We start from the raw sequence: 72,089 nt of genomic DNA, 5'->3' as shown, positions 1-72,089 counted from the left end.
AGCTAAGTGTTGGGGACTTAGCTTAAGTTTTGGCCTCTTCACTTTGACAATTTTTAAAGTGACCTCCCTGACCCTGAGATTTAATTTTTTGCGTTGATTCATGTTCAGGGGTGTAAGTATCATGTCTCGAGTAAGTTTTGAATTTTTTAGATGAGGTTTGGACCATGTTTGGATTTCCAAAATAGTAGCTCACCGAGATTGTGGCACTTTGCGGGGGCTATAGTGGTGTTATGATTGGCGCATCACGGTGAAGTTGTATTTATCATGTTCTTGATTCATTATTAGAATGCATGTGTCATGATCCTTATCCTAGTGTGTGAGGTGCATATTATGTGAAGAATGATCATAGAAATCACTTGGAGCCAAGTTGAGCTAAGATCATTTGATTCGTCCAATGTTTGAAAGTCGATTCTACAAGGTTTAACTTTGAAAGTGTATAACTTTTGATTTATGTATAATTTTTTAGGTCAATACCAACCAAATTGTAGATAATTGAATTATCTTTCCAACGATACCAATTTTGCCTTAATCTGATACCCGAGTGAAAAGTTATGGCATTTTTCGTGATAGGCAATAAGCCACCGCGATTGCACTGTTTCGCGGTGAATCTTCAAATCGCAATCCGGGATATGGATTTTTGGTTTAAATTATGGAGGGGAAATAGGGTATTTTCTCACCTCAACCCAGGTTGTAAAAACATGATTTTAAGCATCCATTAGGGCATTATTTTTCCTCATTATCCTATTTTACTCTCAAGAACAAACCCTAAACAACCCCCTTCAAGATCATCCATTCCATCACCTCCCCTTTAAGAAAAATCAAGATTTCAAGTTTCTCAATTCAAGAAAGCTTTCAAGATTTTGTGTCTTCTTCAAGAAGTAAAGTTTTAAGGTATGTGGGAGTTCATCCATGGGTCCCTTTTCACCCATGGATCCCAAAACCTTTTTATTTTAATTAAAGAATGAACTTTTTATTATTGTGATATTTAGTATGTTCAAGAAGATTGAATTTCATATTTTCATGGAGATTTAAATTAAATTCAGCCCATGTATGATCCCATACAAGATTTGATTTCCTCATGTTATGGATTTTGTTTCCCATGTCATACTCAAGTAAATTTCATGTTGTTGAATTGAATGCTCATGTTTAGAATATTTCCATGTACAAGTCCATGCTTTCTACATATTTGATGAATTGCCCATGTCTTGGGTTAAATCATGATTCCTTTAGAAATTTGACTAAATTCATGTCCAAGGATGTTTTCATGAAAAGTTAGGTTATCTCATGCTTTATTTTTCGATTTCAATGATGTATCTAATTGAATTTCATGTTATAAAATCGAATTATAAACTTTTCCATGTCTACAACCATTTTCAAGTGAATCAATCTATTCATGCTTTGAGTTGCAAGTTTCCATGTCCCATCTCATTGATGTCATGTTAAACCCCCAACTTATTAATTTAGTCATGCACTCATGTTGTTTACATATGTATACCATATTCCCATGTGCAAGTTCATGACTACCATGTGTTTGGTGAAATGTCTAAATGTTGGATTTTGAATAATGATTCCCTATCATGGATTTTAAAGTTTTCATGTGTTGCTATTGTTATTTCATTGAATCTTGGAGGGTTATGAACACCCATTACTTAGCTTTTCACATATTTTTTAGTATCTTCAGAATGGTTTTAAATAATCCATGGGCCTTGTCTTTCAGTTAGTACCATGTTCAGTTAAACTCAGTCCAGTTTCAGTTCCAGTATCACTTTATATGTTAATAATTATCCCAGAATTTGTATGCACTATTATTTTCAGAATACCATGACTTGAGCTTATCAGTTATTAGTTATTAGGACATGCACCAGTTAATATTTCAGTGTCTTTTAGTTGGGAGTAGGATTTAGCCATGAGCGAACCCTGGGATGGGGGCTCACCTTCTAGTTGAGGGTATGAATCTTAGTAGCAGTCCCTGCATTCCAGAACTACATAGCTAGTTTAGGTTGGGGATGTTAACTTTTCAGTTGAGGGTTGACACATATCTCACCAGAGCACCTACCAGTAAAGGATGACTCTTTACTCCTTTGGGACTTCACTTTAGTGGATCCACACAGCCAGTGTTAGTACCCATGGCACGGTACTGACACCTCTCCAACTGGGGTTATAGGTTGGACCCTGATTAGCTTAGATTAGGGCATGTCAGTTAGATGATACCTCCCACAATCTCAGTATAGTATTCAGTGTAGTTTTAGTTTAGGTTTGTTTGATTAAAGCATACAGATTTTCAGTTATTCAGTTATTAGATTTCAGTCTTTTAGTTTACAGATTATTTCAGAAATATGCTTACGCTTGGTCTTGTATTCTAGATTTTACAGTTTTCATACATTTGTGCTCAACTATCTCATGTTGTTCAGTAGTCCGTATTCATACATTTTCTACTCAGTTTGTATATGGTAGTTATCCCTTTTTCTTAGATTTCACTTATTCAGTCACCCAGACTTCAATTAATCAGATCAATTCAGTATATATATATGTTTGGTTTTGAATGTTCACGTATTCATGTATTATCGTATCCTAGCTTTAGTTCTACTTATTCTAAAAAATCAAGGTTTTAAGAAACTAAGTGTAGCAACTTCATCTTTCAATTTATTTTAGTCTCTTGGTAAGTCTACTTATATCTAGTCATGCATGTTTTAAGATTATGTATGAAAACAGTTTTACTTATTGCATTCACCCCTACTTACTCAGTACATTCCAGAAGTACTCATCCACATATATGTCTATGTGCTACATTATCTCATAATGTAGGTACCAGTTATAGCCTATGCATCATAATCAGATAGTTACAACTTTCAGCCAACAGGTGATGAGTTCTCCTATTTTGGAACTTCCAGTCAAATTTAATTCATGTATTGTGCTGTGTTTCAATTTTCAATGTGTATTGATTAATATTAGTTGGAGGTATTTTCCCAGCCACCTAAAGTCAGTATAATAGAGGCTTCATAGATGTTAGTTATAGTTAGTCATGTAACTTGAGTTCTTTCTCATTTTCATCATATTATAAAATTTATTAGAATTGTATTTATCCAGATTATAGAATGATTATGTTTCCTCATAGTAAACTCAACTATTTTATACATGAGTATGCAATAGTGTATGCAAGAATTTAAGTTTATTGAGTCAGAAGTTTATGTTGTTGATGTTGGGTATGTTGGTGTAATCGTAATTCTCATGGTTTAGATGTGATGTTAGTAGGCTATGAAGAAGTTAGTAGGGTTAATTATAGATTTGGGGATATCCATGTTCAGTTTTAGAATCTAAGTTTCAATCTTTAAAGATTGAGCTAATAGAAAGAGGAGTTGAAGCTCTAGATGGTGTGAACTCAGAGTAAAGTGATTTTAGTATACTTTAGAGATTTTAAAGGGGTCCACATACTTAGAATGATGGCTTAAATCTAAGGGGGATATGATAGAACAAGTAACCAAGCCAGGCTCTTAGATCCTAGTAGTGATGCAGTATATGTAGAAAAGCAGTAAGGGAAGATGATGCCCAACCCATTCTTATCTCAGTGCAAAGTTTTTTACTTTAGTCATCACGATACTACACATGCTTTACAAGTTATTTCCATGAACATAACTCATATTCACGCACATTCCATAAAATCATGTACGCTTTTAGTTTCTAATATGAGGAGTTATAGATCACTCAACAGTGCAAAACATGTTCTATGAATCATGAACTTCAAACTCAGGTCATGCGACTCATGACTCATATACTCATACTTTACAGTATATTCGGTTGCAGTACTCATGTTACATTCCTAATGATCAGTGAAATTCAGTTAATGTCATGTATGCCCTCAGTTTAGACCTCTTTGATGAATCCATTATATTGATACTCTATTCCCCAGGCCTCAGTTAAGTGTCACGTTATGCATAATATTCTTTCATGTTTTAGGTCCTCATGTTCTAACTTTCGGTGACCTCTCCTTATGTAATGATTAGTTAAACTTCTATATATGTTTTTTTAGGATAGGATAGAGGTTTAGATAATATGAGAAAGATGCTCTTGTGGTTATTTGCCTACAAATTCATGTATGGTTATGAAGATACTGTTGAATTTCATGTTGGTGTACAAGTGGGATGTATAGCTAAGTATAAGCTTTCAGTATGATTTAATCTATATAGCAAGTAATTCAGATTAGCAGTCAGATAGACAAGTTCCTATTGTTTTCCATCTTTCTATCTAGTCTTACTATCCGAAGTTTTATGAATATGGCCATTCTGTGAGGTAAACTATTCTTATCTATGTAAATTATGAATTTAGCTCAGTTCATGCATCAATTTTAGATTCCAGATATTTAGTCATGATTTAGTATGTAAGTTCCCCATGTATCATCTCAGTCTTTCTTTAGTATTCCAACTAAGTTAGTATCATTCGGGGGACGAATGATCCCAAGGGGGAGATAATATTATCCCTTGAGTTTTCATGTCCTAAACCTCTCATCTTTTCTTCAAAAAATCAGATCCAACCTAGAGTAATGGCTAATCATAAGTTAACTCTCTCGTTTCTATCTCAGCCTTATAACCATTCTTAAAGCATTACATGTATTCAAGGAATTAGTTTAGTTTATGATATTCAGTTTATGTATCATGTTTCAGATTCAGTCATGCAATCATGTTTCCAAGTCATGCATGTTTAGTTTATGACCTCTGTTACCTTAGTACAGTACTCTCAGTCTAACTAGTCTCATTTGAGGACGAATGTTCCTAAGAGGGAGATATTGCAACATCCCATACTTTTCTTAGTTTAGATCAGCTTTTAGTGCTTGTATAAGAGGATAAAAGCCTAAAAATTTAGCTAAGTGTTGGGGACTTAGCATAAGTTTTGGCCTCTTAACTTTGATGATTTTTAAAGTGACCTTCCCGACCCCAAGACATAAGTTTTTTTGAGTTGATTCATTTTTCGGGGGTGTAAGTAGCATGTCTCGGGTAAGTTTTGGATTTTTCAGATGAGGTTTAGACCATGTTGGGATTTTCAAAATAGTAGCTCACCATGATTATGGCACTTCGTAGGGGTATAGCGGTGTCACAATTGGCGCATCATGGTAAAGGTGTAGTTATCATATTCTTGATTCATAATTTGAATACATGTGAAATAATCTTTATCCTAGTGTGTGAAGTGCATATTATGTGAAGAATGATCATAAAAATCACTTGGAGCGAAGTTGAGCTAAGATCCTTTGATTCGTCCAAAGTTTGGAATTCAATTCTATAAGGGTCAATTTTGAAAATGTATAACTTTTGATTTATATATAATTTTTCAGCTCAAGACCCACCAAATTATAGATAATTGAATTAAGTTTCCAACAATACCAATTTTGCCTTAATCCGATACTCGAGTGAAAAGGTTGGACATTTTTCGTGTGAGGCAGTAAGCCACCGTGATTACACCGCGTCGCACTGAGCCTTCAAATTGCAATTCGGGTTATGAATTTTTGGTTTAAATGATGGAGAGGCAATGGGGTCTTTTCCCACCTCAATCCAAGTCGTAAAAACACAATTTTAAGCATCTATTAAGGCATTATTTACCCTCATTATCTTATTTTACTCTCAAGAACAAACCCTAAATAACCCCCTTCAAGATCATCCATTCCATCACTTCTTCTTTAAGAAAAATCAAGATTTCAAGTTTCCCAATTCAGGAAAGCTTTCAAGATTTTGTTTCTTCTTTAAGATTTAAAATTTTAAGGTATGTGAGAGTTTATCCATGAGTCCCTTTTCACCTATGGAGCCCAAAACCTTTTTATTTCAATTAAAAATGAACTTTTTATCATTGTGATATTTTATATGTTCAAGAAAATTGAATTTTATTTTTTCATGGTGATTTAAATTAAATTCAGCCCATGTATGATCCCATGCAAGATTTGATTTCCTTATGTTATGGATTTTGTTTCCCATGTCATACTCAAGTAAATTTCATATTGTTGAATTGAATGCTCATGTTTAGAATATCCCCATGTACAAGTCCATGATTTCTGCATGTTGATGAATTTCCCATGTCCTGGGTTGAATCATGATTCCCTTAGAAATTTGACTAAATTCATGTCTAAGGATGTTTTCATGAAAAGTTAGGTTATCTCATGCTTTAAGCTTCGATTTCCATGATGTATCCAATTGAATTTCATGTTATAATATCGAATTATGAACTATTCCATGTCTACAAGCATTTTCAAGTGAATCAATCTATTCATGCTTTAAGTTGTAAGTTTCCATGTCCTATTTCATTGATTTTAAGTTAAATCCTCAACTTATGAATTTAGTCATGCACTCATGTCGTTTTCACATGTATATCATATTCCCATGTTCAAGTTTATGACTTTCATCTGTTTGTTGAAATGTCTAAATGTTGTGTTTTGAATAATGATTCCTTATTGTGGATTTTAAAGCTTTCATGTATTCCTATTGTTATTCAATTAAGTCTTAGACGGTTATGAACACCCGTTACTTAGCTGTTTGCATATTTTTTAGTATCTTCAAAATGGTTTTAGATAAACCATAGGCCTTGTCTTTCAGTTAGTATCATGTTCAGTTAAACTCAGTCCAATTTCAGTTTCAGTATCAGTTTATATGTTAATAATTACCTCAAAATCCATATGCACTATTATTTTTAGAATACCATGACCTGAGCTTATTAGTTATTAGTTATCAGTGCATGCACTAGTTAGTGTTTCAGTGTATTTTAGTTGGGAGTAGGATTTAACACTGAGCGAAACCAGGGATGGGGGATCACCTGCCAGTTGAGGGTGTGACTTTTAGTAGCAATCCCCGCATTCCAGAACAATGTAGGTTTGAGATATTAACTTTCTAGTTGAGGGTTGACACATATGTCACCAGAGCACCTACCTGTAGAGGGTGACTCTTTACTCCTTCGGGACTTCACTTTAGTGGATCCACACAGCCAGTGTTAGTACCCGTGACATAGTACTGACACCCCTCTAACTGGTGTAATAGGTTGGACCCCGATTAGCTCAAATTGGGCCATGTCAGTTAGATGATACCTCCCACAGTCTCAGTATAGTATTCAGTGTTGTTTCAGTTCACGTTTGTTTAATCAAAGCATATAGATCTTCAGTTATTCAATTATTAAATTTCAGCCTTTCAGTTTACAGATTATTTTAGAAATATGCTTATGCTTGGTCGTGCATTCTCAGATTTTACATTTTTCATTCATTTTTGCTCAACTATCTCATGTTGTTCGTTATTCCATATTCATATATTATCTACTCAGTATGTATACACTAGTTATCCCTTTTTCTTAGATTTCACTTATTCCATTACCCAGACTTTAGTTAATCAGATTAGTTTAGTATATATATATGTTTGGTTTTGAATGTTCACGTATTCATGTATTACTGTATCCTATCTTTAGCTTTACTTATTCCGCAAAATCAAGGTTTAAGAAACTAAGTGTAGTGATTCACCAGCTTATCAGTATATTTTTTACTCATGTTTTAAGATACTTCAACTTTCAGTTTATTTTAGTCTCTTAGTGTGAGTCTACTTACACCTAGTCATGCATGTTTTAAGATTATGTATGAAAACAGTTTTACTTATTGCATTCACCCCTACTTACTTAGTATATTCCAGATGTACTGATCCACATATATGTCTATGTTCTACATTGTCTCATAATGTAGGTACCATTTATATCCTACGCATCATAATCAGACATTTGTAGCTTCCAGCCAGCAGGTGATGAGTTTTCCTCTTTTGGGAACTCCAGTCAGATTTAATTCATATTCTGTGTTGTGTTTCAATTTTTCATATGTATTAATTAGTGGTAGTTAGAGGCATATCCCACCTATCTAAAGTCAGTATAGTAGAAGATTCATAAATGTCAGTTAGAGTCAGTCATGTAACTTGAGTCCTTTCTCAGTTTTATCATATTGTAAACTTTATCAGTATTGTATTTATCTAAATTATTCCATGATTATGTTTCCATACAGTAAACTCAGCTATTTTATACATATTAAATCGGTTGCTCAGCAGTATGCTTGTTCATGGATTAGCTTAGGATTGCTTGTGGTTCCAAGCACCGTGTGGAGTCCAGGGTGTACTCTCGGGTTGTTACACTATTTTTCCAAGAATTTTAAGGTACATCAGAGAAATTATCCTACTCATGATTTAGAGCTATTAGCGATTGTGTTTTCTTTGAAAATATGGCGGCATTTTTTGTATGGTGTTCACGTGATATCTTTTCTGATAATAAGAGTCTATAGTATGTGTTCAACCAGAAATAGCTTAATCTCAGGCATATAAGATTGATCGAGCTTATCAAAGATTATGATATGAGTCTTCACTATCACCCAGGTAAGGCTAATGTGGTTGTTGTTACTCTTAGCAGGTTATCCATGTGGAGTTTGGCTCATATGGAGGAAGGAAAGAGGGAATTGGTGAAGGATATTCACCCCTTGGCTAATCTTGGAGTTCACCTCTTGGACTCTAGGGATGGTGGTGTGGTGGTGTAAGAAGTGGTTCAATCATATCTTAGTGTGGAGATTAAGGAGAAATAAGTGTTAGATCCTATCTTGATAAAAATCAAAAGTGACGTTGGTGGGCAAAAGGTAGTGGTGTTTGAGATCAGTAATGATGGTACTTTACGGTACTAAGGGAGGTTGGGTATTGCTAATGTCGATAGGTTGCGATAAAGGGTTTGGCTAAGGCTTATGAGTCACGCTATGTTGTTCATCTTGGCTTGACTAAGATGTATCATGATGATAAGGAGATCTATTATTGGAATGGTATGAAGAGGGATTTCGCTGATTTTGTTGCCAAGTGCATGGTGTGTCAACAAGTTAAGGTTGAGCACATGAGGCTAAGAGGGTTGTATCGAGAAATTGATTCGTCCGAATAAAAGTGGGAAGTGATCAATATGGACTTTGTTATAGGTCTTCCTCGGTCTCAGAGTCAATATGATTTGATTTGGGTCATCGTGGATAGGATAACTAAGTCTATGCACTTTTTGCCAGTGCGGACTACCTTCTCGGCGGAGGATTATGTAAAGCTGTATCTTCAAGAGATTGTGAAGCTGTATGGGGTGCCCATTTTAATTATTTTTGATCATGGCATACAGTTTATGTCTTACTTTTAGCAATCTTTTTAGAGAGGGTTAGGGACCAAGGTGAGTCTGAGTATTGCTTTTCATCTGCAGATGGATGGGAAAGCAGAGAGAACTATTCAGATGTTAGAATATATGCTTTGGGCCTGTGTGATTGATTATGGTGGCAATTGGTTCAAGAATCTACCATTGGTAGAGTTTTCTTACAACAATATCTATCATTCTAGTATTGGTATGGCCATTTTTGAGGCATTGTATGGTAGGAGGTGTAGATCTCCTATTGGTTAGTTTGAGCTTGGTGAGGTGGACATGTTTGGTCCCGACTTGGTTTACCAGGCCATGGAGAAGGTGAATGTAATTCGGGAAAGGCTTAAAGCGGCCTTAAGTTTCCAAAAGTCCAATGCAGATGTTAGGCATAGAGACTTAGAGTTTGAGGTTGGGGATAAGGTTTTCCTCAAGGTATCTTCCATGAAGGGAGTAGTGTGGTTTGAAAAAAAGGAAACCCAGTCCCTGGTATATGGGACTGATTTTGGTTCATCCAGTCTTTTATGTTTCCAAGTTGAGGAAGTGCATTGGTGATCCATCTTCGGTTGTTCCTTTGGAAGGATTGGGTCTCATAGATTCTTTATCTTATGAAGAAGTTTCAGTTGAGATCTTGGATAGGCAGGTTCGTCGGTTACGGACCAAGGATGTGTCTTTGGTTAAGGTTTTTTGACAAAACCATAAGGTGGAAGAAGCTACCTGGGATACGGAAGAGGACATGAAATCCAAATATATGTATTTGTTTTCTACTGGGATTCGTGCAGGAGGTATGTGTCTTCAACACATCTTTGTTTTTTGAGTTTGTTAATGGGAAGAACTATATCTTCGCCTTTTTTTTGAACTTTGTTAAAGATTGGGAATATATTTTATAATGCAAATGTCTCTAGCGTTTGGTTTCCCCTACCTTGTCCATCATTCAGGGACGAATGTTCCTAGTGGGGGAGACTGAAACACCCTAGTTTCTTGACCTTAGAAAATTTCCTGGAATTTTGATCTCTGGACCCAATACGACTTATGGGTACGAGCTATATGTTGTGGTACGGATCGTATGGTCCAGTCATATACTGACTAGTGTTGGTTAGTGGAATGGATTTTGGTTACTGAAATGGATACGACTTCGAGGTATGAGTCATATTGGTGGTTACAGGTAGTTTGGCTTCTTAACTTAATCTTGGACTTGGTTACTTAGGTTGGATTTGAGTACGAGTGGCTCAGCATGGGCTGTGAGACAGAGTACGAATTGTACCAGGGACTCGTATGGTAGGCAGTGTCCAATCCTCCTGATATTTTATTCTGCAAGGGATACGGATTATGAATATAGATTGTATGCGGTGGTTACGACTTAGTTGTATGAGTCATATACTGGACAATGTTTTGTCCAAGGGTGGAGGTTCAGGATACGAGTGGTGGATACCGATTGTATTGGGAGGGTACAACTCGTGAGGGTCAGTCGTATCCCCGTGATGGGATTTTTGTGCAACTTAAGTGGGGTATTTTGGACATTTCCCCACTTATCTTAATAGGGTAACACGACTTCTAACCTACTTGGGAGGTTATTTACCCTATTATTCGATTCATTAACACTTAGAAACTCTTCCTAAACACTCTATAATTCTCTCAAGAGCTTTTGGGTAAGGGGAGCTAGGGTTTCAACTAAGGGATCAATTTGGGGCTTGTCTTGGCGATTTGTTTTTGTCATCATCTTGGTTTAAGGCACTTTCTCTTCCCTCATTGTTAATTCCACTTAAAGGCATGGTTTATATGAATGTTTTCATGGTTTTACTATCACATGATTTTGGCTTTCAAATATGATTTGGGGTTTTTGATATTTAATGGTTGGTTATGGTTTCCTATGGTTTTCATTATGCTTTTATATGCATTAATAGTGGTTTTGGATAACTGGATTTAATGGTAATGGTTTATTGATAATTGGAATTGGTTTTGTTCAAATTATGCCCCTAATGTGTTTGACAAAATACTTATAAAAATATGTTCATTGCATTAACTTCTTTTAATAGAACTCTTGCATGTTTTAAATTTGGTAAAGGAATTATGCATGGCTAAAATGGTTTGGAAAAGATAAAGGCTAATTGGTTATGCTTGTGGGAAACATGAAAGTTTCCCAAGTGGTTTAATATGGTAAGTGAAAGGGCACTTGAAAGTCCCCTTTAACCTATAAATAGTTGACTATGGATGATACTTGCAAGTAAGGGTTGGTATGACGATACCAATATAAATGGCCTTGGTTAATAAATGAATAATGGATTGGTTATTTGGAAATTGGGGTTAATTGGGCAATAATGGTGGGATTTTTAGCAAAACCGTAGAGGTGGAGGTCCCGGGTGGGACCAAAACTGGAAACTCATATTTGCCAATATGAGGTTGGTCTTGGTGACCGTGTGCATGATCTCACACTTTATTGTGGGGATTTACTAGTCATCCCATGGGATACTTCCCTGGTCATATGACTACACGCACTAGGGACCTTTCAGTAGAGGAGCTGAACACATATAGCCCGTGGGTGGTTTAGGATGACAAAGCTACACAACTCATGTAAAGGTAAGGCATGCTAAACCCGATCCTTTTCCCTGCATGGTTATTTATATATATATATATATGTATGTATGTATATATATGTATATATATGTGTATATATGTTTGGTTGTGTGCATATGGATGGTTTTACTTGGTTTTATAGATGATATTATTTTATTCTTACCTTAAGATCATGCTAGTGGTCACTTGCTAACCCCGTCTACTGGAGGCTGTATACCCACGCTTTGCAAGAACCGGCCGTTCTACTTCTCATAATAGTGATTGACTCGGGGAAAACATTTGGACTGAAGTGGTGATCTTCCATCCTTTTGGAAGGCTCCATTTCATGTTATGAATATTTCTAGACTTTTTAATTTTATTTTGGATATTGATTTTGGCTATGGTTGGGGGTATATCCCAACCGGATTTTATTATTGTTTTGGTTAGAGGATTTGTTGTACTTCTATGGGTTAGAATGGGCAGGATCGGTATTAGTGTCGGACTTGGCATTGGAATAAGCTGGTGGGCTGACATTATTGGACGATATTGTTGGTTGTTCGATCCTATTACATTTTGGGATTAATTATATTATGATTTGGAAAGTATTTGGTTATGGCCTGGTTTATGGCCCTTGTTTGGTATGGTTGGGTTTATGGTTATGGGATGGTTGGACTCGGTTGGGTTGGTCACGGTTGTGATCTATTCATAGAGTCTTTATGTGAGCTGTTATACTATTTGGTTACATGCTCGAAATTCAGCCAACTCAGGCAGGCGGTTGGAGGTTAGATAGGGTAACGAGGGTGGTCTCCGGTCAAGGAAGGACTTAGGACGCCCATTATGACAAGGCCCCAGGGCGGGTCGTGTTATACATCTCGTAATGAAACACTAAAAATCGTAGGGTCAAGACGTAGTCTCAGCAGTCCAATAGAGGCTCTACATTGGACACATTACGAAATACCCTCTTTACGACTCGTTAAATCTAGTTGTTATCAAAGCAGTGACTTAGGCAAATCCTTTTGGGATCATTACGACCTGGTGCTATGACCCGTAAAGACACATTACGACTCGTGTCCCTAAGATGTATGCAAGACATAAACTCAAACACCATTCACTGGACACCTAACATCTAGGATCACTTGACCCATCGAGACACCCTATGACTTATTGTCGAGGCAGTAAGCTCAAAGCTCAAAAATTTTTCAAGGTCTGAAATTCGAGGTGTTTCAATTCTCCCCCACTTGGATCATTTATCCTTGAATGGCAGGAAAAGGCAGTTATTAGCGCGATTAGACTCCAAAAGCAGCTACACTTACCTTTAACCAAGACAAAAAACAAAGATACCAAGGAATTTACTATTTCCTTTAACAAATATAGAAAACAAAATGTTAAGGAATACACATACCTCAAGCACGAATCTCAGGAATGGGAAACAAGAACAAATATTTGGCTTTTATGTCCTCTCTAGTTTCCCACATAACTCCTTCTTCCTAAACAATACATCTAATAACCCTTAAATATGACCAAACTCTCCATTAAACTTTCAACTATGAATACAACACTCCATCATTTCAACCTCCTAACCCCCACGAAATACATAACTATGAGACCTGAGCATTTGTTGCATCTCCTTCCCATGTTAAAGCCTAACTCATGGTTAAAGGTGTTAGTGTAAGCTATAGGAACCTAAAATTTACACCACTCCAATAGTACTACTTGATCTTATCACAACAATCAAGTAACCTCAGGTCTAAATCAGGGAGTACTAACCTCATAACACTATGGTTTGTGTATCTATCAATCACACATTCAAGCATGCCTTTCTATCCCCGCTTTATGGATCTACTAATCAAAACTAGAAACTTCAATCATTATCTCTATGGATTTCACCACATCTCTTCTTCTTAACTACTTCACACAACAAATATTCCTGTTATTCTCCCATCTTCATCTACAACTTTACCCTGACCCTAAAAAATTTTACAATAAAGAACATCTACTCCCTTATCTAGAATATTACTACACTTCTATAGCCACTAACATCCTAACATAAGAAGGGTCATTATGAAACTAGAGTACAAGCATCAAGCATGAGGGGTTGCTTCTCAATTATGATTCCTACTTTGTCGTACTACTTAAGGTGAGATCCACGAAATGAGACACGGTACAATAGGCACAAAATACTTCCTAGAAACAATTTATGTTATAAATAGAGGGTCGTTTCGACATAAACATACCATAGCATGAGTCCTTTGGACTGGGCATGGGGAGAAACATAATTGCTTATATCATGGGCAATATAACATAAAGTTGAGATTCATATTCAGGGAACAGGCAGGGATTTTTGGTTAAAACCACTGCTTCTTGAAACTAGGCATAATGTGAGACATGAATGCATGGATCAGGAGCTTCATGACATAAAGCTTGACACTTGGAAGCTCAAATTTTTGAGAACCATTATTGCCTTTAGTTCAGGGGATGGAGTATGGACATACACGACATGTAGAATGCGGGCCTTAGGCATAAGCACTATTAGAATGCGTACGACACTAGTAAATTTCCCTTTTAACCAAAATAGGAGAGAATTGCTAAAATAGGTGTAAATTTACCCCAACTCTCCCCTGAAGCCCACCGCTAGGAGAAAATTTAAGATTAGCCCTCGATCTCCATATTACTACACCTATAAGAACAACACTCTGCTCTAAGGGGTATTATTATTGACATGTACTAGTGACACTTGGCTCCCTTATACTTAAAACCTTATCTGTCCAGATGCTACCTGGGGTTCAGCATACTCTTACAAACTCCATGACCTAATCCATCCAATGACTTAGCCCACAATTCATTAGTTCAACCTGGACCTCCAGCCTATATATCACATCCTTCCTACTTCAGCATTCCCTAAGTCATCATCCTCATCTCTTCCGCACACCTCATCAAGCCTACCAATTTACCACCATAAAGCTCGCATTTCTATCCTCGAGCTAACATACTCCTTTCACTAAAATCAACATCTAACGTTCAAACTTAGTGTCTATCAACCATCATGCACTACTAATAAATTACCCGCATAAAATATATATATGGTCCACACCATAAAGAGGTAACCCTAAATTCCTTATTCACCTGCCGATAACCTATACATATCCGAAGGAAACCATCCTCGTTACACACAAAAAACTGGAAGCACCCCACGGAGAAAGGCTAGGGAGGACAAACTCTTATCGAGAAGATATTTTAGCTGCTTCTTAAGTTCTTTCAACTTAACTGGAGCTATTTCGTAAGAAGGGATAGAGATAAGACAAGTGTTTAGAAGGAGATCAATCCCAAAAATCAATTTTCCTATTGGGAGGAACACTAGGAATATCATCAGGGAACACCTTAAACAATTCACAAACTATAGGGATAGACTGCAAAGAAGGACCTTAAGATCTAGAATCCTTAGCATGCACTAGATGGTAGAGGAACCCTTTTGGAAATTGATTTTTGAGTTCTAAGATACGAAATGAACCTTCCTTTAGCCACTAGGGAACTTTCTTCCCATTTAATCACCGACTCATTTGGAATATGGAAACAAACTCTAGGGTCCGACAATCCAGAGATGCATAGGACGAATGCAACCAATCCATCCTCAAAAATCACATCAAAGTCTAGTATGACCAACTCTATTAGATCTATCAAGGTCTCCCTACCATGGACCGATACCACACAAACCCTATAAATCCCTCTAGCTAAAATGGAGTCATCCACCGGGGTGGCCACAAAATAAGGATTCGGAATACACTCAAGATCAAAACCAAAGTGAACAGCCACATAAGGGGTCACATAAGAGAGAGTAGACTCCAAATCAAGAAATCAATACACATCACAAGAAAAGAGTTGTAACATACTAACAACGACATCTGGTGATGCCTCAGACTCCAGGTGGGTAGCAAGAGTATAAAGATAATTCTGGCTAGTGCTGATATTAGAAGTACCACCTCTCGGTGCAAAAACCAAAGAGCTAGCAAACAGAATCTTATTGACTCTAGTAGAAACACTAATCGAAGGACAATGCCATTGCATATGACCAGGTTGACCACACTTAAAGCATCAGTTCTTTCCCTCATGACAAAATCCATAATGCCACTGACCACAGAACCGGCAAGAAGGATAGAGAGACTCTAACCAAGTTTCACTAGACTGATATTAGGCACTCTATGCCCTAGGACCTACACCTTTTTCAAAATGATGATCACCATACGACTTTAGGTAAAGGGCTCTAGCTGATGGGTATGAACCAGAATGTCATTAGTTCTTTTCTTTAGTCTACTATCTCCTATGTCTACCTTTATTGTGATGGCCCCCACCTTTCTCTAAATATCTGAACTTCTTATTCTACCTCTCCCATATCTTACCTTATTCCTTCTTTCGCCAACAAAACTAGACTGGCGTGATAGAGAGACTACTATCTAAGTCAACAGATGAATAGAACAGCAGAACTCAGCATTGGATGCTTCACCCTGAGTTGTCCAAAGAGGACTATGGGTAACCGGTGGAACTCTACTAGGGAAATCGAAAACACGACCTCAGATCGAGTTTGTAACCCATGATTAGAATGAGTTTCATCCACATTGTCCTCAGGCGAGATAGAAGATTTTTCCATGAGTATCAAATTTTATAGGAGACATAATCTAAAAAGCAAACATACAGAAATTAGAGGAGATTTCATAACCTTAGACTCCGTAGCCTGAAGAATAGATCACAATAAATGGGAATATTTCCAAATGCCTTATAGCCTCTTACTTATATGCGCGCTACATACTCATAAAAGAGACTCTACTTGACACAGCTTTGTTGGACACCCAATGACACCAAATCTAGGCTCTAATACCACTTTATCATGACCCGAACCAGGTCCTCGTTGTGACGAATATCTCAAGTTCATTGGGGTTCGGAGGTCACCCCTTGCACCTAACCAACCAACATAATATCCTTAATGTTGGATAATTTTTGAACATATAATAAGATAACATAAATATAAGCTTAAAGATATTTAAATCATGTCTATAATCTGTCAACCAAAAATCTGCCAAATAACCTATCAACAATACCCATGTCCACAGTAATCCAACAAAGCCTTTTGAATAAAGGAACGAAACTGAATACCAATAAAGTGTCGGGACATGTCCCTGATTATAGCTGAAACAAGTCTAAACAATCTATGACTTAAGATAATAAAACTTGACATATAGACTTCTAATGTATGGAAACTCACCACTTCAATGTCAACTCACAAACTCACCCCAAATCCAAATTACTATGCAGAAGCAGTAAAAGTATGGTCAATAATTTCAAACTCATTCAAAATCCAATGCATATAATCAAATTCATATCTATATCTATATCTATATCTATATCTATCTCTCTCTCTCTCTTTATATATATATATCATATGTCGGGATAGGGAGCTAGGCTTAATGTGTACTTTGAAACTTTATCCTGGATTGTGTAGCTCAACCATCATATAATAGTACCCACGAGCGATATTGGCCCCAACTCTCACCCCTTAGTCGGGCCCCAATGCGTGTAGCCGCACGAACCAAAGAAAGATCACATATATATGCATGGAGGACTCAAACCCTCTAATCATATACTAAGGTGACTTAAGAACCCGATCATGAAATCTGATATGAGGGACTCGAACCCTCCAATCATAGTAATATCAATAAGGAGACTCGATGGTTTCCTATGTCGGTCACTCAGACCTCCTTTTTCACGACTCAACTACACAACCCTCTTCCAAAGCCCAATTAAAATATTTAACACATATTTTTATTTTTATTAAACCAATTATACACTATGACATCCCATTGGTATCATCATATCAACCACTCTTGCAAGCTAATATCATCATGCCATGTCATCTACTCAATGAACTGGGACTCGAACCCATAGGTCAAAAGATATTCAAATAATTAATCATTCGAGAATCAAACCCATTTAATCAACCAAACACATAAGGTTCTAATTCCACCATTTATATATGGCCACCAAGGCCTTTCACGGAAAACATGCATACTTCGTTATCTTTTTTATGTCAATGCATTATTACAAGAGGGTAAACCAAACTATGTGACAAAAGCCTTATCATTGACAACTTCACAAACATGTTAAGGGGATATAATTTCTAAAAACATAATCAAGGCAAAATCATCAATTTGAGGGTAAACCATAACCCTTTTGTTTAATCACTATTTTCATGCACCCGCAAGTTCAAAATCATATTTAAAGCATGATTAATTATATAAAAATTATATTTAAAGCATGATTAATCATATATAAACCATGGGAAAATATTGTTCAACACCAAGCATTCAAAACCCCCAACTCTTGTTTCAAAACCATAACAATTCCATGTAAGCAACACTTTTAAACATGTGATTTTAAAAAATTAACAATGAGGGAAGAGTAACATGCCTTAAACACCAAGAAAATTGGAAAGAAATCGACCCTTGAACCCTTAGTTGACCAACTGGAAGAAACCCTAGCTTGACTTACTTGAGGGAATTTGAGAGAAAAGAGGATATGTTTTAATTGTACTATAGGTGAGAATAAAGTCTCAATAGGGTTTATAGGTCATGGGTTATGTTTAGTACAAGAAGGAAATATCTAAAATACCCTTATAAAAAGCTGAAAATTAAACTGCCAGTCTTTACGGGTGACCACGACTTGTAGGGTTACCCTACGACTCGGACACTCTAGTCATAGACAAATATGAATCCCCTTAGCCCTTCACTGTGAACCCTACGACTGGCACCTTACGTCTCATAATAAGACACTATGACTGTAGGGTCGGGTCGTAGTCTCAGCAGTCCAATAAAAGTACTACACTAGACACATTATGAAATCCCTTCCTTACGACTCATTAGGAGTCTATACGACTCGTTAAGTCTAGTCGTTATCAAAACAGTGAATTAGGCAAATCCTTCTGGGCACATGATGACTGGGCCCTATGAACCGTAAAGACACATTACGACTCATGTACCTAAGTCATACCCAAGACATAAACTTAAACACCATTCACTGGAAACCTAACGACTAGGGTCACCTAATCCATCAAGACACCCTACAACTTGTACGATGAGTCATAGTCGAGGTGGTGAGCTCAAAGCTCAAGAATTTTTCAAGGGCCAAAATCTGGGGTGTTTTACCAAGGCACCCCCTTTTGAATATGGTGTGTCAAAATATCCATGACCATGGAAAATAAAAATAGGCTAATAGTCGATCCCTGGTGCAACCCTATCAAAATAGAAAAGTGCTTTGAATCTCCTTCGATTGTCCTCACACAGGTCTTCAACTCGTCTTACATGTTCTGAATTGACCTAGTGTACGCTATGGGCACCCCTCTAGCCTCCAAGAACCTCCACAAAATCTTCCTGGGGACTTTGTCATATGCCTTCTCAAGATTAATTAATACCATGTCCATGTCCTTCTTCCTTTTCCTAAACTACTCCACTAATCTCCTTACGAGGTGAATTACCTCAGTAGTTGAGCGACCTGGCATAAAAACAAACTGATTCTCAAAAATTTTCACAATCCTCCTCAGCCTCAACTCAACCATTCTCTCTCAAACCTTCATGTTATGACTTAACAACTTGATCCCTCTATAATTATTGCAACTCTAAATGTCTCCCTTGTTCTTAAATAATGAGATCGTCATACTCCATATCCAAGCTTTAGGCATCTTTGCTGCCCTAAAAATGATGTTAAACAACCTCGTTATCCACACCAAGAAAGCCTCTCCAAATGATGTTAAACAACCTCGTTAGCCACACCAAGCCAGCCTTGCCTATGCTCTTCCAAAAATCCACACCAGGATTTCATTTGGCCCAGTCACCCTACCCCTACGCATCTTGTAAATCATACCCCTGACCTCCTCCACCTTGATATGCCTATAATAACCATATAAAAAATTTAGGATATTATGTAATTAGGTAAAGTTGCGGTAAAAATGTTAGTAGCTACTAAACTTACGGGATTTATGTAAGTTACTTCCAATTAGGGGCTTGTTTGGACATGGGATGTGAAATCATGATATAAAATCATTTGAAGTTTTATTTGGACATGAAATTTAAATTTTTTAAGTTGTAGTTGTGAAAACTATTCAAATTTCCTAATTCTTATATAATGTTTTAAATGAAAAATCATAGTTCATAAATAAAATATTTTATTTTTCTAAGATGTTGTATTGGTAAAACACATATCTCCATATTTCTTTTATAAATAAATGTTTACAATCACAAACTTTCAAGTACACATAATTTATAAAAATTTACTAATCAACAATAATAGCAACTAATTATTATCTAATATGATCATTTTCGATGGCACAAATACATAAAATAATGGTCTTTTTTCTACAAAATATAAATATATGGGTCACATTTGTGTTTTAAAAAGTTGAAATCATGATTTAAAATTCCAAATCATGTTTTTTGAGAATTTAAAATTTTATCTCATTATTTTAAATCATGATCTCAAATTACATGTCGAATTGCTAATGTGAAATCATAACATTAAATTGCATGTCCAAATGCCTACAAAGTAATTTTATTAATTGTTATGTTTTAAGTAAATTTAAACTACATCAAAATAATATTTTAAATATAATTTCAAAATATTTCAATAATGACAATTGAAACTCAAAACAGTTTAGATATGGTAGACATGACATATTCAAGAGAGTCACACACTGTGTTATAGTATTGTATCCTATGTTACACCCATAGACAATTTACATTACTATTAACCCCCAAAAAAGAAGATAAGTTACATTAATTATATTTGTTATTAATATGATATCTAATTAAGTGATTTTATTGATTATGCTAGTTAAATTACATATTTAAATAATTTTTTAAATATAATTTGAAAACGGTTCATTAATAACAATCAAATCAAATCACTTTAGACATACTAGACATCGATAAATTATTGAAATCATAAAATTCATATAGTTCATATAAGTCAACATTAACAACAACCCAAGATAATCAAACATTAATGTTGTAGTCTTTTACTCATATGTTACGCCAATTTGATAATTTATAAATTCTTATTTATATTTGTTATTAAAATGATCTCTAATTAAGTCATTTTGTTAATTATTACTTAAATAAATTTAAACTACTTATTTAAATTATTTTTTAAAAAATAATTTAAAAATATTTTGATAGTGATAGTCAAAACTCAAAACACTTTTAAGAATGATAGATGCCAACATGTCATAGAAAATCATAAAAATTATTTAGTTAATACATGTCAATCCTAATTAATTACACTGAACAATTCTATATCATTACATGGTTAACTATAGATTCTTGATATCTTGAAATGGTAAAGTCATCATTTCCACCCTAAATTATACTCGAAAAGTTGAAGACACACCTACACTTTTGAAGTGACCAAATACACACTTATACTATTTAAAAGTGAATTTATTTACCTCTTAAAACGTCACAATCAGATTTTGTCCTGAATGTGCGTACACGCGCTGACACATGTCAATAGCATAAATTTTTTATTTTTTTTCTAGATTAATCACCAGCTTCGATTTTTTTAGTTTAAATCAGGGCAAAGTTCATTTATTGATAAAACGAATGAACTAGATCGGGCCAAAGCAACTCTAACCAACAAGCAAAATAACTTTAATTCTTTCACTGTTTCACAACCTTCCATCATTTTGGTGAAATTCAAGAAACTCAAACGCTATTCGATAAAATTCGAGCAAATCATAACCCAATTCGTATGTAAACACATAACTCAATTCTTGAAATTTAAGAAAGACAAAGTCCAGTTCAGTAAAGTTCAAGTAATTCATAATTCAATTCGTAAATGCAAGAAACTCATAATCCAACTTTATGAAATTTGATAAATCCAGAATTCAATTTGCAAAATTTGAGAAACCCACAACACAATTCAGTAAAATGCAAGAAACCCATAACCCAGCTACTGAAATTTAAAATACCCAACACCTAATTTTGTAAAATTCGAACAATCCGCAATCCAATTTAATTCCCAACTACCTAAAATAAAATACCAAAAAAATAAAGAAAAAAGTTAAAAGAATAAGTGTATTTGTGAACTCATTGGTGAATTGACGGAGGTTAAGAGAAGAAATGGAGGTAAGGAATTGGAGATGGAGTTAAGAAAGGGAGGAAAAAATATGGAAGAAGACAAAGATGAAGAGAAAAAAAGAAGAGGAAAAACACATAAAAAAGTAAAGAAAGAAAATAAAAACTATATAAATAAAACAAAAAAATAATTAAATATAATTAGTTGATAAAATCCAATTGAATGATGACATGTGGATGTCTTAATAAACTTTTAATATTTTTTTTTTTTGCTTTTCACGTGTGTGTAGGATTGTGGATATCACATTCTTTGCCAGGTCAGTTTTGAGGGGTAAATAAAAAAAATTACTTTTAAATAGTAAGTGTGTATTAGGTTACTTCAATAATTTACATGTGTCTTCAACTTTTTGAATATAGTTTAAAGTGGAAATGATGACTTTTACATCTTCTATATTATTATGAAAATCTACTGTATATTCCCCAATAATGTTATTCCTATGTTTCTAAATTATTTAAAATTTTTATTTACTCATCCGTTCTATATTAGTTGATCACTTTATTAAAAATACATGTCCTAAACTATTTGTTTCCTTACTAAATTAAGATAAAATTAATTAAAGTTTTCTCATTTTACCCCTACAATTAATACTCTTTGGAAGTGTAAAAACAAGTTTGTAAAGTTTTAAGAAAGTATCATAAGGGTAAATTAGAAAAATTATTTTTCTTATTCATGTTTCTTAAATAGCGTGTAAAATTAAAATTGATCAATTAATATGGAACGAAGGGAGTAATGAAAATCCTACATATAAAAATGAAACTTCATTTAACTAATTATATATAGAAGATAATTTTAAAGTGGAACAATATACTACAAAAAAACTAAATAAAAGAGAGATTATATATAATAAAATATTATACTGAAATCAAATTACAAATAACTTAAGTGTATTTAAAGTGAAAGAAAGCTGCTACTAATAGTTGGTTGTCATATTAAATAATTTGTATCATTTGCTATTTTTAAAAAGGATCAACTATTTTTAGTCAAATGTCTGAATAAAATTTTTATCTTCATTTTAAAACTTCATAAGAATAACTTCACAAAAAAAATTATTTATATTTTTAATTGCCATTTAATCAGAGCATTTTTAATACATTCAGTTATAGAAAAACTTTATAGGAGGGTGTATGGGTTGAATTTTCATAGTACATGAGGTGTAAGTGTAAACATTTGATTTTAAAATATAGAGAATGTATTTAAATTTGAGTTATATTATAAAGGTACTTACGTATAATATACAAAAATATGAAATTTAAAATATAATTTTTTTTTATTTAAAGGATTGCTTTATATTGATGGAGCTTCACGGAAATATAATGTAAATTGTTATAAATGTATTTACATTATAGTGAATGTCTATCACGATCTATCAAGATCTAGTTGATATTTTTTAGGATTTGAAGTCTGTCTTTTAGTGAGAAACTAGGAGTAAATTTTTCCTATAAATAGAAGGATTTTTGTAAATCACACATCAAGATCCCAAGAGAAATAAAGAATTATCTCTCTTCTCTCTCTATTTATTCCTGTTCTTGTTTATATCTTCTTGTTCATATTTTTATATTTCATAACACGTTATTAGTACGAGATTCTAATCAACTAAGTAAAATCATTCAATTGGTGGGTAACCAAATTAGCGAATGTGGTTGAGAAAAGTTATTCCACCAAATTAGCGAATGTGGTTGAGAAAAGTTATAAATAGCAAAGTTACCACACCACAACCAACTCAGATAAGTCTCCAGAATATTAATTTTGTTGCAATTATGTGTCAGATATATTTATATTTGATCTTTTAAAAAAAAGGTTCTAACATGTGATGGGTTCTTTGTGGTTGTATATTTTTATCTGCAGGTGACACATTGCTAGCAAATTGTTCATGATTTGCCTTTATGGTTTAATTATGTCGATGAATTGCAAAGATTCTCTGCCAACCCATCATTGGATAAGCTTTGTTACTATATAAAAATATTGAAAACAGATCTATTATTAATTTAGTTTGTTGGTGAATTTTGTTGTACAATTTGACATATTTTGTCATTTAGTATAAGATAGTGAATTAATTTCATCGCCTTAAAAGGGTAAGACATTGGTTAGAGTCCCAATGCATCATGATAAAAAAATATTAAATTTAATTTTCATTGATTTATAGCCTAAGACGCCTTTATATGGATAAGATATTGAGTTTGAATCTCAATACACCATTTTGATGATATTATGATGGCTAAGGCAAAATAATGGGTGTTTGGTGAAAACCATGAAACATATCCATTGATATGCTCCATGAAGTGAATATGGGTAGCAATATATGATGAATCTAAAAGTTGACAACTTACTCATTCTTGAAGTCAATGCGGTAGCAGTGCATAATATGTTTGAAAAAGGACAAGTGATGATATCTTATCCTCCCCAGACCCCACTATGTGGGAATACACTGGGTTTGTTGTTGTTGTTGTTGATGATATTTTCACATACTTATATATGTTGGAGAAAAGTTCTCTACATTATATGTATCCCTTAATTTTCTCATGAAGTAGCAATATTTTAAATGAGGCTATAAGCTATCATAATTTGATAAGTTTGAGGCACAATTATATTTCATTCCTGGAGAATGAAAAGCTTATTATAATGCAAACGTTCACTTGATTGTGATGATATCACAACTCACCTCCGAAAGAGGCAGAATAATTGATAAGAGTTATTTTGAAATCTACTTCTAAAGTAGTAAATCTGAAATTTATTCATGTAATAGTAGATCAGAAATTTACTAAAGAAAAAAGTACATGTCATGTTAAAATTGGAGTTTGCTAGAATAAAAGTTCATAAATTGATATGTATGATTGCTTCATCCCAAAGATAAGCATACTGAGTATTGAAAATATATTGAAGAATTAAAAAATTCTTCATTACTTTTAATGTTGCTTGTTCTCATGATAAGTTGGTTGGACCAACTAATGTTGGGATTTGATCCCTCAAAATCTGAAAAGTATAAAAGGTGAATATGGGTTCGTTTACCTATCATGTGATATGTTGAAAAGATCCCCCAATAAAATGATCACGTGTACATTCATTGTCAACCTGCGTTTGACATTCATAAAATTGCTTTCTCAATAAAATTAAGTGAAGAGCATAACTTTCAGATTGTATAATAAAGACAATTCATCTTAATGATGATGGTTTGGTGTTGAATGCCTTTGATAAATAGCTAAACCATTACTAATAAGAACAAAGGTTCATCTGTTGGTCTGAAATATGATATGTTTCATACAATAACACTTGTATGTAGTAGACCAATAAGTTTTGATTATTTCTTTCCTCTCAATTGGTTTAAGGTCAGGAACCAACTATTCCATCTAAATATAGTTTTGATGTGCGGTATACGATTAATGAATATACCATGATGCACAAAGATGGATTTCTTAAAGAAGATGAAGGATGTATGTTAGTTTTTCTAACATAAAGGGGTGATTATAAGCAACGAAGAAATATATGAGGAATTATCATCAGATCCTCATTCAAAATATAATTCAAGTCAAATGCCGAACGCATCTCATATTAAGCTGTAAGTGCTCCTATTTTGTGTCCTTAAAGGACAAAGTTTATGTATGCGTGAAGCACGGTATACCAATTGGTTCCAAATGAATTAATTCTTGAAAAGAATAAGGAACAAATAATCATAATAAGAAGACAATGTGCTAAAAAAGAGCCTACGACATAACACTTCATGAAACCTCATGAGAGGTTTAGGTACCTGAAAATAATAAAGTGATGAGATCTCCAAATGTTATGTCACATTGTGAATCGATATAAAATGATATATCATCGATGATATACAATATTGAAATAATATTGTAAGAGATTACGAGGATCTGAATTCTATATTTATTTAATCATGCTGACGTAGAAACATTTATCAAGTGATATGAAAGGATACATCTTAGTAAGCATAAAACTTATTTGATTTACAGTCCAGATACTTGAAGATGTCACACTTGACATGTTGGATATTGTCACTTGACAAAGATCCATGTGAAAATCCCTAAAGGATTCAAAATGCCTGAAGCATATAAAGTTTCTGGAAAACTTGTTTATTATCCTTATGAGGGATAAATTGATGGTTTGAAAGTCATTGAAACTTTTAGAGAGATTTCAAAAACAATAAGATTATTTGCTGAAATAAGAAACATACCGTATTGAATTGGTTATAAAGTACCATATCTTAGTGCAATTAGTGCACTCACGTATCTTGCAAATACTACAAGGCTTGATATAGCCTTTCAGTTAATTTGTCAGCAAGATTCCAGTCCCGATCTTATTATTCCTGCTGATGTTGGGTACTTACCTAATCTGCATAGATCTCGGTATCAAACATGTAACGTGTTCACATATGGAGACACTGCTATATCTTAGAGATATACAAAGTAGTCTATCTAGCCACTTCATTGAACCATGATGAGATAATAGTTATTCATGAAGCTAGCCGAGTTTATGCATAGTTGAGGTCCATGATACATCTCGTTCGAGAAAAATGTGATTTGAAATGTGACAATGTACCCACAATTTTATACAAAGACAATGCAACATGCATAAGCGCATCTTAATAGAGGATTCATAAAAGGAGATAGAACGAAACACACTTCATCAAACCTTTTCTACATACACGATCTACAAAAGAAAGGTGATATTAACGTTCAACAGATTCATTCAAGTGGCAATGTGCCTGATTTATTTATCAAGTCTCCTCCAATTGTAACTTTCAAGAAGATGGTGCACAATATCGGGATGCAAAGGTTCAAGGATGTTCTCATTAGGGGGAGTTAATATGTGTTGTACTCTTTTTTCCTTACGAGATTTTGTCCCACTGGAATTTCCTTGTAAGGTTTTTAATAAGGAAGCATATATGAGTATTGTTAGAGATGTGTACTTTTTTTCCTTCACTAGATTCTTTTCCCACTGAATTTTTCTAGTAAGGTTTTAAGAGAGGCACACTATCTATCAAATAGACATTCAAGGGGGAGTTTTATAAATGTATTTACATTATAGTGAATGTCTATCAATATCTATCAGGATTTGAAGTATCTGTCTTTTAGTGAGAAACTAGGAGTAAATTTTCCCTATAAGTAGAAGGGTTTCCTTCATTGTAAATCACATGTCAAGATCTTAAAAGAAATAAAGAATTACTCTCTCTTCTCTCTCTATTTATTCATGTTTTTGTTTATATTTTCTTGTTCTTGTTTTTATATTTCATAACATAAATAATATTATTTTCATTTTCGTACTTAAGATACTTTTTATTTTTGATTTAAATCCTCAACGGAAAAAATTGAAATAAGACAGTAAGGGAAGTAAAATGGCCTGAAAAAGAGAAGAAAAAAGAATTGAGGACAGAAGAAGACCATTTCTCAAAATAATAAATGACCATTTTCTCAAACTAATAAATGCATCATACAATTTAATATTTCTTTGTTTTAAAGGTTATTGTGATCTTTTTATATTGTGGCCATTTTTAGGCCAAAAAATTGCGGCCATTTAGCATCTCTCACAAATTTAATTGCCTATTACTTTCAATCATAATTACATTAATTATATTTTTTGAAAATAATTATTTTCTTGAAAATATATGCATAATGTGTTAGGGTCTTTGCCCTGATTTTCTTACCAACTTTAAATTTTATTTTTCTTAGAAGAAAAATAAAAGTAATACCATAATTACTTTTACTTTTCCTGAAAGAAAAATATAAAACTTTTCTATATTTGGCTAATCTCTTTCTAAGGGGAAAATTTTTGGAACTCTATAAATAGAAGACCCTCCCTTCTCATACAATAACACAGTAGCATCCATAATGTAGTCGTTTAAGATTCTTGGTTTAGAGAGAGATTTTCTTCCACTATGTTTTATGTTTTTTCAATATTAGTTTTAAATATGTAAGTCGTTTGATCGAATCATATTAATAATATGCCTTTTTAATATGTTTTTCTTTATCGTCTGAATTATCGTCTCATGGTTTGCAAACTATTAGCTTCCGCATGACGCCCTCTCGATTTCGAACCCAACAAGTGGTATTAAAGCCTATGGTTCAATGGTCCAATGGTGTGGTGAGACGAGATTAAACAGGTTCAAAGTAGTTTCAAAATCAATTTACAATTAATTGAATGATAATGAAGATTTTTGTCCAACTACATATGGAGAACATGTTTCAACTGTATTTTCAACATTTCTGTTGCTGCATCTTTAAAAATAAAAATAAAAAATTATTTTTTAATCCATTTTTAATCATGATATTTTAAAATTTATTTTTAACCATGGAAAGCAACAGTTATAAAGATTATATCCAGATCGAAGTTCATGGATGTGATGTGAAGAAGGTGGATCAAGTGAAGAAACTCAAGCCAAAAAGAAAGATTTGTTAGGGTTTTTGCCCTGATTTTCTTACCAAATTTAAGTTTTATTTTTCTTAGAAGGAAAATAAAAGTAATACCATAATTATTTTTATTTTTCCTAAAAGGAAAATATAAAACTTTTTCATATTTGGCTAACTTTTTTCTAAGAGGAAAGGTTTTGGACTCTATAAATAGAAGATCCCCCTTCTCATATAATAACACAATAACATCTATAATGTAGCCGTTTAAGAGTCTTTGTTTATAGGGAGATTTTCTTTCAATAGGTTTTGTGTTTTTCCAATATTAGTTTTTATATGTAGGTCGTTTAACCGAATCATATTAATAATATGACTTTTTAATATGTTTTTCTTTATCGTCTAAATTATCGTCTCATGGTTTGCAAACTATTACCTTCCGCATGACGCCCTCTCAATTTCGAACCCAACATAATGATTCATAATAGATTGACAAAAACCTATTAAGAAAGTTTCAATTAATAATAATAAAAAATTACAACTATTTATACTATACATAATTAATAATTTTGAGGCCTAAATCCACTACTTTTTAAATACATATCAAATATTTATGCGCTTTTATAGTTAAACTCAAAATACTTTAAGCATGCCAGATATCGACATATTATAGAAATCATAAAAATTATTTAGTTCATAAATGTCTGTCACGACCCAAACCAAGACCTGGCCATGACGGGCATCTCAAGTCCCACGTAGACCGGAAACCATCCCTGCACCTAACCAAGTAAATATAGCATCCTCAATGTTGGATGAATTTCAAATATATAATAAGATAGATTCAGGAACAATTAATACTTCTATGATCAACAACTAACTACCAGCTTAAACAACCGACCAACACCACCCAAGTCCACAATAATCCAACAAAGCCTTCTAGACACGAACCAAACTGTATATCAATAGAGTGTATGGACATGCCCTCGACTATAACAAAAAACAAGCCTATATAGTCTAAAACATAAGAGACCAAAACATGAAATGTAGTCTTCCGATGTATGAAAGCTCACCACTTTAATGTCAACTCATGAGATGATCTTGAGTCTTAATCACTGAGCAGAAGTAAAAGTATGGCCAGTTCCTGAATTACGTGAGAATACAACGTCCAAAGACAGTTAGCAGTTGGAGCGCTAATATGTCACACAGGGATACAAGATAACGTAATGTCATGATCAACAGTTCAAAATCATTTGAGATTTCATACATATCATCTAATGTATATACATACATATCTATATCACATGCCAGGATAGGAAAAGAGTCTTAACATGCATTTTAAAATCTTAGTATGGATTGTGTTCGTCATAACAAACAAGGCACCCACAGACTATATAGGCCCAACTCTTCCCCAGCTGATAAGGCCCCAGTAAGTGTGGCCGCACGAATCAAAGCATAAACATATGCACTATGGGGGACTCAAACCTCCCTGCATATCAAGGTGAAACAAGCACCAAATAATGTAATGAGATATGGGGGACTCGAACCTCCTAATCATGTAACAATAAGGGAGAAGGACAAAAATGGCTTGTCGAGCAAAAATATTTCCACCAAAATAACCCTTGAATTCAAATTTCATGTCTTAGCCATTTTGATAGTTTGTGCAGCTTTCTTTGACTTTTCCTTCTTCATTTTTTTAATTTTGGTGATTTTGTATTTTTAATTCTCTGCTCTATTTTCAAAAAAAAAAAAACTTTCTATTAATTTTTAATTTTAGTAAACATCATCATGAACATGCACCCATAATTGACATTCTTCTCTAATTAATAATGAACACTAATTAAATTTTTTTCATTTGTTCATTCATGCAAACAACAACAACAACTTCAATTGGAATTGAGTTTTGTTTGAAATTGGGTGTGTTTTGAAGCTTCAGGCTAGAATTTTTTCTTGCAGTTCTTTGTTTTTTTTTTTTAAAATTATTTTCTTAATTGTGTTATCGTGGAACAATAGAATACATGTCTACATATATACAACATAATATAATAGTGATATAAATATTTTTATACAACAATGATATAGTTTCTACGTACATCAGGTACTACACACATCATAGACAAGAAATATCATATAATATACCATATTGATACAATCATTATACCATATAGATACAATCCCTATAACCATATTGATAAACCCCCTATATCATATTAATACTTATTTAGATACATCTTTTATACAATTATTATACATATTTTATACATATTTTATACATAAACAGATTTTATACAACAATGATACAGTTTCTACACGCCTGATATATAGTTTCTATACTCATTTTATACAACAATTATACAATTTTATACACTTTTAATACAATAATTATACAGTTTCTATACACATTTTATACATATACAGATTTTATACAACAATGATACAATTTCTATCACCTTATATATACATATAGTTTCTATACACATTTTATACAAAAATTATACAGTTTTTATACATATTCTAACAACCTTTAGCTGCAATTGTTATTTGAATCTGTCTTTTATACGTTAACTATAAATTTCTATACACATTTTGTATAATTTATATATATATATATATATATATATATCTATACATATATCTTATATAGATACATATTTATTTAGCAATTATATTGTTTTTATATAATTATATTTAATTATTATTTTTTTCCAATAAAAAAAGTAAAATATTTTTAAGTTAAAAATTTTGTAGCAAAAAAAAAAAAGGAGTAAAGGGACGAATGGCCAGGTGAAGGGCCGAAAATGGCCCAATGGACAAAAGGAAGGGCTGAAGATGCCAAATGACCTAATGGCCATAAAGTGATATTTCTTTTGCCGACTGGACATCATGTGTCCATATGCCCAAACTTGGGCAATTATTTTTTAAAAAGGCTATACAATGCCCTTTTCCCGAATAATAATAGGGGGACTCGAACCACCCGGTCATATAGACCCACACGTCGGCAACCATGGTTTTCAGTATTGGTCTCTCGAACCTTCAATTTCATGACTCACAACCCTCTTTAAAGCCCAATTAAAACAATTATCACACAATTTATTCATTGAACCACAATACACATTTAGGCATACATTATTGGTATCGTCATACTAAGTACACTTGTAAGGTAACATCAAAATGCCAAAACATTTTCATTACTTGAGGAATTCACAACCCCTCTTAGTTCAATTATGCAATAGCTTTTGAAACACTAACCCACAAGGTTCAATTCAACATCATAATGCAATAGTTTCAAAATAGTTAAATTCTCATGTTTCTCATAACTAAAAACAACTTCACAATATGGAGTTGGGGTCATTACTACTTCAAAAGTCATAAGTTTGAAAAATTACAATCCCTTCATTTATTCACCATAACCATGCACCCACAAGTTCAAAACCATAGTTATGACCTAAGTAAAGCACAATAAAACTATGGGAAAATAATTAATTGGCCATTCATGTCAAAACCCTTACTTTTAATCAGGTAATAACCATGTAATTTTATGCAATAGAGATATTAAGTTTAAGGGTAGAGTCATATGCCTGAAATATCAAGTTTCATGGAGAGAATTTAACACTAGAGCCCTTGGGTGACCAAATTGATGAAACCCTAGCCTGATGGAATTTAGAGAGTCTTTTGGAGTGTTTGAGAAGTTACTTAAATTTGTTTATGAGTGCTAATGAAACCCTAAAGGGGTTATAAGATGTAGGTTTTAATTTGGGTAAGAAGGGAAATATCTAGAATGCCCTTAACTAAAAAGATGAAAAAAGTGCCGCCATTGACTAGGTCAACTGTTGACTTGAGCCACTCCTTACGATTCATCACCACGAGTCATAGCTAAGACAGTCTCTAGGACCCCTACCCAGTGTTGACCCTATGACTCAAACAGTACCACTCATGATGAGACCTATGACTCGTAGCGTCCAGTCATAGTTAACACAGAACCTAATTGGGTAAACACTAGAGATCCTACGATTTACACCCAACGACTCATAACAAGTCCTTATGGATCCTCAGAGCAGAACTTAGCTACTTAATTTCTGATTTGGTTACTATTGGGTCCATAGGGCCCATCAAGACTCCCTATGACTCGTACCTCCATATCGTACTCAGGACTGTAACTCAAGCACCATTCACTAGACACATTATGACTAGCGTTACCTGATCCGTCAAGATATATTAAGACTCGTCAGATGAGTCGTTACCAGGGCAGAAAGCTTAGAACTCAAAAAATTTCTAAGGACGAAAACCTAAGGCATTATATACTTCCCCCTTAGGATCATTCATCTTCGAATGATAGGAAAAGACATTTATTAGCTCGATTTGACTCCACATACCACTACTCTTACCTTTAATAAAGGCAAAAAACAAAGATGCCAATGAAATCACCATTTTCTTTAACAAAGTAAAAAAATAAACATATCAAGGAATACACATACCTTAAGCACAATTATTTGGAATGGGAAACAAGAATGGATATTTGCACTTCATGTCCTCTTTGGCTTTCCAAGTAGCTTCCTCAACCTATTGGTTTTGCCAAAGAACCTTTATCGAATCCACACCCTTAGTTTACAACCGATGGTCTTGTCGATCCAAAATTTTCACCGAAACTTCCTCATAAGACCAGGAATCCAAAATACCCACCTTTTCTAAAGGAACAACTATCGAAGGATCACCCACACACTTTGTCAACATCGAAACATAGAACACTGGGTGAATAGAACCCATACTAAAAAGTAAGTCCAACTCGTATGCAATATTACTGATCCTCTCCAAAACCAAATACGGGCCAACATATCGGGGATGAGCTTCCTTTTCTTCCCAAACCGCAGTACTCCCTTCATTGGAGACACCTTCAGGAAAACCTAATCTCTCACATTAAATTCCAATTCTCTTCGCCTCATGTCTACATAGGACTTTTGGTGACTTTGGGCGGTCTTAATCCTATCTCGAATTATCTTCACCTTTTCTCATCGTTTGGTGAACCAAATATAGGCCAAACATATCAACCTCACCAACTTCAAATCACCTGATAGAAGATCTACGTATCCTACCATGCAAGACTTTAAAAGATGCCATATCAATGCTAGAGTGATAACTGTTGTTGTAAGCAAACTTTATGAGTGGCAAGTGGTCAACACAGCTACCACCATAGTTAATTATACAAGCCCGAAGCATATCTTCCAAGACCTTATCATCCTTTCTGCTTGTTCATCCGTATGCGGGTGGAAAGCAGTGCTAAGGGTCACCTTAGTTCCCAAACCCCTGTGAAACAACCTCAAAAAATGAGATGAGAACTGAGTACTTCGATCAGAAATAATAGAAACTGGAGTACCACTCAACTTCACGATTTCTTCAATGAAAAACTTAGCATAATCCTCAGATGGGAAATTAGTCCTCACTGGAAAAAAGTGAGCAGGCTTATCATTCTATCCACGATGACCCAAATCGAATCAAACTTCCAGCGAGACCGCGGAAGAACGATAACAAAATCCATATTAATTATCTCCTATTTCCACATCGGCAGCTTGATCTTTTGAGAAAACCCACCAAGCCTCAAGTGTTCCACCTTCACTTGCTGACACAGCATGCATTTAGCCACAAAATTGGCCACATATCACTTCATATTATTCCATCAATAAATCTTCTTAAGGTTATGATACATTTTCGTTGGCCTAAGATGAACCGTATATCGCGACTCATGGGATTTAGCCGAAATTCTACCTCATAACCTATCATTGTCGGGTATGTATAATCTACCTTGGTACCTCAAGATACCATCACCACCAGTCTAAACAACCATCACCTTATGTCTACCTACATCACTCTTGATTTGCATCAAGATGGGATCTAATACTTGCTTCTCCTTCACCTCAGCTCCTAGAGATGACTTCACTACCTTTTGTACAAATACACCACTATTCTCACAATCAAAGAGACAAACTACTAGATTAGCCAAATGGTGAGTGTACTTCACTAATTTTTGCTTCTCCTCCTCCACATAGGATAAGCTACCCATGGAAAACCTAATAAGAGCATCAACAACTACGCTAGATTTACCTAGGTGGTAATAAAGACTCATGTCATAGTACTTGAGCAACTCAAGCCATCTCATTTTCCTGAAATTCAGCTCTTTTTGAGTGAACACATACTGTAGGCTCTTATGATTTAAAAAGATATCGACATGAACCCTATACAAATCATGCTGCCAGATCCTTAATGTAAACACCACAGCTAACTACTTTAAGTCATGAGTTGAATAATTCTTCTCATGAACTTTCAACTGCCTAGAAGCATAAGCTACCACTTGGCCATGTCGCATTAACACACAACCAAGTCCCACTTGGGACGCATCACAATAGACCACAAAACCATCAGTACCCTTGGGTAGGGACACAACTAGAGACAAAGTCAACTTATCCTTCAACTTCTCAAAACTTCCCTCACAAGCATCAGACCACAAGAACTTTACTTTCTTCTAAGTCAACTTGGTCAAAGGGGCAGCAATAGAAGAGAAGCTCTCCACAAACCTTCTATAATAATCGACTAAACCTAAGAAGCTTCGAATATCAGCTAGAGTCATGGGTCTAGACCACTTCTTAACCATCATAACCTTTTATGGATCCACCATGATCCCCTTATTAAAAATAACATGACCCAGATAAGTCATAGCATTCAACCAGAACTCACATCTTGAAAACTTAGCATACAAATATTGATCCTTTAGGGTCTGCAATACAAGGTGGAGGTGATCAACATAATCCACCTCACTCTTGGAGTGCACCAAAATATTGTTAATAAAGACAGTCACAAACAAATCCAAGAACTGATGAAAAACCCGATTCATAAGATCTATAAATGCTGTCGGAGCATTGGTCAAGCCAAAAGATATCACCAAAACTCAAAATGACTGTACCGGGTTTGGAAAGCCTTCTTAGGGATATCCGTCACCCTAATCTTCAACTGATAGTACCCAGATTGAAGATCTATCTTGGAAAAGAACTTAGCACCCTAAAGCTGGTCAAAAAAATCATCTATCCTTGGAAGAAGGCACTTATTCCTTATCATTACCTTATTTAATTACCAGTAATCAATACACATTCGAAGGCAACCATCCTTTTTACGCATGAACAAAGTAGGTACACCCCACGGGGACACACTAGGACGAATAAAACCTTTGTCTGAAAGATCCTTTAACTGCTCCTTGAGCTTCTCTAACTCAGCTCGATCCATTCTATACAGAGGGATAGAGATAGGACGAGTGTCCGAAATAAGATCAATCCTAAAATCAATCTCTCTATCAGGAGGAACACTAGGAAGATCATTAGGGAAGACTTTAGAAATTAATTTACCCCAAGGATGGAATGTAAGGAAGGACTCTTCGAGGTAGAATTTTTAACCCAAACTAAATGATAGAGACACCCCTTGAAAACTAATTTTTGGGCTCTACGATATGAACCTTTTCTTAGGCACTAGGGAACTACCTTTCCATTTAATGACCGATTTATTAGGGAAATGTAAGATGACCTTATGGGTCTGATAATCTAAAAAAGCATAGTACGAATACAACCAAACCATCCCCAATATGACATAAAAATCAACCATGTCTAACTCTATCAGATCTATTGGAGTTTCTCTATCACCAACAAATACCACACAAACCCTACCGACTCTTTTAGAAACCATAGAGTCACCTACCAGGTAGAAATAGAAAAGAGGTCTGAATGCACTTAAGATAGAATAAAAAATACACATCTACAAATAGGGTCACATAAGAAAGGGTGGACCCCAGATCAAGTAAATAGTACACATCATGGGAAAAGAGTTCAACATACCAGTAACGATATCAAGGGATGCCTCAGACTCCGAACGGGTCGTGAGGGGATAGAGACGATTTTGACTAGTGTTGAAGCCAGAAGCAAAAGTAGCACCCTTTGGTGTAGGAATTAATGCAGTAACAACCAGAATCTTATTTTGCCCAGAAGAAACCCTAGAAGGATAATCTCTCTGCAAATGACCAATCTAACCACATCTAAAGTACTTGTTCCTCAATTCTTCACAAACACCATGATGCACCTGACCACAGAATCTATAAGGAGGATATGATAGAGCTGATTGAGCCCCACTAGCCTGAGACTGGGCACCCTACTCCCTAAAACCATAACCTCTCTGTATAAAGTGATCACCTGATGGCTTCGGCTATAGAGAACTAGCCATAGAGTAGGAACCTGATTTACCCCACTCTTTCTTAGACCTTTTCCTCCATCTTTAACACTTTGCTACTTACTTCTACCCTAATTCGAGTAGCGAAACGTCTTACTCTATCTCTCCCTAATTTTTGCCTACTTTTTTTTCTCTTCTTTGATTGGCTTTATAAAAACTACAAGCCAAGAAATATCCATGTCCTTGTTTAACAAGGCAACCATACTCTCCAGAATCAAGTCTCGGGATAATTTGAAAGCAAATTTCCTCATCTTAGTCCTCATGCTAGTCACCAACTCTGAAGCCTATCGAGATAACTGGTGAAATTTCAAGGCATAATCATTAATTATCATCTTTCCTTTCCTCAGATTTATGAATTTCTCAGTCTTTGCCTCCCTCAACAACTGAAGAAAAAAGTAATCAAAAAAGTACTAGTGAAGTCATCCCACAAAGCGGACTCAACATTATCATCCCTAAGTTTCTCCCACTCTTCATATCATTAGAATGCTACATCCTTCAATTGATAAACTGCTAAGTCTACACCCTCCACCTCAGATACATATATCAGATAAAAGATCTTTTCTATCTCATCACTGAAACATTGAGGATCTTTCTCAACTTTAGAACTAGTAAAATTAGGAGGATTCAATCTCATGAGTTGGCCAACTCTAATGACCTCAAAAGATGGAGCAACAAAAGCAACCCGCTCAGTCTGAGAGGCCACCAATTGGGTAAGCAAATGAATCGACTGACAAAACTCAACATTAGACACACTAGCCTGGGGTGCCCGTAGAGGGATATGAGAAACCAGTGGAGTTCAATTAGGGCAACCAGAAATAATAGACCAAGTCTGAACTCCTGGAGTAGGACGAGATCTATCCACATTGTCCTTAGATAGGACAAAATAGTTTCCACAATTATTAGATCTTCTTAGAGTCATGATCTAAAGGGAAAACAATGGAGATTAGAGAGATACAAGACCATAGACTCTATAGCTCGAAAATAGAACAACAAGAAATAAAAATATTCCTAAATGTCTCGTAGCGTCTCCCCTATAAGTGTGGTGCGCTACATGCCCATAAAAGATACCCTAATTGACATGGCTTTGTGGATACCCAATGATACTAAACCTAGGATCTGATACCATCTTTGTCATGACTCAAACCAGGGTCTGGCCGTGATGGTATCTCAGGTCCCACATGGATCAGAGACGACCCCTTGCACCTAACCAAGTAAATATAACATCCCCAAATTTGAATGAATTCCAAACATATAACAAGATATATTTAGGAATAATTAATACTTCTATGATCAACAACCAACTACTGGCCAACACCACCCAAGTCCACCGTAATCCAACAAAGCTTTCTTGATATAAACCAAAATTGTATATCAATAAAATGTCGGTACATGCCCCTGACTATAGCAAAAAACAAGCCTAAGTAGTCTAAAACATAAGAGACCAAAACATGAAATATAGTATTTCAATGTATGGAAGCTCACCACTTTAATGTCAGCTCACGAGTTGATCACGAGTCTTAATCACTGTGCAGTAAAAGTAGAAGTATGGCCAGTTTTTGTATTGCGTGACGATATACCATCCAAAGATGGTTAGTGATTAAAGCTCTAGCATGTAACTCAGGGATATGAGATAGCCTAATTTCATGATCAAAAGTTCAAAATCATTTGATATTCCATGAACATCAACTAATTCATATACACACACATATATCATATGCCGGGATAAGGAACGAGGATTAACATGTAATTTAAAATCTTAGTCTAGATTTTTTAGCTCAACCAGCATAACATACAAGACACCCACGGGCTATATGGACCCAACTCTCCCAGTTGGTAGGGCCCACTGCGTGTAGCTGCATAAACCAAAGGGTAAATATATGCACTGTGGGGGACTTAAATCTTTCTACATATCAAGGTGACACAAGCACCAAATCATGTAATATGACATGGGGACTTGAACCTCCCAATCACATAATAATAATAATAATAATAATAGGGGGACTCAAACCACCCGTTCATATAGAACCCCGCATCGGTAACCGCAGTTTCTAGTATTGGTCTCTCGAACCTCCACTTTCATGACTCAGCTACTTAACCCTCTTTAAAGCCCAATCAAAATAATTATCACACAATACCATTCATTAAACCCCAATACACATTTGGCATAAATTATTGATATCGTCATACCAACTACACTTACAAAGTAACATCAACATGCCAAAATATTTTTATTACTTGAGGAATTCACAACCTCTTTTGGTTCAATTATGCAATAGCTTTGGAAACACCAACCCATAAGGTTCAATTCAACATCATAATGCAATAGTTTCAGAATAGTTAAATTTTCATATTTCTCATAACTAAAAACAACTTCACAATATGGGGTTGGGGTTATAACCACTTCAAAAGTCATAAGTTTGAAAAATTCACAATCCCTTTGTTTATTCACCATAATAATGCACACAAGTTGAAAACCATAGTTAAGACATGAGTAATTCATAATAAAACCATGGAAAAATAATTAATTGACCATTTCTGTCAAAACCCTTAATCATGTCAAAACCCTTACTTTTAGTCACATAAATAATCATGTATTTTTATGCAATAGAGATATTAAGTTTAAGGGTAGAGTAGCGAACCTAGGATTTGAAGTTTGTGGGTGCATTAGTGTTGTCAAAGATGCGCATAAGCCTCAAAGTAAGACTCAAAATGTGTTGAGTGCTCACCTCACTTAATATGCAACTTAGGTTTTGATTTTTGATACATACTTTCCTTTGTCGATGAGGCTTTCTGAAGAGACGAACACTAAATAATTGATATTTCACTTTATAAAAAAAATTAATTTTTTTTGTTCATGTATTTGTCATTCATGCTTTATATTATTAGTCTTGGACTAGACATAAATATCTTTTCTACCTTTATACTCATATTGCCTACTTTTGATTCGGGGTCAAAATAGACCCCCAAAATGAATATTCAAAAAGAAGGGCAAAATCATAACTTTACTTCAAAAATGTATTCCCTATTTTATAAGGAATCTACAGCTGAAAACTCAAGTAATATAGAGTAAAAAATGAGGTTCTAATTAAAGAAAAATTATTTTTAAGATTTATTGAGTAAAATCTTTGAAATCCGTGTTAAAATCAAGAGTTGGAGTTATTTTGAAGGTTAAATTGATTTAAAACTAGTAATTATAGGATTAAAACATTATTCAAGTGAAATGGAGTGAAATTGAGATTATAAAATCAAACCCTAAGATTGTTGGGGTTATGAGAAATTAATCAAGGAATTAGAGAAGAAAAGCATGAAATCTCACTTTAAATCCATAATGGAATCCAGATATAGATGTTAATCTAGCTTCCCAAGCCACCATAAACTTCACTTTTAAGTTCTCACTCTGTTTTAGGGTTTAACTGTCAAGAGAAAAGGTGAAAGAATGGGCAAAATGGGCTAAAAGGGAACTATTTATACTGTACCCGGTACCAGGTAACACAAGGCATAAATTGATCTTAACATATGCGATTTACTTATGTTTTTCAGGTTGCACAAGATTTTTCAAGTCCAACTCGGACTTCGATGAGGTGTCCTGGATTCTATCAGATCCAATATACGCAAACAAACTATGCAACCATACTAAATTTGATTCTCCAGACTAAACGACAATATCAAATTTTCAAAAAAAATATCATTTTCACAGAGTTGACCCCTGAAACCCAAAATCATAATTTTTCAAATTGAGGGCCAAAATGAGAATTAAAAGCCATAAAACCCAAACAAACATATTACCACCCTAAAATAGACGTCCCTATCGCGTTGGCAAAGTCAGATTTTCCGTTCGAGGTCATTTTAACCAAATAAGGGTCCCACACCCATATTTATAATTTTTCCAACTTTCCAACTTTTCAACCAACATATCATAATGAGCTTGGGTGTATTGGGACCCGAACCAAAGTCTACCAGCCTAAAATTGATATTTCAGAGCTGCTGGCACAGTCCATTCAGTCATCCATCACTTGGATCAAACGATAACCATATAAGTCAAAATAAGGCTCTCGACGCCACCAAAACTCACATTACTGTATAAAAGGTACCAAAATACACCGAGAACTATATCCATCATCCCCACATCCTAGAAATACCATAATGCAATTATGGGGAGAGGTGAAATATAAAATCACAATTTTTACACATTTTATCATATTTTTAGGTTGTTACATCATCCACTACTAAAAATCTAGTTTGTCATCAATCTAAGGCAAAGAAGTATTTGAATCAAGGAGGAGTTAGGGATAGGAACTACACATATCAGATTCAACCTCCCAAGTAGCGTCATCTACAGATCGATACTGCCACTGAACTTTAACACTGGGATAACTCTAGAGCGCAACCGCCTAACCTCCCTAGCCAAAAAAAGGCAACCGCTCGTCTAAGTGAATCGACTCCCAATGAATGACATGAGACTCATCAATAATATAGTGGCGAACTATAGAAACATGAAAAACTAGATGAAAAACTGACAAATCGGGGGGGTAAGGACAACTCATAGGCCACATCACCAATGGTTCGAAGAATCTTATATGGAACAATATACCTGGGGCTAAGCTTGCCCCTCTTCCTAAACCTCATCACACCCTTTATGGGTTAAATTAGAAGAAAAACACGATCACCAAAACCAAATCTCTAGGAATGACCTATGCTCCGCATAACACTTTTGCATACTCTGAGCCGTTTGAAGTCTATACTGAATGATCCGAACTCTTTCCAAATCCAGTCCAAAGACTCATAAAGAAAGTCTATACCTCGATGTCTAACCTTAGAAATATCAAACCAACCCACTGGCGAGCAACAAGGCCTACCATATAACATCTCAAAAGAAGCCATATCAATACTAGAGTGATTGCTATTATTATATAAAAACTCTACTAAAGCCAAATGTTGTTCCCCCTAGCCCTCAAAATCAAACACACAGGCACAGAACATATCTTCTAAGACCTGGATAGTCCGCTCTGACTGACCATCAGTTTGGGGGTAACACGCTGTGGTAAGATCAACCCATGTGCCCAACTCATCCTGAAAGGGGTCTTCTAAAAGTGCAAAGTGAACATAAAACCTCGATCTAAAGTAATAAACACTGGCACGCCGTGAAGTTGCATAATCTCGTAAATATAGATAGGGCTAACCTCTCAGCATTGAATAAGACCTGAACTAAAATAAAATGAGTAAACTTGGTCAATCGATCCACTATGATTCAAGCACTATCAGAACCGCAAGATATATGAGGCAACCCAGTCACAAAGTCTATGGTGATCCGTTCTCACTTTCACTTAGGAATATGTAACCTTTAAAGAAAACCACCAGGTCTCATATGCTCAGACTTTACCTGCTGACAACAAAGATAATGAGCTACAAAGTCCGCTACATCCATCATCATACCACCCTACTAGTAAAGCTGTCTCAAAACACAATACATCTTAGTCACACCTGGATGGATAGAATATCTAGAACAATGGGCCTTCTCCAAGATAAACCTAATCCATTCACCCACTCTCAATACACAAATGCGGCCTCCAATCCATAAAAATCCATCTAGATCAAGCGAGGCTTCCTTAGCCTCCCCACTCAACACTTTATCTCGAATCAACCTTAATCCAAAATCATCAAACTGATGAGATTGAATCTTCTCCTTCAAAGAAGATCAAGCTTTCAAAAATGCCAAAACATGCCCAGGTGTCAAAATATCAAGCCTAACCATCTGGTCAGCTAAAGAATAAACCTCTCAGGCTAAAGACCTCTCCTTGGTCAAAAGATGTGCCAAGCTACCCATGCTAGTCGAGTTCTAACTCAAGGCATACACAACCATATTAGCCTTATCCAAATGATAGAGAATGGTCAATTCATAATCCTTAAGAAACTTAAGCCAACGACGCTACCTTATATTAAGATCTCGCTGGGTGAAAAAGTACTAAAGGCTATGATGATCTAAGAAGATCTCACAACGAACTCCATTCAAGTAGTGCGTCCACAGCTTCAAAGCAAACACAACCGCGTACAACTATAAATCATGTCTAGGAATTCCTCTCATGAGCCTTCAACTAACGAAATGCATAAGAAATCACCTTGCACTCTGACATCAGACACAACATCCAATCTAATGCTTAAAGCATAAAAAACACGGTGAAACCCATGCCCTTCTAAGGTAAAGTCAATATTAAAACTAAAGTCAACAAATCCCTTAGCATTTGAAAGCTCGATTTACAAGCATCGGACCGGACCACTAAAAAGAAATCTTTTTCTGAGTCAACTTAGTCAATAGAGCTATAATAAATGAAAAGCCCTTAGAAAAACGCTGATAATACCCTGCTAAGCTAATAAAACTCCAAATCTCGATGGGTAAAGTAGGTTTATCCCAATCGCAAACCTCTATAACCTTGGCTAGATCAACCATAATACCTTCCTTAGTCATTATGTGATGGAAGAAAGAAACAGACTCTAACCAAAATTCATACTTAGAGAACTTTGCATACAACTTCTTATTCCTCAATCTTTGAAGTATAATCTGTAAATGCTCGTCATGATCAGCTTCACTCTTAGAATAAACCAAGATATCATCTATAAATACAATAACAAAAGAGTTGAGATACGATCAAAGCCCCTAATTTATCAACTACATGAATGCGGCAGGGGCATTGGTCAACCCTAAAGGACATGTCTAAGAACTCATAATGGCCCTATTAAGCCCAAAAGCTATTTTCAAAATATTCAAAGCTCTAATCCTTAACTGGTGATAATCGAACCTCAAATCAATCTTCAAAAACACCATAGCACCCTGAAGCTTATTAAATAATCATCAATATGAGTAAGAGGATACTTATTCTTAACCGTCACCTTGTTTAACTATGGATAATCAATACACATTCGTATAAAACCATCTTTCTTCTTCACAAACAAGACAGGTGCTTCCCAAGGAGATATAGTAGGTCGAATAAATCCTTTATCCAATAAATCCTGCACCTGGTCCTTTAATTCCTTTAACTCGATTGAGGCCATCCTATAAAAAGAAATAAAAATAGGCTTGGTTCCCAGATTAACATTAATTGAATAATTAATATCATAATCTAGAGATATACCAAGCAAATTCATACAGAACATATCTATAAACTCATAAACAACACAGATAAAATCCAAGGAAAGAGGTGAAATAATACGAGTATTACGGATATAAGCCAAATAAGTTAAACATCCCCTCTCAACTAATCTATGAGCCTGAACATAAGAGATAAACCTTTTAGGACTAGAATAAAGTATACCCTTCCAAGTTATCCCTAACACACCCAACGCAGTCACAGTCTTAGCAAAATAATCTAAGACAACATGATAAGGAGCCAACCCATCCATACCCAAAATAACACAAAATCAACCATATCTAATACAAGTAAATCTACCAAAGTTTCACACCCAGTAAAAGTCACAATGCAAGATTGGTACACTCGATCCACCACTAAAAAATTACCTACTAGGGTAGATACATGAATAGGCATGGAAAGAGGCTCATTAAGAGAATCAAAATCCAAAGCAAAATACCTAGACACATAGGAGAAAGTTGATCCAAGATCAAATAATATAGATGTAGGTTTGAAAAAAATGGGGATGATACCTATAATCATAGCATTAGAAGCCTCTACCTCAAGTGTGGATGGTAGAACATAAAGTTGTCCATGACCACCAACTGCTTGAGTGAACCTACAACCACTAACTACTTGAGTGGCCACATGACTACCCCCACGAGCTCCATTACCTCTACCCCTTGTACCTCTAGTACCACCCCTACCCCTCACAACTGTAATAGAAGTAGCCTTAATCATATGAAAGGGATAGTACTTAGCCAAACTACCAACCTTATCACACACATAACACCCTCTATGACCCACATCAATAGGAGAAGACACATTTGGGCTCGAACAACCACCCTAAACTATTAGACTAGAAGATCCACCACCAAAACTCTATAAAGGTACCTACACTAGCCTACCCTGATATCCATAAGAATATCTGAAATCTCTACCACAAGAAGACTAACATCTGAACTCACTAAAATGACACAACTTTATCGCGCCTCCCTAAGATGCCCAAAGAATACCCTAAGTATCTTAGACTGATCTATAATACTCTGAAAAATACCTTAAATATGACCATCTATAATGTCGCTAAGTGAAGGGAGATACCCTAACCCTTTACAAACTTTTGGGTCTTATCAGACTTAGTGGAAATACTAGCATAAGAATATCTAGACAAGGCATAGAAGCGTGCCTCATACTCAGCTATAGTCATGGAGCCCTAATCTAGTCGGTTAAATTTATCATGCATCTGATCTCTCAAACTATAAGGCACAAATCTTTCCAGAAAGGCATTAACAAACTGATTCCAAGATATCTCAGGAGCTTCAATGGGTCTATAACTAACAATCTATCTTAACTAATCTTTAGTCGTATCTCTCAACTGAAAAGTAGTATAAGACACTTTATGTGACTCTAATAAACCCAAATTATGCAACTTATCTTGGTTATCAATCAAAAACTTATAAGCATCCTCATCCATAACACCAATGAACCTAGAAGGACCTAAATGAGTTAATCTCTCAAATCTCTTTTGAACCTCAGATAAATTTATAGTACTCACAATAAGAGGAGGCCTAGTGAATCTAGTAGGCCAAGATCCCATCTGAGGAGGTAACATAAATAAAGGCTGAACTCTCAATCTTAAAATACTACGCTTAGATGTTGGTGCTGAGATAGGAATAAGACTTGGGGTATTAGGAGTACCCAAAATAAAAGTAGGTGTAATAGGAGGATCCATACTCTAAAATTGAAGGAACATCCGACATAATCAAAAGAAAACCCTCTAAGCAGGCCAATAAATGCATAAATAGCCCATACCCCAACCTACTTAATACAAGGCTTGTGGGATAGTCCTCTATCACTCCTCCTAGATAGGGCTGAAATACATGCCTATCCCCTCCCTAGAGCCCATCCATGACTCGAGGCTCTCTTTCAACTAAAATTTTTCTCCAAACACATACTCCACATTACTAACCTCACCGGAACTATTCAACACCATTAGTGTGAAAAGAGTGAAATATAACTTAGAATACAAGATATGAAAAAAATTGCATGGTAAGGAATAAAATTAAGGAAAGTTTCCTAAAGACATCCTATAGCCTCTCGAAGATAGATATGGATTTTTATGTACTGATCTGTGAGGCTTATTAAATATCCCATTCTATAACACTCCAGATTTTTTCCTCTAAAAATTTCTTGATTTTTATGCTCACTACCCATGTAACAACTCGCCTAATGAGTCGTAAAGACTCATTAAGAGTCGTAGGACCCAATCATAGCTTGACTAGTATAGGTGCCCAAGTTACTATTCTAATTATGATCTCTATCTTATGAGTCATAAGGTGAGGTCATGAGCCATAGGGAGGGACTCCTGACCAAACCAGTGGATTGGCTAATATTTTTGTCCTAAGTATGACTAGGACACTACAAGTCATAATGTCAAATTATGAGTTGCATTGTATGACCCATAGGGTTAACAATAAGGATAACTTAAGTCACTACCCATACTATGATTCCAAGAAACAACTCGTACCTAGACATCATGAGTCATGACCCGTAGTGATTGGGTAAAGTTTTTCCTACACATTCTCATTAAGGGCAAATTAGTCTTTTCTCCCATCCAACTTCTATCCCTTAACTTAAAACACTCTTATAAACCTATTACCATTGAATTATCGTAACATAAGAACTATTCTTCTCTCTCAAATCCCTAAGGTAAGAACGACTAGGGTTTCTAAGGATTTAGCTTCTAAAGCTCCAATTGGTTATTTTCCTCTATAATTCTCAATACTTTTAGACATGTATCTCTTTCCTACAAACTTGTGTTTTATTAATGGCATGCAATGATGACATTTATGTGGTTTTAAAAGTTGATTTTGGAACTTAGATTAAGGGTTTTGGATGGTTATTGCTTGAATGGTGTTCCCATAATTTTATATGCATTATTTATGCTTTATTAATGTTTTTTGAACTAATTGGGTGCACAGGCATGGTAATATAGGATAGGGGTCATGGTTTTCCCCTAAATTAATGATTTTTGGTATTAAAATTGGTTTAGAAATTGTGTTACCTCAACCCTAATTGTCTTTAAAACATGATTGATCACATGCTTTGGCTTACTATCCTCAATGATTATATTGAATAAAAGGATAAATAAAATACAAATATTATTTTAAAGGCATTGATGGCCATATGTTGACTTAATTATAAACTATAGGGGTTGAGGCATCTCCCCAAGTTGATTTTTATAAACTAAGGGGGTCGAGGCATTCCCTAAAAAATTTAACTTGATAAATTATGGAGGTAGGGGGTATTCCTATTAGGTTATGAATAATTGAAATGACATAATGATATTAGCTTAGAAGCACAATTATATGATGATACTAATGGTATATATTGTAATGGATTATTCTTGGTTAATAAATAGAAATGTGTAAACTATTTTAATTAGGATAAATAGAGTGTTGTGTAGCTTACTGTGAAGGTGTAAGTCCTAGGAAGGATAATCATTAGAAACCATATTTGTCAGTGTAGGGATCTTGATGGCCGTGTGGATAGTTCACACTTATATATTCGTGTATCTTGGAATAACGTAGGGTTAGAGAATTTACTGGTCTTCTCTGGATATCTCTAGTTTATATGGCTAACCCGTAATGGGGCCCTTTCAGTAGGGGGAACTAAAGCCATATAGCCTATGGATGCCTCGATAATGGGATAGCTAAATAGTCCAGGATAATATTTTAAATCTCATGCTAAACTTTGTTCCCTATTCTGGAATATTATATATATGTATATGATTATGTGCATATGATTTTGGACTGACTTGATCATGGTTTTATTTTGTCTCTTCCCTAAATTACATGCTACCACTCACCCTGCTAACTATCCTCGAGCGTTGTATCCCCATGTGATGCAGGGTTCATAGATACTTTTGCTTTTTTTGTATAGTGATAGGTGATTTCGTGATTATTCGAGAGTCATCTTTGAAGTGGTGAGCTTCCATTCTCTGGAAGGCCCTCATTTCATAGTCTTGTATTTATTTATGTCTCGACTATTTTGGTAGGTATTTGGCTATGGTCAGGGGCATGTCCCAACTTTGGTTGATGTTTGGTTTCGTAGAGGATTTTGTGGACAAAGTGTTAGTAGATTGTATTGTAGATTCTTAGATCCCTCCTAATATAGATTTCTCTATCTTGTTATATGTTCAAAACTTAACTCTATTTTCTTATTTGTTCAAAATTCATCCCTTGCTAGTTATTGTATTATGGTTGGAAAGGTTAATAGAGGTAGTCTCCGATTCTTACTAGAAATGAGATACCCATCATAATTAGCCCATGGTTTGGGTTGTGACAAGCTTGATATTAGAGCCTAGGTTCAGGATCATTAGGTGTCCACAAATCTATGTCAAGTAGAGTTTTTTTTATGGGTGTGTAGCATGCCACACTTATAAGGGAGATCCTATAAGGCATTTAGGAATGATCCCTTTTTTGTGTTCTAATTTTGGGCTATATAGTCTAGGGCATTGAAATCTCCTCTGATTCCATCTGTTCATATTTTAGATCATGCCTCCCTGATGATCTAATTCTTATGAAAACTCCTCTATCCCACCTGAGGATAATATGGATGGAACTTGTTCTACTTATGGAGTATAGACCCGGTCTATGGTCGCTACTCCTAACTGCCCATGTGGAGTTCTACCAATCCCTACCAATCTCTTCGGGTTTCTCTAACTGATGGTATTCATGCTCCACCACCCTAAGAAGATATTTTTAATGTTGAATTCCATTGATCTATTCATATACTGACCTAGTCAGTGACTTTTAGTCTCGTCAGCCTGATTGTGTTTGTTCTGTTGCTCTATCTTTTGAGGTCACTAGAGTTGGTCAGTTTATGAGGTTAAATAATCTGAACTTTACTAGCTCTAAGGTTAATGAGGATCCTTAAGGGTTTATTAATGAAATAGAACAGATATTTAGGGTTATGCATACTATTGATGTGAAGGGTGTGGAGTTTGTCATATATCAGTTAAAGGATGTGGCATATTATTAGTATGAGGTGTGGGAGTAATCGAGGGGTGATGATGCTAAGAAAGCTATGTGGGAGGAGTTTTCTAGTACTTTTATTGATCATTTCTTTCCTCAGGATCGGAGGGAGGCTAAGACTGAAGAGTTTGTGAACTTAAAGTAGGGAAATATGATTGTAAAAGAGTATGCTTTGAGATTTCACCAGTTTTCTCAGTATTCCCCAGAGATTGTGTCTAGTATGAAGGCGAGAATAAGAAAGTTGATTCATATTTATCTCAAAACTTGGTACTAGAGTGTTAGGCTGCAATGTTGAATAATGACATGGATATCTCTAAGATTGTGGTATACATAAAAAAAGTTGAGGATGAAAATAAGAAACAAATAGAAATGGGGAAAATAAAATAAGAAATTTTGGTATCTGAGTAGGGTGAAACCTATAAGAATAGTGGTAGAGATGTTAGGTAGTGGGGCAAGAAGTGGACTTGGGGAAACTCGAGTTTATATTCTACGACTAGTGCTCAGTATCCTAAGCCATATGGTGATCGTCACTTTTAGACCAAGAGTGGATTTAAAGCCTAAGGTGCCCAGTCTCAAGCTAGTGGAGCTTAGTCAGCCCCACCCTATCCTCCTTGCAGATTCTATGGATAGTTGTACCATGGTTATGTTATGAAGGAAGGAATTTGTGTTTCAAATATGTCCATCCTATTCATATTCAGAGGAACTATCTATCAGCAAATATTGCTACTGGAGCTAATAAGGTTCCAGTTGCTACTTCTTTAGCTCCTACTTTAAAGGGTGCTATTTTCGGTACCAACACTGGCTGAAATGTCTTTATGCCCTTGCACAAGGAATCTGACGCATCTCTTGATGTTGTCACTGGTACATTATATCTTTTCTCACGTGATGTATATTATCTACTTAATTCGGGGTCCATCCTTCTATTCAATTTAGTTTTGGTCCTGAGTGCATTTTTGATCCCTTCTCTATGTCTACCCTAGTGGGTGATTCTATTATGACTAAAAAGGTCTATAGGGGCTGTGTGGTATCTATCTACGGTAGGGAGACCTTGGTGGATTTAATAGAGTTGGACATGGTGGATTTTGATATAATCTTGGGGATGGATTGACTCCATTTATGTTATGCTTCTCTAGATTGTAGGACCTATAAAGTTAGTTTCCAATTCCTTAATGAACTTAGTTTCCAATTCCTTAATGAACTAGTAATAGAGCGGGAAGGGAGTTCCCTAGTTCCGAAGGGAAAATTTATTTCCTATCTTAGAGCCAAAAAATTGATTTCCAAGGGCTGTGTTTGTCATCTAGTTAACTTTAAAGATTCTAGTTCTGGGTTTGCCTCTTTACAATATGTCCTTATTGTTAATAAGTTTCTCAAGGTGTTTCTTAATGATCTTACTGGTATTCTTCCAGATAGGGAAATAGATTTTGGGATTGATCTTTTATTAGTTACCCATCCTATCTCTATACCTCCATATAAACTGGCTATAACTGAGTTGAAAAAACTTAAGAAGTAGTTAAAGGATCTGCTTGATAAGATTTTCATCCATCCTAGTGTGTCCCTATGGGGTGCTCCCATGATTTTCGTGCGTAAGAAGTATGGTTTCCTTTGGATGCGTATAAATTATCGATAGCTAAATAAGGTGACGATGAAGAATAAGTAACTTCTTCCTAGGATATATGATCTCTTTGACTAGTTTTAGGGTTCTAAATTCTTTTCTAAGATTGATATTTGGTCGGTTTAAAATCGTTTGAAGATTAGGGAGGTGGATATCCCTAACACTGCCTTTCGAACCTGATATGATTATTATGAGTTTCTAGTGATGTCATTCGGGTTGACTAATGCTCCGACTACGTTTATGGATCACATAAACTAGGTATTTAGGTAGTTTTTAAATTTGTTTGTCATCATGCTTATTGATGATATCTTAGTATATTCCAAGAGTGAGAAGGATCATGCCAATCACCTTTGAGTAGTGTTGCAGACTCTTAAAGATCAACAATTGTATGCCAAGTTTTCAAAGTGTGAGTTTTAGTTGAATGCTGTGACCTTTGGGCTAATTCATAGATCTTTGGGCTTCGATGGTCATGTTGTTTCCAGTGAAGGGATCATGGTGGATCCCACATAAAGTTGAGGCAGTTAAGAAGTGGCCTATAATTATGAATCCAACCAGCATTCAAAGCTTCTTAAGTTTAGACGGGTGTTACATTAGGTTCGTGGAGAGCTTCTCTTCTATTGCTGCTCTATTTACTAAGTTAACTAAAAAAAGGTGAAGTTTCTTTGGTTTGATGCTTGTAAGGGTAGTTTTGAGAAGCTTAAGGATAAGTTGACTTCTGCTCTGATTTTGACTATGTCCGAGGGTATTGATAGTTTTATTGTGTATTGTGATGCGTCTCATATGGGAATGTGTTATGTATTGATGGAACATAGTAAGGTTGTGGCTTATGCTTCTAGGTAGATAAAGGTTCATGAAAGGAATTATTTGACTTATGATATAGAGTTGGCAGCCATGATGCTTGCATTGAAGATTTGGCACCATTATTTGTTTAGGGTTCATGTTGATATTTATTCAAGCCTGCAGTATGTGTTTACCTAGAAGGAGCTGAATCTCAGGCAAAAAAGATGGGTTGAGTTGCTTAAGGACTATGACATGAGTCTCCACTACCATCCAGGTAAAGATAATATGGTTGCTAATCCTGTTAGCAGGTTGTCCATGGGTATCTTATCTCATGCACATAAGCAAAAATGGGAATTAGTGAAGGATATTCATCAGTTGGAAAATATTGGAGTTCATCTTTTAGATTCTGAGGATGGAGGTATAATTGTACAAGAGGTGGTAAAGTTATCTCTTAGTGTAGAGGTGAAGAAAAAGCAAGTTTTGGGCCTCATATTGAATTACATTTAGGATAATGTGGGTCATCAGAAGGTCATGTTATTTGAGATTGGTTGAGATTCTATCTTGAGGTACCAAGGTAGGTTGTGTGTTCCAATTGTTGATGGGATGCGAGTAAGGATTTTGGCTAAGGATCATAAGTCAAGGTATACAGTTCATCCTAGTTCGATAAAGATGTATCATGACTTGAAAGAGATCTATTGGTGGAACAATATGAAGAAGGATGTGGCTAACTTCATGGCTAAGTATTTGGTAGGTCAGCAAATAAAGGTTGAGCACTTGAGGCCTAGCGGTATGTCTCAAGAGATTAAGTTGCCAATGTAGAAGGGGGAGGTGATCAACATGGATTTTATTACTGGTTTTTTGTGGAATCGAAATCAACATGATTTGATTTGAGTCTTCATGGATAGGATGACAAAGTTTGCACACTTTTTTCCTGTGAGGATTACTTACTCTGGATAGGATTATGCTAAGTTTTTTTATTGAGGAGATCTTCAAATTGCATGGTGCCCCAGTTTCCATTATTTTCGATCAAGGTGCATAATTTTTTCACCTTTGGCGTTGGTTTCAGCAAGGCTTGGGCACACGGATGAACCTTAGCACGCATTACACCCTCAGACGGATGTACAAGTGAAGAGGACCATTTCAACTTTGGAATATATGCTAAGGGCCTGTGTGATTGATTTTGGAGGTAGTTGGGTGGATAATTTTCTTCTCATCAAGTTTACATATTAGTTATCACTCTAGTATTGGGTTGGATCCTTTTGGGGCTCTTTATGGTAGGAGGTGTAGCTGTCTTATTGGTTGGTTTGAAGTTGGTGAGACTAGATTATTCAGTCTAGACTTGATTCACGGAGCGATGAAAAAGGTAAAGGTGATTCAGGTTAGACTTAAGACTGCTCAGAGTTGCCAAATACTATGCAGATGTAAGGCAAAGAGAGTTGGAGTTTGAGGTTGGTGATTAGGTATTCTTAAAGGTATCTCCTATGAATAGATTGTTGTGATTTGGGAAGAAGGAGAAGCTTAGTCCTCGTTATGTTGTGCCATACTAGATTTTAAGGAGAGTAGGCAATGTTGCATATGAATCTGATTTGCCTTTGATTTTGGGTTCTATTTATATTTTCCATGTATCGATGTTGAAAAAGTGTGTGGGAGATCCTTTTTTGGTAGTTCTTACTAAGAGTGTTGGTATTTTAGATTCCTTATCTTATGAGGAAGTCCCAATTTAGATTTTAGATAGGCAAGTTCATCGTTTGAGGACTAAGGATGTGGCTTTGGTGTCCTTTAGAGGAACCAGAAGGTAGAAGAAGCTACTTAGGAGGCTAAAGAAAACATGAAGTTCAGATATCTGTTGTTGTTCCCCGGGTTGGAAAATCATGCTTAAGGTATGGGTTTTCCTACTCTTTTTTTTTTTTGACTTTGTTAAAGTTTTTGTGCTTGCGTTCCTATCTAACAATCATGCTAATGGATTCCTTGACTCCTCGTTTGGGGATGAATGATCCTGGGGGAGAGGGGTTAATGTAACACCTAAAATTTTAGCCTCTGAAAATTTCTTGATTATTATGTCACTACCTAGGTAACCACTTACCTAATGAGTCTTAAAGGCTCATTAAGAGTCATAGGACCTCAATCGTAGCCTGACTAGTGTAGGTTCCTAAGTTACTATTCTAATTACAACCTCTACCTTATGAGTCATAAGGTGAGGTCAAGAGTCGTATGGAGAGACTCGTGACTAAACCAGTGGATTGGCTAATGTTTCTGTCCTTAGTATGACTAGGACCCTACAAGTCATAATGTCACAATACAAGTCGTATTATAAGACTTACAGGGTCAACACTAAGGATGCCCTGAGTCACTTCCCAGACTACGAGTCCAGGAAATAACTCTTACCCAGATGTCAAAAGTCACGACGTGAACCGTAATGACTTGAGGACAGTTTTTCCTTCACGCTATCATTAAGGGAAAATCAATCTTTTCTCCCATCCTATTTCTATACCACGACTTAAAACACTCTTATAGCCCTATTATCATTAAATTATCATAACATAAACACCATTTTTCTTTCTCAAATCCCTAAGGCAAGAACAACTAGGGCTTCTAAGTATTTGGCTTCTAGAGCTCCAATTGGTGATTTCTGCCATAATTCTCAATACTTTTAGGCATGTATCTATTCCCTACAAACTTGTATTTTATTCATGGAATGCAATGTATTAATGTGGTTTTAAATGTTAATTTTGGAACATGGGTTGAGGGTTTTGGATGATTATTTCTTGAATGATGTTCCTATGATTTTATATGCATTGTTTATGTTTTATTGATAGTTTTTGAACTGATTGGGTGCATGGGCATGGTAATATGGGATAGGGTTCATGGAATTCCCCTAAATTAATGATTTTTCGTATTGGAATTGGCTTGAAAATTGTGTAACCTGAACCCACTTGCATAATTAGATTTGAAACAGGGTTAATCACATGGTTCGGCTTACTATCCTAAACTATTATGTTGTATAAAAGGCTAAATGGAATACAAGAAATTTTTGAAGGCCTTCATAGCCTTGTGTTGACTTAATTATAAACTATGGGGGATAAACTACGGGGGTCGAGGGATTCCCGTAAGGTGATTTTTATAGCCTACGAGGGTCGAGGCATTCCCCAAAAAATTTGACTTGATAAATTGCGGGGGTCGGGGCATTCCACCAAAGTAATGAATAATTGGAATGGTATAATGATATTAGCTTTCAAGTGTAATTGGTATGATGATACCAATGGTATATACCGTAATGGATGATTCTTAGTTAATAATAGGAATGTGTAAGATATTTTAATTGGGCTAAAAGAGGGGTTGTGTAGCTTACCATGAAGGTATAAGTCCCAGGGAGGAAGAACACTGGAAACCATATTTGACGGCTTGGGGGTCTTGATGACTGTGTTTATAGTTCACACTTTTATATATTTATGTATCCTGGAATAACGTGGGGTCGAGACATTCCCTAGTCTCCCTTGGATATCTCTTGTTCGTGTGACTAATACACACTAGGTCCTTTTCAACAAGGGGAGCTGAAACCATATATCCCGTGGATGCTTAGATGACCAGATAGCTACACAGTCTAGGTTAGCATTTTAAATCTCATGATAAACCTTGTTCCCTATCTCAACATGTTATATATATGTATATGATTGTGTGCATATGATTTTGCTTGATTTTTTACTGACTTGTTCATGGAATTATTTTGTCCCTTCCCTGAGTTACATGCTAGCGCTTACCCTGCTAACCGTCCTCGGATGCTCTATTCCCATGCGATGTAGGTTTCAAAGATACTTCTGCTTTTCCTACACAATGATTGGTTCGGGATTGTCCGAGAGTCATCTTTGATGTGGTGATCTTCTATTCTCTGAAAGGCCCTTATTTCATGGTCTTATCTTTTTTATGTCTAAAACTATTTCGATAGCTATTTGGCTATGGTCGGGGCATGTCATGACTTTGGTTGATTTTTGGTTTCTTAGAGGCTTTTATGGACAAAGTGTGGGTAGATTGTGTTTTGGATTCTTACATCCCTATTGATATAGATTTCTCTATCTTGTTATATGTTTGAAACTCAACTCTATCTTGTTATTTGTTTGGAATTCATCCATTACTACTTATTGTGTTCTTGTTGGCAAGGCTAATGTGGGTGATCTCGGGGCCTCGGTGGACTTGAGATACTCTTCACGACTAGGCCCTGGTTTGGGTCATGATGGATCTTACACCATTCATACCAATGAAGCCTGGCTTTGATACCAATTTGTCATGATCCAAAATGGAGGGTCACGATGACACTTGTCACGACGTATATTGACAAATAAGCCTATCACCCAAACTGATAAGAGAAGAGGAAAAAACAAAAATACCCCAAGTTAAGGGTTCTAGAATAAAGCTGAACCATACAAGAAATTATAACAATGTGGAAAGAACATATCCAAATGTGACGCCCCAAGAGTACTCCTTGGACGCCACACGGTGCTTGGAATCACAAGTGATCCTAAGCTAACCCATAAACTGGCATACTGTTAAGCAACAGAATTATAATACATTAAATAACAAGTTTTACCGTGTGGAAACATTATCATACTGAAAATCTAAAATAGTATGTAACTGATAAAGTTTTACAATCTGATAAACCTGAAGGAAGAAACTAAAATTATATGACTGACTCTGACTGACATCTATAAAGCCTTTACTATACTAACTATAGATAGGTGGAACATGCCTCCAACTACTACTAATCAATACATATGAAAAATAAATGAACTGTACATGAACTAAAACTGTTTGGCGTTTCCAAAATAAGAGAATCATCACCTGCTGGCTGGAAACTGCATCTATCTTATCATGATGTGTGGGCTACAAATGGTACCTATATTATGAAAAAATGTAGCCATACAGACGTATATGTGGGTCAGTACTTCTGGAATGCACTGAGTATGTAGAGGTGAATGCAATAAGTAAAACTGATTTCATACATAATTGTAAAACATGCATGCTAAGTGTACGTAGACTCACCAATAGGCTGGAATAAACTGAAAGCTGAAATAACTTAAAACATGAGTAACAAACATGATCTAATAAGCTAGTAAATCTCTACACTTAGTTTCTATAAAATTTTACATTTATGATATAAGTAGAACTGAAGCTGGGATATGATAAATTGTGAATACTGAGTCTGAAACTACATGATGGAAACTGACATAACATCGGGAATCTGAATATACAATTATACTGACAATGAATACCTAAACATACAGAATGAAACATAACATATAATAAGCTTATTTGATTAACTGAATGACTGATAGCTGAATATTGGTCATGTAAGACTGAACTGTACTTAGACTAAATAACAAGACTGAAACTGTGGATTGCTATGTATATGAGATAAGGTCTAACTGATCAACATGAGATGACCGAACATGAATGCATGAAAACCGTATTATCTGAGAATGCGGTACTAAATGTATAACTTGATTCTGTAATAGTCTATAAATTAAAATACTGAAATAAATGCTATGGTATAGTGAAACTGACCTGCACGCTATACTGAGTACTGTAACTGAGACTGTAGGAGGTATCATCAAACCGATATGTCCCAATTAAGATAATTATGGTCCAACCTATAACCCCAATTGGAAGGGTGTCAGTACAATGCCATGGGTACTAATATTGGCTGTGTGGATTCACTAAAATGGAGTCCTAAAGGACTAAAGAGTCAACCTCTACTGGCAGGTGCTATGGTGAGATATAGTAAAACCTCAACTGGCAGGTTGACATATCAAACATATGCTGGCTATGGAAGGCAAGGACTGCTACTAAGAGTCATACCCTCAACTGGACAGTGAGCCCCCATTCCTGAGTTTGCTCGATGTTGAATCCTACTCCCAACTTAACTGTCTCGAGATACTAAACTGAACTAGACTTGATTGATACAGTACTGACCGAACGGATTATACTCAAATGTATCCGAATCACTCTAACAATACTAAGACTAAGTAAATAGCTAAGTTTTGGGTATTCATAACCCTAAGGACTCGATAACAATAACAATAGGACATACTAAAACTTCGGGAAATAAAAAGTTGACAATATTCAAAATCCAATCATTAGGGCATTTCATCAAACACTTGGGAATCATGAACTTGAATGTGGGAATGTCTTTAACATGGAAGAATGGCATGTTTACATGACTAGGATCATGAATTAGAGATTTACATGAGATTCTTTTGGAATAGGACATGGGAGTTTCATTAAAACATGTAAAGATCATAGCTTGAACATACAAATGTCTTAAACATGAGGAAACAATGGAGTTTCATTGCAAAATTCATAACTTGGGGATTCATCTTGAAATTAATTGAACATGATATGGGAATTTCATCAAACATGTGAAGTCCCTAAACTTGTGTATGGGAATGAGAAAGCATGCGAAAATATCATGGCTACATGAAACAATTCACAACTTAGGGATTTTATATAAAGATCAAAACATTCAAAATATGTATTAGCTCATTCCACTTGAAAACATATATACTTTTAACTTTAAATCAAACACATGAAGATCATGAGTTAAAACATGGGATTAGTTAAACTATGAAAATCATAAATTTCAATATTAAAAATATGGGTTTAGGATTTGACATGTGAAAATCACCATTCAAACATATCAAGCCAATTTTAATGAAAACCATTTGTAAACATGATACATAATCGAAATTCATGGAGGTTTTATGGATATAATTCATATTAACATGAAAGATCATAACTTTGAACTGAAAAATGAGTTTTTGGACTTTATGGGTAAAAGGTTACCCATGGATGAACTCCCACATACCTTAATCAGATAGATTCTTGAAGAAATCATGAATTTGATTTAGAAAGCTTGAACTTTAAATTCCTAATGATGTTATTGAAGCTTCTTCTTAAAGTTGTTGAATTAGGAAGCTTGGGTTCTCGCTTTTCTCAAAGAAAATTTGATGAAGTTCTTGGTGTTCTTGAGGGGACTAGGGTTTTCTTGGGGAGAAAAAGATGAATAATAATGTATCTAATGCTTTTGGGGGCTGAAATTAGGTGTTATGGACAAATTTGGGTGAAGAGAATTGACCAAAGTGACCCTATACCCATTAGGAACTGAAGCAGCATGTGAAGTAGCTCTGTATCGCATTGGAGACAACAACGCATCGCATCGCTATCGCATCGGCTTACTGCCTCTTACGAAAAATACCATAGCCTTTTGCTCAGGTATCAGATTAGGGAAAAATTAATATTATTGGAAAGTTAATTCAATTATCTACAATTTTGTGGGTCTTGAGCTGAAAAATTCTACGTATTTAAAAATTTATACACATTCAAAGTAGACCTTTGTATAATTGAATACCAAACTTTGGATGAATCAAAGGCTCTTAGCTCAACTTTGTCCTAAGTGATTCTTATGAACATTTTCACCTCAAAATCACATCAAACACGAGGATAAAGATCATGAAACTTATATTCATATGGTAATCATTTAGAATATAGCTTATACATGTAGGAATGATCGTCCAAAGACTAGCCCAAAAATACGGGGTCTTATATTATCTCTCTCTTGGGATCATTCGTCTTCGAATGATAATAGTTATACTGAGGGTATTGGACGAAGATAACTGATATCATATTCTAAACATGCATGACTTGGAACATGACTGCATAATGGAGCCTCAGTATGATACATGAACTGGATATCATAAAATGAATTGATTTCTTGAATACATGTAATGACATGAGAATGATTAAAAGGCTTAGATAGAAATGAGAGAATCAACTAATGATTAACCATTAATTCAAGGTTGATCTTGTTTTGTGAAGATAAATGTGTTAGACCCCGCAAAATTTCTAGCTTAATTCAGTCCTTTAAGCTTGTCAGGGGTCCCAGACTTAGAATATTTAGCTAAGTATTCTGACTTAGTTATATTTTAGCCTTCAGAAGTTGGTGCTCTTACTTCATGAACTTAATGTCCTTTAATATGTATACATTTAAGTTAATTCATGATCAGGAAGGTCAATAGGTGAACCCAGGAAAGTTCTGCATTTTTTGGACTTCATTTGAAACTTCTTTGGAATCCCAAAATAGTGAGCCAACACGTCTTGGTGCGTCACGTCGACTATTATGTTGGTTAATATTTTTATTAGCTACAAACGTCAAATTACTATGAGTTGACACTAACTTGGTATGACACGTAGGATATTGCATCAATGTCATTGATGCGCTGCGTCGACCTGCGCTTCGGTAACCTAGTTTTCAGTTATTTAAAAACCACGTCTCAAGGGGTAATTGGGTGATTTTCCCATGACCTTAAGCCCCCATAACACAAAATTTAGCCCCTTTAGAGGCATAATACAATCATTATTCATAAAATTCTCAAGAACAAAACCCTAGGACTATCAATCCAAGAATCAAATTAAAAAGATTTCACCATTAATCTTTCCGAATTTAAGCAATAAGGTATGTAAAGTGTTCATACAAGGGTTCCTTCCACCCTTGGAGTTCAAGAAACTTCTTTTAAAAAAATAAAATTGTGATGTCCATGTTGTGAGTTTGGATGTAATCATGTTGGTATTGTGGTATGTATTTCAAGTTAAAATCTTTAATGTATTTCTTGATATTATGGTGGCATGTAAGTTGAACTTTGATTCTCTTATGTAGAAACCCCTGAATTATGAATTAATATGGTAGTCATGATGTATTGGCATTATTGTTCATGCCCAATTATAAAGCTATGCCTTGTAAGTGTTTGATGGAATGTTCATGAGATTAGTTTAATAAAATTACAATATGTTAGCATGCATTCCTATTTATGTGCAAGTTCATGACTTTCAAGTGTTTGATGAAATGCCTTATAAATTATATTGTGAGTTGTTGACTATTGTCAAGTATTCAAGAATTGTCATGTCTTATTATTTTCATGCTATCGAGTCCTGGGGGTATCGACAAATTATCTATGTGCCTAGAGCCAGTGTCAGTTACAGAATCCATTTTGGTCGTGTCAAGATCAGTAGTACTCTCAGCCAATCTCAGAACTTAGGAAAACTCAGTAGTATTTAGTTCAGACCTTAGTAAACTCTGTCAGTCAACAGAGTTCAGTAGTGTTTCGATAGTCAACGAAACTTAGTAAACTTAGTCTAGATCAGTCCATTATACTCAACTCAGTGTCTATTCAATTAGGAGTAGGATTCATCATCGAGTAAACCCAGGGATGAGGGCTCACCTTCTAGTAGAGGGTGTGATCCTTAGAAGCAGTCCTTGTGTTCTAGAACTATGTAACCAGTGTAGGTTGAGACATCAAACCTGCCAGATAAGGGTTGATGAGGTGGCTTAACCTGTCAGTTGAGGGTCCCACCATTCTCATTAGAGTACTTAACAAATGAGGGTAACTCTCAGCTTGTCCTTACCCGTGGTACGGTATTGACACCCTTTCAACTGAGGTTACAGGTTGGACCCCAAATTAGTTAAAAAGGGGCATGTCAGTTAGATGATTACCTTCCACAGTCTCAGTCTTAGTCATCAGTAAAGAACTCAGATAGTTCTACCAATTTTAGGACTGTCTGATATAGTCACTCAGCTCAGTTCAGAACTCAGCTAGTTCCATCAGAATCTGGACTGTAAAAAACTATCACTCAGTAGCAGTATATCAGTTATTAGTACATCAGTTATCAGTATTCCATATTACCAGTAAACTCAGTATACAGTATTAGTATGACTTTAGTTACAGCTCCTGTATTCATGCATGTGTTTCTCACACAGCCATGTTCATGTTATTCAGTCAGTTATAGTTCATACATATGAACCCTTGTATTCAACCTACCTCACTTTGCATACCAGTACATTCACACATACTTACGCATACTTTTATATTGTGCTATGGTGTATACCATAGGTTCGGACGCTCAGGTTCCCAATCACGCATAGATAGATTCAGATTCAGCTAACAACAGTAGACTAGCAGTGAGTCCTCATCATTCGAGGATATTCTTTTATTTCATTATCTCATCATATTTAGTATTTCAGTAGATGGAGTTAGTTGGGGGATTGTCCCATCAACTCCACAGTTTAGACAATTTAATTAGAGGCTTTTCAGATTAGATGTTCAGACAATTGTTTAGTTTTGGTATTGATATACCTTATTTCAGTTTTATTTCAATTATTTGAACCTTATGGAATTTCAGCCTATTATTTTGCATTATACCGTATTATTACTCAGTTATTATAGTAGGTACCAGTCATGGTTTAGCTTATGGTTCTTTGGGATTATAAGTACTGTGTAGCATTTGGGGTACAAACTCGGGGCGTTATAAGGAGTAAAGATTTAGGACATGAATACTCGGGGTATTACAATACATATCCCCTTGGGATATTTCATCCCCCGAATGATACTAACTTGGCTAAAATACTAAGAAAAGACTGAGATGATACATGAGACACTTATGGACCTAATTACGACTGAATATGTGGAATCTAAAACTGATGCATATGCATGAACTGAGCTGAATTCAAAATTTGCATGTATGCGAATTACCTCATGAATAGGAAAGATAGAAACCATAGGCACTTGTATGTCTGACTGCTAGACTGGATTGCTGGCTATACAGACTGAAATATATTGAAAGCTTATACTTAACTATACATTACACTTGTATACCAACATGACATTCAAGCCTATCTTCATAACCACACATGAACTTATAGGCAAACAACCATAAAAGAATCTTTCTCATATTCTTGAAATCTCTATCCTTAAAACTTTTATGCACTAGCCCAAGAAAATACACATAGAATTTCAACTAATTATGACATAAGGAGAGGTCACTAAAAGGTTAGAACATAAGGACCTGAAGCTTGGAAGAATAACCTTGACACTTAACTGAGGCATGAATAGAATATTAACATCATGAATCTAAATTGAGGGCATATATGGCAATAAAATGAATTTTGCTGATCATTAGAAGTGTAGCATGAGTACCTAGAACTGAAATATTGTAAAGCATGAGTACATGAGTCATGAGCTACATGACCTGAGTTTAGAGTTCATGATTTCATGGAACATGATTTGTACTGCTGAGTAAACTAGAACTCCCCATACTAGGAATCGGAAGGGTACACGATTTTCTATAAACCACATGAATATGTGTTGTGATGATGGAGATGACATGAAAGGCATGTGTAGATGTCATGATGACTGAAAAACTTTGCACTGAGATAAGAATAGGTTGGGAATCATCATCCCTTACTGCTTTTCTACACAAACTTGGTATCAGAGCACAGAGTTCAAGTGTCTTAGGGTGTCTATGAAGTCGTATCTAGTAGAGTCTTGCGGAATGGTACAGAGATGTCTGTACTTTTCTTCAAGAGGCTACAGGGCATTTAGGAAATATTTCTTTTCTTTCATATCTCAGATCGTGCAGTAGTAGTGTCCCCTTCGAAACTTATGTAGACTCTTATGTTAATCCATTCATGCCAACTTTGACTTACTTATAAGGAAATAAAAATAGTCAAGCTTAAATCCTTATAGACAGAGTTTAATGCCTAAGAAGTATACCCTGGACACCACACGGTGCTTGGAATAATAAGTGATCCCAAGCTAACTTATGAACTGGCATACTATTAAGCAACTAAATTATAATTCATTAAATAAAAAGTTCTGCTGTGCAGAAACATAATCAAACAAAAAATCTAAAATAGTATGTAACTAATAAAGTTTTACAATTTGATAAACCTGAACGAAGAAACTGAAATTACATAATTGACTCTAACTGACATCTATGAAGCCTCTACTATACTGACTATAGATAGCTGGGATATTTCTACAACTACCACTAATCAATACATATGAAAATTAAATAAACTGTACATGAACTAAAAATGTCTGGAGTTACCAAAATAAGATAACTCATCATCTGCTGGCTGAAAAATGCAACTGTCTTATCATAATGTAAGGGCTATAAATGGTACCTACATTATGAAATATGTAGCCACACAGACGTATATATGGATCAGTACTTCTGGAATGTACTGAGTATACAGGGGTGAATACAATAAGTAAAACTGATTTCATACGTAATCGTAAAACATGCATGCTAAGTGTAAGTAGACTCACCAATAGGCTAGAATAAACTGAAAGCTAAAATTTCTTAAAACATAAGTAACAATCATGTTCTAATAAGCTGGTGAATCTCTACACTTAGTTTTTGTAAAAATTTACTTTTATGATATAAGTAGAACTGAAGCTAGGATATGATAAAATGTGAATACTGTATGAATACTGAGTCTGAAGCTACGTGTTGGAAATCGACATAACATCGAGATCTAAATATACAATTATACTAAGCATGAATACCTAAACTTATAGAACCAAACTTAACATATATAAGCTTATTTGATTAATTGAATGACTGATAGCAGAATACTGATCATGTAAGACTAGATTGTACTTATTCTGAATAACTGGATTGAAACTATAGAGTACTATACATATGAAATAAGGACTAATTAAACAACATGAGATGACCGAGCATGAATTCATGAAAACTGTATTATGTGAGAATGCGAGACAAAGAATATAACTTTATTCTGATATAGTATATAAATTGAAATACTGAAATACCAATAACCGAATGTTATGGTCTAGAAAAACTGATCTGTACGTTGTATTGAGTACTGTAACTGAGATTGTAGGAGGTATCATCTAACCGATATGCCCCAATTAAGCTAATTGGGATCCAACCTATAATCCTAGTTGGAAAGGTGTCATTACGTGCCACGGTTACTAACAATAGCTGTGTGGATCCACTAAAATAGAGTCTCAAAGGACTAAAGAGTCACCCTCTACTGGCAGGTGATCTAGTGAGATATGTGTCAACCCTCAACTTGTAGGTTAACATCCCAAACCTATGCTGGCTACGTAGTTCTGGGATGCAAGGACTTCTACTAAGAGTCACACCCTCAACTAGCAAGTGAGCCCCCATCCATGGGTTCACTCAGTGCTGAATCCTACTTCTAACTAAACTGACTCAGGATACTAAACTGAACTAGACTTGACTGATAGAGTACTGACTGAAATTACAAATGTCTTAAACATGAGTAAATAATGGAGTTTCATGGCAAAATTCATAAACTTGGGGATTCATCTTGAAATTGATTGAACATCATATAGGAATTTCATCAAATATGTGGAGACCCTAAACTTGTGCACGGGAATGAGCAAGCATACAAAAATATTATGGCTACACGAATCAATTCACAACTTAGGAATTTGATTTGAAATCATAACATTCAAAATATGTATTGGCTCATTCCACTTGAAAACACATATACTGTTAACTAAAACTCAAACACATGAGGATCATGAGTTAAAACATGGGAGTAGTTAAACCATGAAAATCACATAAATTTCAATATTAATGACATGGGTTAAGGATTTGACATGTGAAAATCACCATTCAAATATATCAATGCAATTTCTACAAAAACCATTTTTAAACATGATACATAATCAAAATTCATGGAGGTTTCATGGATATAATTTAGATAAAAATGTAAAAATCATAACTTTGAACTGGAAAATAGGTTTTTGGGCTCCATGGGTTAAAGGGGCCCATGGATTAACTCCCACATACCTTAATTAGATGGATTCTTGAAGAAATCACGAATTTGATGTAGAAAGCTTGAACTTTGAATTCCTAATGATGTTCTTGAAGCTTCTTCTTGAAGTTCTTGAATTAGGAAGCTTGAGTTCTTGCTTTTCTTGAAGAAAATTTGATGAAGTTGTTGGTGTTCTTGAGGGGGCTAGGGTTTTTTTGGAGAGAAAAAGATGAATAATAATGTATCTAATGCTTTTGGGGGCTGAAATTAGGTGTTATGGATGGATTTGAGTGAGGAAAATTGACCAAAGTGACCTTATACCCTTTAGGAATTGAAGCAGTGTGTGAAATAGCTTTGTATCGTGTCGGGGACAACAACACATCGCTTCGCTATTATGTTGGACTACTGCCTCTCACAAAAAATACCATAACCTTTCATTCATGTATCAGATTAAGGCAAAATTGGTATTGTTAGAAAGCTATTTCAATTATCTACAATTTGGTGGGTCTTGAGCTGCAAAATTCTATGTATATAAAAAGTTATACACGTTCAAAGTAGACCCTTGTAGAATTGAATACCAAACTTTGGACGAATCAAAGTATCTTAGTTCTACTTTGTTCTAAGTGATTCTTATGAACATTTTTCACCTCGAAAGCACATCAAACACGAGGATAAAGATCATGAAACTTATATTAACATGGGAATCATTTGGATTATAGCTTATACATATAGAAACGACGGTTCAAAGACTAGCCCAAAAATGCGGGGTCTTACACCAAATACCACACATTCCCAAAACTAGGTGTTAATAGTATAAGAACTATCTAGTACAACTTGAATCCAAATAAAATACATAAGATGTCTAAATACAAAAGAAACTCTGTCTCTAAAATAAAAGTAAAGACATATTCTTTAGGAAAGGTAATAGAAGACATCTATACGCCAGGAGGCTAACCACTTCCTTCAAAGCTCCAACAATCGCTCGAGTCAACCAAGCTAAGACGCACTCGAGATAGGACTTACACCGAAAGAGTACAGTAGACGAAAGTATGGTTCGCTTGTACTTAGTCGATATTATAGGCCAACCAAGCAAAGTAGTAAATAAAGCATACAAAATATATACTAAGGGTACATCACCTAAAATCAGAAAATGTCCCACAATGTAGCCTACACCGCTTGCACTAACAGTTCTATAATATCCGCAAATAATACAACAACACACTAGACAGGGATACAAATATACACAATATCACATAAAAGTATAACAAAAGAGGAACATGTAAAATCAAGATCATTTAAGTACAGGAAAGGAAGATAAAGCAATTAGGCATTAACAAGTCAAGATATAGGTTAAATAGATAGATGACAAATCAATATGGCAATACGAGCACAACATAAATATAATAAATAAAGTGCAATGTATATGATGATGATGATGATGCATGAGGTCGTGGCATAACCTCTGAGATCGTGGCACAACTTCTGAGATCATCGCACAATTACTGTATTCCCAGCACATTATTCGGGGAGGGTTTTATAAGATATCATATTTTTTGTCATATAAAGGTGTTGCCATGGTGGTACCATTTGTTTAATGAATAAGTATGATATGAGGATGTAATGATCTTAACCAATCACAATGAATATTTTCACAACCAACCACAATGATACATTTTCATAACTACATGAGACAATTACCACTTATTATTTCTGTTCATCCATGAATTTCCACATGTTTCATATGCTAAAAGTATGAATACAATACACCAAAGGTACCACAATAAATATTTGCAATAACACAATACAACTATTTACATGTATTCAAGGCTATCAACATCATATATGATTCCAGACGGTCACATTATCTCAATTTCAACAATTACATCACATATAGGCCCCCACATGGACACAACACATAGATAGCCATTTTTCATGATTAGTTCCCAGCCTTAACACACATTTTGTACCAATATTTACTACCCATCCCAGTCTGAAAGAGTTAATCCATAACCTACCTTAAAAGCAAAAAGCGGTCCTCAACACTTCAACCGTAAAGCCCTATTTCTCACGAACGGTCACAAAATTAACTAAACTCAAAAAATATAGAATCTATGTTTCAAAATAAAACTAGCAAAACCCATATTGTGTACTTTTGGTTTGGGGTCAAAATGGATCTCCAAAATAGATTTTTAATAAAAAAGAGCAAAATCATAACTTTACTTCTAAAACATGTGTCCCATATTTTTAGAAATATATAAATGAAAATACAAGTCAAATCTAATAAAAAATGAGGTTCAAATTGAAGAAAAACCATTTTAAGCTTTACTGAGTAAAACCTTTGAAATTCGTATTAAAATCAAGAATCAAAGTTGTTTTGAAGGTTAAATTATTAAAAAAATACTAATTATAGGATTAAAATATTATTCAAGTAAAACAGGAGTGAAATTGGGTTTTTAAATCAAACCCTAAAATTTTTGGAGTTTTAAGAAATTAATCAAGGAATTAGAGTAGAAAAGGATGAAATCTCATCTTAAATTCATAATAGAATTAAGAAATAGATGTTAATCTACCTTCCCAAGCCCTCAAAAATTTCACTTTTAAGTTCTCACATTATTTTAGGATTTAATTTTCAAGAGGAACGTTGAAAGAATGAGAACAATGGGACAAAAAGGGTTATTTATACTGTACCTGGTACCAGATAACACAAGGCATAAATCGGCCTTACCATATCCGATTTACCTTATGTTTTCCAGGTTGCACTAGCAACTTGAAAAATCAGATTTTTCAATCAGACTTCGATGGGGTGCTCGAAATTCGTTTGGAGTCTGATATACGCAAACAAACTATACAACCATACTAAATTCGATGCTTCAGACTCAATGAAGATATTAGATTTTCAAAAAAACATCATTTTCATATAGTTGACCCATGAAACTCGAAGTTACAAATATTCAAACCGAGGGTTGAAATGAGATTTAAAAGCCACAAAACCCAAGAGAGCATGTTACCAACCTAAAATTTATGTTTCGAATGCATTGGAAAAGTTGATTTTCAATCCGAGGTCTTTCGACAAAATGTAGATCTCACACTCATATTTTATTTTTTTACATCTTTCTAACTGACAAGCTGAAATGAGCTCGGGTACTTTGAGACCTGCAAGGGTCTACCTAGCCTAAAATCAATATTCTGGAGCTTCTGGCGCAGTCCTCTTAGCCATCCATTGCTCAGATCAAAATATCACCACAGAAGTCCAAAATAAGGCTCTTAAAGCCATCAAAAATCACAATATCGCATAAAAGGTACCCAAATGCACTAGAATTATGCCAATCACCACCATATCCTAAAAATACCACAGTGCAACTATGGAAAGGGGTAAAATAGTTAAATCATATAAAATCATAATTTTTACATATTTTATTAAATTTTTAGGTCATTACAGAAACATTGATAAGAGATTATAGAGTGTTCGTAAGCTTGAATTACTTATTTCTTCTTCGAATTATTGGTAAGTTCTTATCAATTCTATGATTAATCTCTCATAATTTCCCCAAAATTCCTAGAATCTAGGTGGGTTGATTGTAGCATCATTTGAGCTCAGAATTTACTTATCCTTGAGGATAAATGTTCCTTGATCATAGAGTAACACATTGTCGATTTTGAAAGTGTGATTCTGCAAACGTGTACCACTTGAGATTTTTACTATATTTTGGACCAGAAGAACGAACGTGCAATATGGATATCGTTGTTCTTGTATTGATGAGTAGATTATGATTTTGATAGCATGAAACTTCTCAAAAAGAAAATCGATGATTTAGTGAATTTCTTTAGGTTTTTCTTAAGCGTCCAAGGAGGCTAGGTTTACCTTCCTCATAGATTGAGCTAATTTTTAGTATATTTATGATATTATTTTATATATAGGTTTTGGAGTTATTATTGGTATAATTAGTATTATTTGAACTGTTTAGACTATTATGAAACCGTAAATTAGGTGTAATTGACTTAGTTATTCAAGTTTAGGTAGAATTGCTATATTATGGCTAATTGTGGCTTATTTAAAATCTATAAGTAAACTTAGATACCTTAGCCTAATCTACTTTGCCTTAGAATGGATTTCAGGGATTAGAAGTGTACCCTCCTGACCCACTTTAGGCGAAGACTCTTGTTATCTCCTTGTAGATTTAATGGGCGTACTATATCCTTAAAGTTGCATATTTTAGTGTTTGAAGAGACTAGATTCTTGATTCTTATGCTAGTTTAGTATTTGTGAGTTGATATGAGTTTTGGTTCAAGTTCGGCGATTTATTAATATTGAGTTTCGATTCAAGTCCAGCAATTAAGGCCATGAGTTTTGGTTTAAGTCTGGCAAATGATGATATAAGTTTTGGTTTGAGTTTGGCATTGAGAGGTTATTTATGATATGTTTCGGAATAGATGGGTTCACAGTTATGACTTGATATTTGGTAAATTCATGGTGTTTCAATTCTTTATTTTCTTGGTTGCACCCTCCGGGCTTATAGGGGCACACATTGGGTTGTGCATTTTTTTGCACTTTCTAACTTATAAGAGCTAATTATGTAGTATTAGTTATGCTTTTATCTATATTATATCTATTCCAATAGTTATTTACAATATTGGAGTGCTATTCAAGGTATTCTCTTTTACCTTGCTTAACTTATTTATCTTGCATTTTTATCGTACTTATATTATGATTTAGTTCAGTCGGTTGATGGTGCCTACTAAGTACCTGTGGCTTTGGTACTCATAGTTCACTTGTATATCTTTTTGGTGCATATTTAAGTCCAAGTAGCCACCACTATCGTGACGATCATGCTGTTTAGAGTCTGGAGGCAGAGCGATCTCTCGGAGTCGAAGTTACCATTTCTCCTTATTTTATCTTTTCTTAGTCTTTTATTATTTGATACTGATGTATATTGACTATTATAGAACTTATGCTCACTTTGCTAGTGACTCTTATACCAACACTACTAGGTCGTGGAATGTTATTTCTATCTTATCTATCTTTCATACTATTGCTATTACTTGAATTATTGTTGTAAGTCTTTACTTGTAAATTTTTTACTTTTATGGCCCTTTTTCACCAAATTAGCCTATTGCTTCTTACTTCGGGCTACGATTTGACTTACCTACTAGTGGGATAAAGTAGGTGCCATCATAACTCATAAATCAGGCCATGATATAAAATGGCCCGAACAAGAGAAGAAAAAGAAATTGAGGAAGGAACAAGACCATTAAGTACTTTGATTAGTGGGACTCAAAGGCCATTTCTCAAAATAATAAATGACCATTTTCTCAAACTAATAAATGCATCATACAATTTAATATTTCTTTGTTTTCATGAAAGAAGGTTATTTTGATCTTTTTGCATATGTAGCAACTTTTATGCCAAAAAATTATGGCCATAGCAGCACTCACAAATTTAATTGCCAATTATTTTCAATCATTATTACATTATATATATTTTTTGAAAATAATAAATTTTTGAAAATATATTTATAATGATTCGTAATAGATTGACAACAAACCATTTGGAAAGTTCAAATAAGAATAATAATAAAAAAATAATAACTATTTATCCTACATATATAACGTTAATAATTTTGAGGCCTAAATCCACTACTTTTTAAATACACATCAAATATCTGTGCACGTTTCTTATCCAATTATTTTTATATATTAATTTGAGATTGTAGGAAATAGGAATGTGCAAATATTGATTTAACTGATGATTGGACTGTAAAAAGTGCTATTGATTTAGTGGTATTAGGTTATCAGTTGAATCGAACTGATGACCCCCAAAAAATATTTTCTTATTCGATGAACTAATAATCAAACCATTAAGCCTCGTAAATCGATAATAAATATCTTATTAGTTTTGTTATTTATCAATTTAACATGTGTAGAAATCATTACATAATAAATTGAACCAATAACTTACAACTCCGAACCAAATTGGCCATTAAGGAGCCTTAACTTGGAACCCATAATAAGCATCAAATTTTGAATTTGCTTCTGGTTATATATATGCTAAAATGGCTGAAAGTTATGCTTTATTTTGAGATATTTTTGTGGCTCAAGTGCTTATCTATGACTAGATACTATTATAATAAAATTTCAATTTTTCCTTGTAATACGTCCCTTCTAATATTTCATTCTACATAGGACAAAAATGTGTTTATATACCAAAAAAATTGATAAATTCTATTTTGATGATTAGGATTCCAGTTCAAAACTGAATTTCGATGAAATTTTATAATTGAGATTTTTGTAAAATGGATAAACTTATTTTGAAATAATTGTTTATCCATCAATGGTGTAAAAAGTTCAATGGTGACATCAATGGTGTAAAAAGTTCATTTTCCTTTAAAACTCTCCCTTTCCATAATACATCTTAAATCTAAGACACCCCAAATAATACCATTTATGCAAAGATCAATTTCGGAAGTTCTACTTACCCTAATTTGATTTCATAAAATCCTACAAGTTACTTACTATCTTAGCTAACTACATATCACATCAAATACCACCATACTTACTCAAATTATTTTCACATTTCCCTAGATCATACCTCACTTAAATTTCATTCGAACTAGACTAGCCTGAATTCATAACTTCAAATAGGGAGGAATTTTTGCATAAAATTTTATATGGAAGACTTATACATAAAAATGGAAAATGTCATTACATTTAGAGTATGATTTTAATAGATTTATATCATCCTGAGGTTGTTCAAAAGAGGAATGACATTTCGTTAGAGTTCAAGGCATGTTTGCCTAATTTTTTAAGCACATTATGACTAAATTCTTGACTTTGCTTGAGCGATAATTTATTGTATCAAGTGTTTTATTGGTTGGGAGTATTGGTGGATTCAATACTTTGGATAATGAATTTTGTAAGTGTAATATAGGTTGAGACCTAGTTCATAGGCATTATATGACTTAAATTGCATAGTTGTTGTTGCATCATTCTAATTTATGTGATATAACATATCTTGATGATTTGGCAATCAAAGAGTACCATGTTGAAAAAAGTATGATAATTTGGAAAATTAATGGCCTATGAGTATGTAACGACCTATTTTATCATTACTAAAAATATCTCCTATAAAGGTATAAGAACCCCATTTGACATAGATGTTAAGACCAATTCTTTAGTGTGGAAGTGCATTAGGCATGAACTAATGTCCTACAAAAACCCTAGCACAAAGTTCTGCTGGAAAATTCCTTACTGACTGAGTTTCAATCTAAGTTTAAACTAGAGTCAACCTCAAATAAGCGCTCTCCATAGAATATATAGAGTTATAGATCTCAATTCCCACGAAAGAAAAATCTCTGTGTCTTCTTTCCAAATCCATCAACTATTCATTAATGTGTTTCTGGAGTAAAAAGTTATGATCATTTTACTTAATACTATCTA

The sequence above is a fragment of the Capsicum annuum genome, chromosome 10 (assembly GCF_002878395.1).
Source record: "Capsicum annuum cultivar UCD-10X-F1 chromosome 10, UCD10Xv1.1, whole genome shotgun sequence".
Classification (NCBI taxonomy): Eukaryota; Viridiplantae; Streptophyta; class Magnoliopsida; order Solanales; family Solanaceae; genus Capsicum; species Capsicum annuum.
The sequence above is the reverse complement of the archived record's forward strand: the minus strand, read 5'-3'. Positions refer to the sequence as shown.